Source organism: Oncorhynchus mykiss, chromosome 4, assembly GCF_057628025.1.
Source record: "Oncorhynchus mykiss isolate SJ-2025 chromosome 4, ASM5762802v1, whole genome shotgun sequence".
Classification (NCBI taxonomy): Eukaryota; Metazoa; Chordata; class Actinopteri; order Salmoniformes; family Salmonidae; genus Oncorhynchus; species Oncorhynchus mykiss.
In genome coordinates, this window is record NC_143025.1 from 54,158,258 (window position 1) to 54,230,346 (window position 72,089).

The window sequence follows — 72,089 nt, forward strand, 5'->3', positions numbered from 1 at the left end:
ACACACACTGGAGGCACACACACTGGACACACACACACACACACACACACACACACACACAGACACTGGACACACACTGGATACACACACTCGACACACACACTGAATACACACACACATACACACAAAGACAGTCACACACAACGGACACACAAATACAAACACACACACACACACTGGAGACACAAACAGACAAACACACTGGACACATACATACACACACACACACCCATAATGGACACACACAGAGGACACACAAACACACACACTGGACACACAAACACAAACTCACTTGACACACACACACACAAACTGGACACAATAACACACACACACACTGGACACATAAACACACACAGACTGGATACAGACACACAGACACACACACACACACCCACACTGGACACACAGACACTGGACACACACACAGACACACACACTGGACACATAAACAGACAAACAGACTGGACACTAACACACACACACACACACACTGGACACAGACACACTGGACACACACACACACACACACACACACAGTCACAGGGCACACACACAGACACTGGACACACAGACTGGATACACACTCAACACACACACTGGACAAACACACACACTGGACACAAACACACACACACACACAGACTGGACACAGACACACAAACACACACACTTGACACACATGTCACACACACACACACTTGACACACACACAAAGGACACTCACACACACACACACACACACACACACACACAGGGCACACACACACACTGGACACACACATACACTGGACACACACATTGGACACACACACACACACACACACTGAACACACACTGAACAGACACACACATATACACACTGGACACACACACACACACCCCCTGGACACACACACACATACACACTGGACACACACTGGACACACACACACACACACACACACACACACTGGACACACACACACTGGACACACACACACACACACACACCCACTGGACACACACACTTGACACACTCTTGACACACACACACTGGACACTCACACACTGGACACACACACACACTGGACACAAACACAGGGCACGCACACACACTGGACACACACACACACACATACTGGACACACACATACTCGATACACACACACACCCACTGGACACACACACACACACTGGACACACAAGTTAGGAATATACAGTGATTAAAGGAAAGGACATTTATTCAACTGTGAAGATGAACTGAGGAATTAAAAACTGCTAAATGAGCGAAGTGAATAAAGATCACATGACTGAGGAAACTATTGCTGTGTTTGAGGACAATACTGAAGTGAGTGACAATCAGGAGCATATTGAGAAATGAAAAATGGCTGGAATTGTTGGAACCATTGGACAGTTTTATGAAAGTATTGAGCAGGGGACCTCATATACAGAACGGTTTGAATATTTTGTTCTTGTAATTTACATTGATGAGGACAACATTGTACTTACAGTTTTTGGTGTAATGGGGCCAAAGACATTTAATTTACTAGTCAGCCTGCTACAGCCAGACAGAACAGGTAACAAGACGTATGGGGATATTGTGGAGATATTTAAAGGACATTTTTCAGCAGAACCACTAGTTAATGCTGAAAGGTTCAGGTTCCACAGGAAACATCAGGAAGAGGGAGAATCAGTACCAATGTTTGTTGCTGAATTAAAGAAACTATCAGAACACTATGAGTTGAATGGTGTTCTAAATGACATCATAAGAGACAGACTAGAATGTGGGCTACGGAGTGAAGCTACACTAAAGAGACTGTTGACTGAAAGTCATCTGACCTTGGGGAAGGACATTGAAATCTGTGTGTCCATGGAACTAGCTGCTAAAGAAGCTCACCAGTTGAGTTCATCAGGAACTTAGCTTGTTCATTTAACAATCCTAATCACCAGCTGATACATTGTAATGTCATACACAGAGTACACCTTCCACCTAGAAAACATCCTTTAATGAAAATCATAACCTCTCCTCTGTGTGATCTATGTCATCAAGGTGCCTTGGGCTCCTTTCTGCAGAAGCAGTTTTTTTACTTTGCTCTTTAATTATTTGTTACTGTTATTTCATATTTATAACATTTTTATTTGATTTGCTCTTCAATTATTTGTAACTTTTATTTGTTGTTTTTGGGGGTATTTTTCTTAAATCTGCATAAGGGCTTGTAAGTCAGCATTTCACTGTAAGGTCTACCGACACCTGTTGAATTAGGTGCATGTGACAAGTAAAATTTGATTTGATTTGATATGTAGCACAACAACAATTGAGAGCTGGTTATCTGCAACTGAAACTATAAAATAACTACTGTTGTAGGTTTTATACCCAACAGATTGCCTGTTCATCATAATTTTAGTGCAAATGTGAACCTTACTGATTTTACTATTATGATTGTATTTACATACAATAACTAGTATACTATTATATGTATATTTTAACAGTATTGTGTCTATTCCTGCAGCTATTTGTTCTTGTCTTTGTTCCATTAAAATCACAAAAAAAGTTAATGTGCACAGAGAAAATCAGAGACGGGAAATCAAGTCACATGCTTCCACTGTGGCAAGGTGGGACATCAGACTTCTACATGCTGGTGTAAGGACACGGATTGCCTGTGGTAAGAAAATGCACATTTGACAAAACCTCTAGAAACAATAAGAGAACAGAAAATGCTAAACGGGAAACAAGAAACAGACATTCCAATGAAAGACAAAGAGACATGTTCACACTGTTGAATAAGCGAACACTGAGGTGAGTGACTCAGCAGACCAGGAAGTCACACTGAAACACCTTCCACTCCAACCAGCGTCCCTCGTGTTAAAGACTTACACAGGTGAATCTGTCGCTGTGAGAGGCATCACTGATGTCACAGTTCAGGTAAACAGACAAACTGAAAAGCTGCCTCTCTATGTTGTGAAGGGAGACTATGCATCACTACTGGGATGTTCAAAGTTGGAGAAAATCACACTTGCCATCAGTGCAGACAATGACACTGCCATCTACCTGCCATCTTAAAGAAACAGACGGATTTAATGGACAGCAGGGTAGTATGAACGACATTACAGGGAAGCTTAGCATTAAGTCAGACAGCAAACCAACAGTCAATGCTGACTTGGAGGCTTTAGTCAAGAACAAAGTACTGGAGCCGGTAAGCATGAGCGAATGCATGAGCAACACCCATCTACCAGTCCTTAACCTGGTCTTTCAGCATATCAGAACACCCATCTACCAGTCCTTAACATTAGAACCACCTGGTCTTTCAGCATATAAGTACCCACTAGAGAAAGTTGCCAGATATCCACTTTATCATATGTGTTACATCAGCTCCTGCCACTCCTTTTCTCTCTCTCCCTCTCTGTGTGGGCAAAGGCAGGTGTGCTGGAGTCAGAGAAGATCCCGACCAGCTGCAACCTGTTCCATAATCAAGATCTCTACAAATACTCAGTCCTGCCACTTCCACACTGCCAGATAGTAGCCTCTCCTCAGTCTGTCTGCGTTTTAGCCATTGGCTCATGCATAGATCCTGTTTTCGTGTTGTGCCCGTTTTCCGTTGCCTGGTGCTGTTTTCTCTCCCTCTCGCTGACCTCCGTCTCAGCATAGTGATAGGAGGATTTATGCCGGCTCTCTTGTTTTTTTTATGCGGGTCTTCGCAACCACACACCTGCTTCACTCTCTCAGTACTATCATCAACACACACCTGCTTCACTCTCTCAGTACTATCATCAACACACACCTGCTTCACTCTCTCAGTACTATTATCAACACACACCTGCTTCACTCTCTCAGTACTATCATCAACACACCACCCGCTTCACTCTCTCAGTACTATCATCAACACACCACCTGCTTCACTCTCTCAGTACTATCATCAACACACCACCTGCTTCACTCTCTAAGTAACAAATTAATTACATGAAGAAATATTATTGGAAATATATCAATATAAAATAACGACAATAGTTCATATAACAAAGTAAAAATTTAATGGTCCAATAAACTATTTCCGTTTCCCTTACAATAAAAACATGAATGTAACTTTATTTGTAGATTCAATTAGTAATAGAGTTATAGTACTTAATAAAGTCCATTTACAGATTCCTACAGAAACGGAAAAAAAACTCTAAATTTATTATAATAATAATATAACCAGCCAGGTGAATTTATTTGCTGTATTCCCAAACAAAAGCAAAAGTGCATTAACAATTGTAAAGGATGAATTTGCAAAAATAAATATTTGTGGAAAAATATTGGTGACAAGATATTAAAACAATAATGTGTTGATTGTATCAGACACTGTACTGCGCCTTCACACATGAATCAATCCCGTCTTCTCTTTATGCTTTGGGTCCACAAACAAGTCAAATCGGTTGCCCTGCACACAGTTTTCATTGGCCTTGTTTGGTGTGAATCTGCCGACTTGACATTGTGTCTCCTTTCTCCCCAGTGGGAGATGTGGTGCTTGGGGAAGAGAGAGAGCAGGACATGCTACCTTGGAGGCCTGCTTGGTGACTAGCTTCTTTCTCTGCGTTCATGTGGTTCTCACAAAGCTCACATGCCAGATCCATGATGAAATCTCTCCTGTTGACTGTATTGACAAGGCATTGCTTGTACAACATGTGTTGATAGCAGCCATGTCGAGCACATTGTAGAATTGTGCAACAGGCCAGAGGCAAGTACCTCATTTGACAGAGTCTTGCCATGTAATAGTAATAATATGAATGTAATATAATAAAAGGGGGGATACTAGTTGGTGTCTGTCAGATGGGAAGGCTATTTGTATATGGTAGAGATACTGTATATACTGTAATGACCTGGCTAGATTATAAAGGGGATACTTGTTGTTGTCTGTATATGGTAGAGATACTGTATATACTGTAATGACCTGGCTAGATTATAAAGGGGATACTAGTTGGTGTCTGTCAGATGGGAAGGCTGTTTGTATATGGTAGAGATACTGTAAATACTGTAATGACCTGGCTAGATTATAAAGGGGATACTAGTTGGTGTCTGGAAGATGGGAAGGCTGTCTGTATATGGTAGAGATACTGTATATACTGTAATGACCTGACTAGATCATAAAGGGGATACTTGTTGGTGTCTGTATATGGTAGAGATACTGTATATACTGTAATGACCTGGCTAGATTATAAAGGGGATACTAGTTGGTGTCTGTCAGATGGAAGGCAGTCCGTGTATGGTAGAGATACTGTATATACTGTAATGACCTGGCTAGATCATAAAGGGGGATACTAGTTGGTGTCTGTTTATGGTAGAGATACTGTATATACTGTAATGACCTGGCTAGATCATAAAGGGGATACTAGTTGTTGTCTGTATATGGTAGAGATGCTGTATATACTGTAATGACCTGGCTAAATCATAAAAGTGATACTAGTTGGTGTCTGTATATGGTAGAGATACTGTATATACCTTTGTGTGATTGTAGTCTGTCTTTGTCTCCGGTTTCTTCTTCTGGACACTGCCGGTGACAACAGTGGGGTTCATGGTGCTGAGGAAGCAAACACTTATTTTTCTGACATCTGTACACTGTGAGTGTTGCTTTACCACTCTCCATCACACCGTGAGTGTTGCTTTACCACTCTCCATCACACCGTGAGTGATGCTTTACCACTCTCCATCACACCGTGAGTGTTGCTTTACCACTCTCCATCACACCGTGAGTGTTGTTTTACCACTCTCCACCACACTGTGAGTGTTGCTTCACCACTCTCCATCACACTGTGAGTGTTGCTTTACAACTCTCCATCACACTGTGAGAGTTGCTTTACCACTCTCCATAACACTGTGAGTGTTGTGTCCAAATATGGGCATCCGGCCAGGACATACTGTTCCTGTTGTCATGTGTTAGAGGGTGTGTTATTTTATATCTATATTGCATCTATTCCTTTGAAGTTGTCATGCTGATTGATGTCTAGGTACCTGGTTGAACTGGGGGGGGGGGGGGGGGGGGTTGCTATCTATGAAGCAGGAATGTCTGGGAGGGTGATTGTGTGTGTGTGTGTGTGTGTGTTAGAAACAAGGTCCATTGGCATTGTGTCCGTTTCAAGCTTTCAACAACAATTAAACAGCCATCTAAATAATGTATCTCAGCCTAACACACTGTTGAGTTTCCTATTTAGTTCTCTTTACATGTACATGCACAGAGCTTCCAGATGGCGCCAGCCTATGGATGTTCGGTGCATGTACATCGGGGAGATTAGAACCCCAAAGAAAAGATCCTAAAGGTAATTTCAGATTCAGGTTCAGGGTGTAATAACTTTTGGGAAACCACATTTCACACTATGTACAGACATAGAGAGCCTTCGGTAACAAGCAATGCGTGTTAAATATGTGTCACAGTCAATCATGACAGCCTCTTTATGAAAGGCCTTTACTTATGGCTAAATAGTTTCTACCCAGCTTATTCATTAATGCTGTGGGATAAATCAGGTGTTTCTAGGTGGGCTTAAACAAATCTACAGTGAAACAAACGTGTACACTTTACACACATGTTTATTGACTTTTAAAAAATAAAATAAATTTAAAACAGTATGTCACCCTTTAACGATAGGAAAATGCTTTGATGGAGCGGGCAAGCGTCTTTGCGATGGTGAATTGGAAACGGATAATGGTCAGGGAATAGTCAAAATTTTGAATTATAACGTGTGTTAAAATGTATGTACTAAATATTTCAAATTAAATCATTGGTTTTAAAAATGTATCTCACCCTTTAACGAAAGGGGAAACTGTCTTTTCTCTCACGCCCTGTTGCAGAGAAATGCAATGTCTTAAAACGTATTATTTTATAGTCTTTCCTACAATGGTATGTTATAAACTTTACTGGTTATTAAAGTTTGTAATGATGTACAAATCAAATCAAATTTTATTTGTCACATACACATGGTTAGCAGATGTTAATGCGAGTGTAGCGAAATGCTTGTGCTTCTAGTTCCGACAATGCAGTAATAACCAACGAGTAATCTAACTAACAATTCCAAAACTACTACCTTATACACACAAGTGTAAAGGCATAAAGAATATGTACATAAAGATATATGAATGAGTGATGGTACAGAATGACATAGGCAAGATGCAGTAGATGATATCGAGTACAGTATATACATATGAGATGAGTATGTAAACAAAGTGGCATAGTTTAAAGTGGCTTGTGATACATGTATTACATAAAGATGCAGTAGATATGGAGTACAGTATATACGTAGACATATGAGATGAATAATGTAGGGTATGTAAACATTTATATAGCATTGTTTAAAGTGGCTAGTGATATATTTTACATCAATTCCCATTATTAAAGTGGCTGGAGTTGAGTCAGTGTGTTGGCAGCAGCCACTCAATGTGAGTGGTGGCTGTTTAACAGTCTGATGGCCTTGAGATAGAAGCTGTTTTTCAGTCTCTCGGTCCCAGCTTTGATGCACCTGTACTGACCTCGCCTTCTGGATGATAGCGGGGTGAACAGGCAGTGGCTCGGGTGGTTGTTGTACTTGATGATCTTTATGGCCTTCCTGTGACATCGGGTGGTGTAGGTGTCCTGGAGGGCAGGTAGTTTGCCCCCGGTGATGCGTTGTGCAGACCTCACTACCCTCTGAAGAGCCTTACGGTTGTGGGCGGAGCAGTTGCCGTACCAGGCGGTGATACAGCCCGACAGGATGCTCTCGATTGTGCATCTGTTTGTGAGTGCTTTTGGTGACAAGCCGAATTTCTTCAGCCTCCTGAGGTTGAAGAGGCGCTGCTGCACCTTCTTCACGATGCTGTCTGTGTTGGTGGACCAATTCAGTTTGTCTGTGATGTGTACGCCGAGGAACTTAAAATTTACTACCCTCTCCACTACTGTTCCATCGACGTGGATAGGGGGGTGTTCCCTCTGCTGTTTCCTGAAGTCCACAATCATCTCCTTAGTTTCGCTGACGTTGAGTGTGAGGTTATTTTCCTGACACCACACTCCGAGGGCCCTCACCTCCACCCTGTAGGCCGCCTCGTCGTTGTTGGTAATCAAGCCTACCACTGTTGTGTCGTCCGCAAACTTGATGATTGAGTTGGAGGCTTGCCTGGCCACGCAGTCGTGGGTGAACAGGGAGTACAGGAGAGGGCTCAGAACGCACCCTTGCGGGGCCCCAGTGTTGAGGATTAGCGGGGCGGAGATGTTGTTACCTACCCTCACCACCTGGGGGCGGCCCGTCAGGAAGTCCAGTACCCAGTTGCACAGGGCGGGGTCGAGACCCAGGGTCTCGAGCTTGATGACGAGTTTGGAGGGTACTATGGTGTTAAATGTTGAGCTGTAGTCGATGAACAGCATTCTCACATAGGTATTCCTCTTGTCCAGATGGGTTAGGGCAGTGTGCAGTGTGGTTGAGATTGCATCGTCTGTGGACCTATTTGGGCGGTAAGCAAATTGGAGTGGGTCTAGGGTGTCAGGTAGGGTGGAGGTGATATGGTCCTTGACTAGTCTCTCAAAGCACTTCATGATGACGGAAGTGAGTGCTACGGGGCGGTAGTCGTTTAGCTCAGTTACCTTAGCTTTCTTGGGAACAGGAACAATGGTGGCCCTCTTGAAGCATGTGGGAACAGCAGACTGGGATAGGGATTGATTGAATATGTCCGTAAACACATCAGCCAGCTGGTCTGCGCATGCTCTGAGGGCGCGGCTGGGGATGCCTTCTGGGCCTGCAGCCTTGCGAGGGTTAATACGTTTAAATGTTTTACTCACCTCGGCTGCAGTGAAGGAGAGTCCGCATGTTTTGGTTGCAGGCCGTGTCAGTGGCACTGTATTGTCCTCAAAGCGGGCAAAAAAGTTATTTAGTCTGCCTGGGAGCAAGGCATCCTGGTCCGTGACTGGGCTGGTTTTCTTTTTGTAATCCGTGATTGACTGTAGACCCTGCCACATACCTCTTGTGTCTGAGCCGTTGAATTGCGATTCTACTTTGTCTCTATATTGACGCTTAGCTTGTTTGATTGCCTTGCGGAGGGAACAGCTACACTGTTTGTATTCGGTCATGTTTCCGGTCACCTTGCCCTGATTAAAAGCAGTGGTTCGCGCTTTCAGTTTCACGCGAATGCTGCCATCAATCCACGGTTTCTGGTTTGGGAATGTTTTAATTGTTGCTATGGGAACAACATCTTCAACGCACGTTCTAATGAACTCGCTCACTGAATCAGCGTATTCGTCAATGTTGTTGTTTGACGCAATACGAAACATATCCCAGTCCACGTGATGGAAGCAGTCTTGGAGTGTGGAATCAGATTGGTCGGACCAGCGTTGAACAGACCTCAGCGTGGGAGCTTCTTGTTTTAGTTTCTGTCTGTAGGCAGGGAGCAACAAAATTGAGTCGTGGTCAGCTTTTCCGAAAGGAGAGCGGGGGAGGGCCTTATATGCGTCGCGGAAGTTAGAATAGCAATGATCCAAGGTTTTGCCAGGCCTGGTTGCGCAATCGATATGCTGATACAATTTAGGGAGTCTTGTTTTCATATTAGCCTTGTTAAAATCCCCAGCTACAATGAATGCAGCCACAGGATATGTGGAGTCCAGTTTGCAAAGAGTCAAATAAAGTTCGTTCAGAGCCATCGATGTGTCTGCTTGGGGGGGAATATATACGGCTGTGATTATAATCGAAGAGAATTCCCTTGGTAGATAATGCGGTCGACATTTGATTGTGAGGAATTCTAAATCAGGTGAACAGAAGGACTTCCTGTATGTTGTTGTGACCACACCACGTCTCGTTAACCATAAAGCATACGCCCCCGCCCCTCTTCTTACCAGAAAGATGTTTGTTTCTGTCGGCGCGATGCGTGGAGAAACCAGCTGGCTGCACCGACTCCGATAGCGTCTCTCCAGTGAGCCATGTTTCCGTGAAGCAAAGAACGTTACAGTCCCTGATGTCCCTCTGGAATGCTACCCTTGCTCGGATTTCATCAACCTTGTTGTCAAGAGACTGGACATTGGCGAGAAGTATGCTAGGGAGTGGTGCGCGATGTGCCCGTCTCCGGAGTCTGACCAGAAGACCGCTTCGTTTCCCTCTTTTACAAAGTCGTTTTTTTGGGTCGCCGGCTGGGATCCATTCCGTTGTCCTGGGTGAAAGGCAGAACACAGGATCCGCTTCGCAAAAGTCATATTCTTGGTCGTACTGATGGTGAGTTGATGCTGCTCTTATATTCAGTAGTTCTTCTCGACTGTATGTAATGAAACCTAAGAAGACCTGGGGTACCAATGTAAGAAATAACACGTAAAAAAACTAAAAAATGCATAGTTTCCTAGGAACGCGAAGCGAGGCGGCCATCTCTGTCGGCGCCTCCAATGTTTTTACATAAAACACTCGTGATGCATGTTTAAATATTAGGAACATTTGGTAATTAATTCTAATTAATTCCTTAAAAAAGTTTGTACTAAATATTTTGGAATTAAATAAAAGGAATTTAAAACAGTATCTCACCCTTTAACGATAGGAAAATGTATTTTATATCATCACCCCGGTCTGTCGCGAGGAAAAAAGACATGGAAAATCAGGATGTGAGTGTGCAAAGGGGGGGGGATGTTCAACAATGCCCAGGCATCTGCACTCAAGGCACTTTCTCTCTGTAGGGGATCGTTTGAAACCAAGGTTTGCACTATCATGCATACAGCATGTCCAGATATCTGCCGACCCCCCCGGGGTTAAACATTGATATTTCTAATCAGCGCCCGATGCCCCCACCCCGGTTGTAGACAAAATGTCTCGACATCCCCTCCTGTTGTTTGAATTCACTGCCTTTGTTCTCTAAACCAAATATATGCATACATGATATCTCCCGAAAAAATGCCCACCACGGCCCTGTAAACTCATTCCGTACTTTCTCTAGTTAGGGACACGAACGCGGAGCGAGTCTAGTGGGGCATACTTTGATACTATGTTAGCACAGCTTTAGCTTCAAGCCCACAGACCAATAGCCCCAGAATATTTAGCGGCCAGGACAGATAAAAAAAGATAGTCTGTGAATCCCTCCTAATGGATATTTCTGAAGGCTACTGGACATAAGTGATTGGGAAGCGACTGTTAGATGGGGATTCTCAGAAACAAACTGCGCCCTGTCCTTTACGTAGCCCTTCACGATCACACAATTTTCGGTGTAAGTCCAAATAACAACATACCCAAGAATATTTAGATATAAAAAAACGGAAAATGTGCACCATGAACAACTTCGGAAGAGCAGATGAAACAGATGCTATTCAACGTTTTTGTACTAACGGCCTTACCCTAACTCCAAACACCAGGCAGCAGTCCCAGGACAGATAAAATGATAATCAGGAAATCATGTTCTGATGCGGATTGGCTTATTTTTAGACAGTTATGAAACAAGTGTTATTTTCTTCTCAGGAAGGCCAAGTATGAATATTTTATGTCTGTTACCACTGATAACCTGAATGACCCTGTCACCTTAGGTCCTTTTTTTATGTCTCTATTTTAGTTTGGTCCGGGCGTGAGTTGGGGTGGGCACTCTGTTTTGTTCTGTGTGTTAGATTTCTATGTGTTTGGCCTGGTATGGTTCCCAATCAGAGGCAGCTGTCAATCGTTGTCTCTGATTGAGAACCATACTTAGGCAGCCTGTTTTCCCACTATGGGTTGTGAGTAGTTTTTTTCTGTTTTGTGTGTATTGCACCTTGCAGAACTGTTCGTTTGTCGTGTTGTTTTTTGTTCAAGTATTTGTATTTATTAAAAGTATTATGAATACTTACCTGCACATTGGTCCTCTTCTCCTTCTCCCGACGACAATCGTTACAGACCCTAGAACGTTTTGGAAGGCTATTAAGTCTATGTCTGGTAACAGTAATGTTAATGAATTACCGTCATGTGTTTTGAAGGACTCTGTTGCAGTATATGACAAAACTGAATTGTTTCAATGAGCACTTTGTATCTTCTGGTAGGCTGTTTGATTCAGTGACCTCTGTCTCTGTTCAACCCCGTGTGCATGAACCAGTGAGAGCTGGTCAAACTTGTAGCTTTTTTGCCATTCTCAGTGCAGGTGGTACATAAAGCCCTGAAATCCTTAGATCAGAGAAAGCCTGCAGGTCCTGATCTTTTGGATCCCTGCTTTTTAAATCTGGCAGCTGATTTGATAGCTGAACGACTTACATATCTGTTCAATCTAACCCTGGAATTTAATGAAATTCCAAAGATCTGGAAATCAGCATTTGTCCTACCACTTTTAAAGGGGGAGATCCAACTCTTTTATTAAACGGAAATGTCACTCAAAAACAAGAATCAAAGTGTCGACGGCCACATCATTGATGAAGCAAAATATAGTATGATGCAAAAGGCATCATCATACTGTGTGATGATGTGGCCGGTGACACTTTGATTCTTGAAAGTCCAACATCTTGAAAAGTTGACATAATACAAATCATTTTTTGTGTGTTAATATACAGTATGTGTGTTTTGTCCCTCCAGTCTCCCCCTTATCTGTGGTCGGATCCAGGTCCAGAACATGTGAGTGTGTTGGTGAACAACCCTGTGTCTCTAACCTGTGACATCCCTCTTCCAGCTATCACCTGGCTGAACGATGGAAACACAACAGAGCAGGAGACCACAGCAGACACTTCAACCTCAACACTGTGGTTATGAACACTGTCACTACACTACCACTACTCTCATTACCACGACTCTCACTACCACTGCTCTCATTACCACTGCTCTCATTACCACTACTATCACTACCACTACTCCTCTACTCTCACTACCACTATTCTCACTACCACTACTCTTACTACTACTACTCTCACTACCACTACACTCACTACCACTACTCTCACTACCACTGCTCTCCCTACATCACTGCTGCCAGGTCAGGGGTCACACCAGAGTCTTTTGGCATGTTAGATATGTCCATATTGACCCTGGATCATGTTATATATGTGTTGATCCTGGATCATGCCCCATGAAATCAGGATGTGCCAACTCAGAGAGGCCAGGTAAAACAAATGTTATTTCAGTCCTGTACTTGTGAAAATGTCTTGTTATTTGTCAAAAACACTACAGAGGGGGTGTAGGTTTGAGACTTGAGTGAGTTTAGGGGGAGGTTTAGTCTGAAAACCTACCTCTTAATGAGTATCTTTATCAATGCCACAACCCCCCCCCCCCCCCCCCCCCATGTGCTAAATGACTCAAATGTAAAATGTGTAGCAGAGGTGAGTCAGACTCATTTTCTCCTAATGGGACCTGTTTAGTGTTGAGGGTTGTATTGAGAATGAGGCCTAATGGAAGTTGTGCTCATGTAACCGGTGTGAAATGGCTAGCTAGTTAGCGGGATGCACGCTAATAGAGTTTGAATCGGTGACGTCACTCTCGCTTTTGTGGAGTGATAGGTAACGATGCTTCGAGGGTGACTGTTGTTGATGTGTGCAGAGGGTTCCTGGTTCGAGCCCAGGTAAGGGTGAGGAGAGGTACAGAAGGAACACTGTTACACTCACAAAAACAATAGAGCTTTACTTAGGTTGACTTTGAATGTTTATGCTGTATTGGGGCCTTATTAGGGCCCTGGAGGAAAGCATTTGTGTGTCTCCAACACCTTTAATTGGTAGAATTCCTTAGAGTTTTGGACCTCATTGTTCCAGAGCCTTGCATACAGGTGATAACAGGACCTTCTGGTGTCAGAAACTTAAAAAAGTAAAACTATCATTAAAGAGTTGTTCACTTACCCAGTAGAGACAATATAGTCTCAGTGACATCAGTCACCGAGAACAGATTTAGTTTTGCTGTTGCAATATGCTCTTTGAGAATCATGAGGACTAGAGAGGTGAAATGACAGTGTACTAGATGTGTGTGTGTGTGTGTGTGTGTGTGTCTGACTGTGTGTGTGTGTGTGATTGTGTGTGTCTGGATGACTGTGTGTGTGCGTGTTTGTTTGTGTCTGGCTGACTTTGTGTGTGTGTCTGACTGTGTGTGTGTGTGTGTGTTTGTGTGTTTGTGTATGTGTGTGTGTGTGTGTGTGTGTGTGTGTGTGTGTGTTCTTGTATGACACCTTTAATTGCCAGAGTGATATAAGTGTCATTATTACAGAGCCTTGCATGTTAGTGCTAACAGGTCCCACTTGAATCTGAGATAATAACTAATTAGACAAAAAATATGATTGGGTCCGAATACTGCAGGGTGATCTATGGTAAATATTATGTGTCCCAATGATGTAACTGTCTCCCTCAACTTGAATCAATGTTTCATAATTCAGTTCAGATGGACATTTGTACAAGTCTATGGAATGTTCCAATGAAATGCCATTATAACATACACCATAAAGATGTACCATCTTGTGGCGAAATCTGCACGGAGCCTTCACCGTGCACTGCCACTTTAAGAGCGCATGAGCAGTAAGGAAGGAGAAAATAAAGAGCTCGTTCAGCTCTTTGGGGAGGGGCTCTTTGGTGGCGCGACAGTTTGATTGTGTGTGCTGTGCTGCAGAAGTTTTTTTTGTTTTCAGCGTGTGTAGTTTATAGAGTGTTTAACTCAATCATCGGTGTAATTGCTCTAGGTCGTGGTTGTTTTCGTTTGGGACCACGCCCGTTATGGATCGCATGGATTAGTAGCAACATTGTTGCGAAGCTTTAACATACAAACCATCGGACAGTCAGACAGTACACCTGCACGCCTGAAGACCACAGCTAAGATCTCTCTTGTTCTCTTTCTCCTTTTCTCTTCCCTCTATTGTTCCAGTGCTTTACCCTGCAACAGACTCTATTTTTCCAATGCACTTCCCATTAAAGTTCATTAGAGCTGGACTATTATTGCCCTGCCAGAAGTATTTGGACATTTCAGTTAAAAGGGAGGTTGCTTGCAAATTGTGTATTGTTATGTGAACTGTATTGAGATGTACTAATGACATGTGGCCGAGAAGACTGGACATTTTTAAGGCCTTTGTTGTGTCGATGAACACCCCCCACATTCATACCCTCTGCACTCATCCACTAGAAAATAATACAGATTATTGCAAATCCTATGTTGATGACTGGGTTCATTCTTGTATGAAGTTGCTGTTGAATTGCTCTGCCATTATTAGTATTAGTATTAGTATTATTGTATGAGGTATTCTTGTTGGGGTTACCCCTGTGCTGTGATGTGGGTTTTATATGGTGTGTATTCTTTTTTCTCTCCACTGGCTATCTGGTAAACAGGTTACACTCTAGGCAGTCTCTTCTGCTGATGTGTGTGGGTCTGGTAGTGGTTCTCTCTATTCTACTATTTTCCTTTCGGCATGGTTAATACCTGCCTGGCGCCCGAACAAAAGCTTTCTTTACCCCTCTCTAATAAATACCGCTACAGAATTGGCGCCCGAACAGGGACTTGAAGAGAAACACCCATGACACCATCCACACAAGGTTGAATCATGTCTTTTGTTGGAACCCCATACTTTGTCAATGTGGACACACCTGATGGTAATCATGTTCGGGATTCTTTCATTCAGGAAGGACTCGATGAACTAATGGAGTTGGATAGCACTGCCCCTAATCCCCAGGCTTCTGGCTCACCTATAACATCTCCACCCTTACCCTCTCCTCAAACCCAAACCCTTCCGGTTACCCTGTCCAGAGAGACTGGGAGAGGTGTCTCTGTGATCCCTGGACAACTGGAACATCAATGGACACACACCAATCATAGTTTGACAATGCAGGAGAATGCCATTCGCAAACTCAGTGACTGTATGGAGGCTCATCAGACAGATGTGCAGAGGAGGTTGGATTACCTTCCCTGTCAAATGGAGGAAAACCAACAACAAATTGTTCAGAGACAGAAATATTTACAAGATTCTCTGAAGCAGGATATTCAAGGAAAACTGCACCGGTTCAAAACACAAATGGAAACTAACCATCATCAAGTCATACTCTTTCTTGAGGACGAACAAAAACAGAGAGCAGAGGAGTCAGCCTCTGTTGTGAAGGGAGTGTGTTCTTATCTGAAGGAAGTTATGGAGGACATGAAGAACTCTCTCACAGGGGAACTACGATTTTTGATTGAACAGACTCAAAAGGACACCGTTAATGAGATGGAAAAAGCACAGAAGGCCACAGACCTTCAACTGGAAGGGCTGCACCAGGAGGTAATGCAGTGCTTTTCCCTTCTGGACAAATCTTCTGCACCTCCCTCAGGTTTTACCTCTGCCACTGGCTTGGCCAGTAAGGTAATAGGAACAGGTAGTACTACAAAAACCCCTCTGAAGATACTGTTAAACAACAGAACTCCCGCTGCCACTGTCATGCCTCCTCTAGAGCGCTCCCTCCCTATCAAACTCCTTTTTCCCACTTTTGGCAGCCCAGAAGATGATGTTGATCCACTATTTTTCTTATCTAAGTGTAATGATTTTCTTTCTATCCGGCCCCTTACTGACTTGGAGGTTCTGGCCACCCTCCGCAGTGTTCTCCATGGTACAGCAAGAGACTGGTGGGAGATAGCCCGTGAACATGTGTCAACCTGGGAGGAGTTTCAAAAAATATTCCTCTTAGCCTTCCTCTCAGAGGTCTATGGGGATGAACTGGCGGAACGTGTTCGTAACAGAGTCCAGGGTGAAGCAGAGCCAATACGGGACTTTGCCTTCTCCTATCGAGTTCTATGTAGGAGATGGAAGGCTGACATTACTGAGCAGGAGATGGTCAAACTCCTTCTTAAGAACATGGTTCCCCGCCCTGCTAGTCAACTTCGAGAACGTGTGCAAAATGTGGATGATCTGGTGCGTCTTGGGACTCAGTTTGAGAAGGACTGGAAGCGCCACCTCCAAACTAAAAACCCGGTTCCCTCATCCCAGTATACCAATAACTCTCCTGGGGCTAAACCGTCTCAGATATTTATACCCAAGATCCAGGACAAAAGTCCAGTTATGTGTTGGAGGTGTAAAGTTCAACATCCTCCAGATTCTTGCCCGCTCTATGTCCAGCGTCAGGATTCAGGAAAAGGTCAGAAAGGACCGAAGACTGAAAGTCTAGACAGGCGTGGTGGCTTGCATACAATTGGGTCAGCCTTAATGCCCACCATGAAGCCGTTAGACAGCACAGCTAGCAGTCTTATTCCTATTCCGCAACAACTATTGGTTCCTCTGACTGTTAGGAACTGGAGAGGGAAGGCCATAATCGACACAGGGGCATCTTACACCCTGATGCAAGAGGCCCTGTGGCAGAACATGGCATTACCTCATGAGGAGCTACGAACCTGGGAGGAGGGACCATTGTACTTGGCCAATGGAGAACCTACCACTCCCTTGGGCTGGATTAGTATAATAATAAAACTGCATGGTGAGACTATTAACCTTCCTGTGGCTATTCTTGCAGATTCAAGCCTTGCATTTGCTGTAGTCCTTGGCCTAGACTTCCTGTTCTTCAGTGGACTGACCATCTCGATGTCCGAACCCTCCTATCGGCTGCACTCTGACTATTCTCAGCCTCATCCATTTCAACCTGGTAATGCACTGATTTCAGGTTGGAGCCTGCTACATTATGCAGAGTCCGGACATGGTCAAGTCAGAGACAGAGAAAATATAAAGAGACAAAGACAAAAACATGTTCCACCAGTGAAGTCTGAGAACCCAACTATCACCCTGATTACCGCCTTCTATCCGAGAGCAAAAGCAAACCTGATGCTGATTTCTACATCAAACAAGCGGTGCAACAGGCATGTCTGTCGGATGATGAAAGGTGGCAGCTATCCCAGATGTTGGACGTGAACAGTGAGGTCTGTACTCTTACACTCGGCCGTACAACCGTCTTCAAACACAAAATCTATACCCGGCATGAGGTCCCCATTAAGCAGCGTCCCTACAGGCTGTACCCCGCCAAACTGGCAATTCTCAATGAACAGCTCAAAAGCATGTTGGAGAATGGAATTGTGGAACCTTCTTTTTCCGGATGGGCTTCTCCGGTTGTCCTGATTCCTAAGAAAGATGGTGGATATCGATTCTGTGTGGACTACAGGAAGCCGAATGCCATAACAGAAAGTGATGCCTACCCTCTACCAAACATAAATGACATACTGGAATCTCTGGCAGGAGCATCCATCTTTAGTAATCTGGATCTGAACAGTGGCTATTGGCAGGTGTCAATGGATCCCGCTAGTCAGGACAAGACTGCCTTTGTCACCCCTGCTGGTTTGTACTCCTTCAAAGTCATGCCTTTTGGTTTGAAGAATGCTCCAGCAACCTTCCAAAGGTTGATGGAGACTGTCCTGGGAGATCTGAGGGGTAGAAATTGTCTTGTTTATCTGGATGACATCATAATCTACTCCTCCTCTGTTGCGGATCATCTGCAAGACATTCAGTCCGTCTTCGACAGACTAAAGGCTGCAGGTTTGACCTTGAACTTGAAGAAGTGTCGTTTCTGTCTGCCAGAACTTAAGTTCCTTGGTCATGTGGTTAATGCTGAAGGTATCCATGCAGATCCAGCCAAAGTTGCAGCTGTGCAGGAATTCCCAATTCCCACATCCCTCAAGGCTGTTCAGCGGTTTCTGGTTATGGCTGGATGGTACCACAGGTGTGTGCCTGACTTTTCAAAGGTAGCCGAACCCCTCAACCACCTTAAGAAGAAAGGTGTGAAATTCCAATGGACCCCTGTATGCCAAGGTGCATTTGAAGCACTCAAAAACAGTCTAATTACTCCTCCAGTGCTTGGACATCCTAACCTGAATGCTCATTTCATTGTGTACACGGATGCAAGTCAAACAGGACTTGGAGCAGTCTTGGCTCAACAAACAGGACTTGGAACAGAAGAAGTTCTTGCCTATGCAAGTCGCACCCTTAATTCAGCCGAGAGGAATTATTCAACGACTGAAAGGGAATGCCTCGCTGTGGTCTGGGCTTTGGAGAAATGGAGCTACTACTTGGAGGCAAAGATCTTCACCGTTGTCACAGACCACGCTGCTCTGCAGTGGGTTCTGGCATCAGGCAAGACCAACAGCCGTCTTATTCGCTGGTCTATCAGACTGCAGAAGTTTGACTTCATCATTGAGTATCGCAAAGGAAAACTGAACGTTGTACCAGATGCCCTTTCTCGGATTACAGAGACTGCCAATGTTTGTCCTCCCTTGTGCAGTACCTATACTACCGCTAAATGTCTGGATGATTCCTTTCCTCTGGATGATGAGAGTGTATGGAGAGCACAGCAGAAGGATGCTGCCATCATGGCGATCCACAAGAGTCTGTCTGAAGAAGACTCCAAGAGTCGCTTCAATGATAAGTATAGCATAATTCAGGATAAAGTGTATCGAAAAACTCCAAGAGGAGATGGAATACACAGCACCCATTATCGCGTCTTCATTCCCTCTACATTGTGTGACCAGATAATCCAAGTTTATCATGCCAATCCCATGAGTGGCCATCTTGGAGTTTTTAAAACTTATCGAAGACTACAAGAGGTGGTTTACTGGCCAGGCATGTGGGTTGATACCCGGAAGTTTGTACAGCAGTGTGAAGTCTGCCAGAAATACAAACCAGATATTGGCAGACCTGCCGGGAAAATGCAGCAGACCGTGGTGAACCATCCAAATGAAATGTTGGGAATTGACCTCATGGGACCTTTTCCTCCCAGCCGGGGGACACGGAATGAATTTTTATTGGTGGTAGTGGACTACTACACACACTGGGTGGAGTTGTTTCCCCTCCGCAAAGCCACTGCATCAGCCATTGCTCTAATTCTGCGAAGGGAGGTTTTTACCAGATTCGGAATTCCGGACCAAATCCTCTCTGACCGAGGTCCGCAGTTCATATCAGGAATATACAAAGAGCTCTGTACCTACTGGGGTGTAATTGCCAAGCTGACCACAGCCTACCATCCTCAGACCAACCTGACCGAGAGGGTAAACCGAACCCTGAAGGGGATGATTGCTTCATTCGTGGGGGATCAGCACACAAGGTGGGATCAGCATCTTCCAGAATTTCGCTTTGCACTGAACTCTGCCGTGCAGGAGACTTCTGGGGTCACTCCCGCCGAACTCCACCTGGGAAGACCACTAAAAGGTCCGATGGACAGGGTCTTGCAAAGTTCGAATGTTTCACCTGACTGCCCAGCGTTTGATGCCGTACAACACCACCACACCTTGCTAGCCAGAGTGGAGGCCAGCAAAACCAAAGCCAAACAAGGACAGCTGAGAAACTATGACAAACATAGACGAGACGTGTGTTTTCCACCCCAGTCTCGTGTCTGGGTACGTTCACATCATCTGTAAAAGGCATCTAAGAAGTTCACTGCCAAGCTAGCTTCGAGATGGAAAGGTCCATACCGTGTAGTGCAGCAGTTGGGACCAATGAACTACTTGGTCTGTTTGGAGGACACTGGGGAAGATGTCAGGACAGTGCATGTTGTTGACCTAAAGCCCTGCTACCCTACGGCAGAAGAGCTGGATCGCAGGCAAAAGCAACACCTGCAGGACCTCTTCGTGGAGGACTCTGATGAGGAGGACTTCCCTGGTTTTGTGTAGCAGGAACATGAACCTGTCAAAGCCTGCATCCTCTCTGTTTCTACAGGCATTGTTTTTTCATGGGGGGAGGAGTGTGGCGAAATCTGCACGGAGCCTTCACCGGGCACTGCCACTTTAAGAGCGCACGAGCAGTAAGGAAGGAGAAAATAAAGAGCTCGTTCAGCTCTTTGGGGAGGGGCTCTTTGGTGGCGCGACAGTTTGATTGTGTGTGCTGTGCTGCAGAAGTTTTGTTTGTTTTCAGCGTGTGTAGTTTATAGAGTGTTTAACTCAATCATCGGTGTAATTGCTCTAGGTCGTGGTTGTTTTCGTTTGGGACCGCGCCCGTTATGGATCGCATGGATTAGTAGCAACATTGTTGCGAAGCTTTAACATACAAACCATCGGACAGTCAGACAGTACACCTGCACGCCTGAAGACCACAGCTAAGATCTCTCTTGTTCTCTTTCTCCTTTTCTCTTCCCTCTATTGTTCCAGTGCTTTACCCTGCAACACTCTATTTTTCCAATGCACTTCCCATTAAAGTTCATTAGAGCTGGACTATTATTGCCCTGCCAGAAGTATTTGGACATTTCAGTTAAAAGTGAGGTTGCTTGCAAATTGTGTATTGTTATGTGAACTGTATTGAGATGTACTAATGACATGTGGCCGAGAAGACTGGACATTTTTAAGGCCTTTGTTGTGTCGATGAACACCCCCCACATTCATACCCTCTGCACTCATCCACTAGAAAATAATACAGATTATTGCAAATCCTATGTTGATGACTGGGTTCATTCTTGTATGAAGTTGCTGTTGAATTGCTCTGCCATTATTAGTATTAGTATTAGTATTATTGTATGAGGTATTCTTTTTGGGGTTACCCCTGTGCTGTGATGTGGGTTTTATATGGTGTGTATTCTTTTTTCTCTCCACTGGCTATCTGGTATACAGGCTACACTCTAGGCAGTCTCTTCTGCTGATGTGTGTGGGTCTGGTAGTGGTTCTCTCTATTCTACTCTTTTCCTTTCGGCATGGTTAATACCTGCCTGGCGCCCGAACAAAAGCTTTCTTTACCCCTCTCTAATAAATACCGCTACAATCTTATCAACTGCCTGACTGTCCATTTTCTAATGCACTGGCCAAATGACATGTGTCATTATGTGTCCTGTAGTTTCGCAAGGCCATCCTTCCAAGTCTAATTTTGTTGTCTTGAATATTGTGGGACAGTCTAAAGATCTTCAGTTTCATATTTTGCATTTCAATGGCAGGGCTGGCTTCTAACGCTTGCCATTAGTTTTGTATCTTATGACAGCTAACTTGTTGGTTTCAACTAGAACCTTACGATCATGGTTCTTTATACCTTTAACTGTCTCTTCTTGAAACACATGTTGATTTTCCAATAGTTTTAATTATTGTCAACTTGATGTTTATTTTGGAAATAACCCAACTCTACCAGACAGTTGAGAGGTCAAGAGGGTCATACCAGCTATGCCATTATAGAATGGCATTTTGCATAGCATATTTACTAATCTCAACAATATTACAAAAATTACTTTAGGTCTGCTTCCAATGGCTTTAACTCTGTATGTAGTTAAGCATTGTTCAAATTGAATGAGGACTGATGTCAAATGTGTATGAAATATGTTAATTGCATATGTGTGAATGAAATGAATCCCTTTTCAGGTGGTGTTGGTTTTCTTACATTTCAATTAATCCAGGTCCTTCCACCATGTTTCCACTGTTATCATATTCCTACGGTTCACGGTCTCTACTTACATGAATGGTGCTATATTAATCCCTCACCAATTGAATTCCTGACTTGTATCCAACATCTTCTGCCCCTGAACATGCAGTTATCCCACTGTTCCTAGGCCGTCATTGAAAATAAGAATTTGTTCTTAACTGACTTGCCTAGTATCAATGGACAACTACAAATACCTAGGTGTCTGGTTAGACTGTAAACTCTCCTTCCAGACTCACATTGGCAGGGTAGCCTAGTGGTTAGAGTGTTGGACTAGTAACCAAAAGGTTGCAAGTTCAAATCCCCAAGCTGACAAGGTACAAATCTGTCATTCTGCCCCTGAACAAGGCAGTTAACCCACTAGGCTGTCATTGAAAATAAGAATTTGTTCTTAACTGACTTGCCTAGTTAAATAAAGGTAAAACATCAAACATCTCCAATCCAAAGTTAAATCTAGAAATGGTTTCATATTTCGCAAAACAAAGCATCCTTCACTCATCCTGCAAACATACCCTCGTAAAACTGACCATCCTACCGATCTTCGGCAATGTCATTTACAAAATAGCCTCCAATTCCCTACTCAATAAATTGGATGCAGTCTATCACAGTGCCATCCATTTTGTCACCATATACTACCCACCACTGAGACCTGTACGCTCTCGTTGGCTGGCCCTCGCTTCATACTCTTCGCAAAACCCACTGGCTACAGGTCATCTACAAGACCCTGCTAGGTAAAGTCCCCCTTATCTCAGCTCACTGGTCACCATAGCAGCACCCACCTGTAGCATGCGCTCCAGCAGGTATATCTCTCTGGTCACCCCCAAAGCCAATTCCTCCTTTGGCCGCCTCTCTTCCAGTTCTCTGCTGCCAATGACTGGAACGAACTACAAAAATCTCTGAAACTGGAAACACATCTCCATCACTAGATTTAAGCACCAGCTGTCAGAGCAGCTCACAGATTACTGCACCTGTACATAGCCCATCTATAATTTAGCCCAAACAACTACCTCTTTCCCTACTGTATTTATTTATTCATTTTGCTCCTTTGCACCCCGTTATTTATTTTTCTACTTTGCACATTCTTCCACTGCTAATCTACCATTCCAGTGTTTTACTTGCTACATTGTATTTACTTCGCCACCATTGCCTTTTTTTGCCTTTACCTCCCTTATCTCACCTCATTTGCTCACATTGTATATAGACTTATTTTTCTACAGTTTCTTTGACTGTATATTTGTTTTACTCCATGTGTAACTCTGTGTTGTTGTATGTGTCGAACTGCTTTGCTTTATCTTGGCCAGGTTGCAATTGTAAATGAGAACTTGTTCTCAACTTGCCTACGTGGTTAAATAAAGGTGAAATAACAACTTTGTAATGTATCTATGTAATGCACCAATGTTATGTATCTGATCTGTAATGTATCTGTCACACCCTGACCATAGTTTGCTTTGTATGTTTCTATGTTTTGTTTGGTCAGGGTGTGATCTGAGTGGGCATTCTATGTTGTGTGTCTAGTTTGTCTGTTTCTGTGTTTGGCCTGATATGGTTCTCAATCAGAAGCAGGTGTTAGTCACTGTCTCTGATTGGGAACCATATTTAGGTAGCCTGTTTGGTGTTGGGTATTGTGGGTGATTGTTCCTGTCTCTGTGTTTTGTTTGCACCAGATAAGGCTGTTTAGGTTTTTCACGTTACGTTACGTTTGTTGTTGTTGTTGTTGTATTGTTTGTTATCATCTTTATTAAAGATGTTTAACTATAACCACGCTGCATTTTGGTCCTCCTCTCCTTCACCGGAAGAAAACCTTTGTAATGTATGTGTATCTATGTATCGACGTTATGCATCTATGTAATTCAAATGTTTGGGTCACTTGTTTTTGAAAGATCCCTTACTGTACCACTCTAAAATAACAATAACAAGAATCATGTGTTGTATATCCATTACCTGGTGTTGTTGTATCATACCGTGCTGCTAATATACCGTTTTTTGTAAATGTACAGGTACCAAGTAGGTGTTTGAAAGAATGTTTTACCGTTGAAGGGTCCATCTGGGTTAATATCACTGACATTGTAATTACAATGGTTGTCCCGTGCTCTGTTATTGTAACACTCTATATGAAAATCTTTGTGGTGGCCAGATCACAGGCCAAAAAGGTGTTTTCAAAAGAGGCTGCCAGTGTGTCTGTACAGGCAAATAAGTCTGAGAGAAAAGCAGCAAAAACTCTAGCTATTGTTGTTAACTATTACATTTGTTGGATTCCATCTCTATTTATTTTCTTATTTTTTTCTATTTTAAGTGATTATTTATCGTATTTCATAAATTCTGGCATTTGTTAATTCCTTAATTAATCCAATCATTTATGCATTCCTTTATCCATGGATCAAAGTGACAGCTAAACATATTTTATCTCTGATCTTAAGGCGTTCATAGTTCCTGTGTTTTTATTCCCTAGTTTGACAAACATGGGTTTGATATAGTTTTGTTATACAATTGTTGTATGTATTTCTTTCATGTAACAATACACTGACATGACTTATCTCAGTGTTTTCATCTAAAGGTACCAGTTGTTTTGATACAGAATGATTTGGCTGGATTGAATTGGAATGAGTTGGAGAAGGCATAAGAAGGAATAAGTTTGTTTTATAAATGACATTGTAGTCATTTTGGGTTGTATATTCCAAATACCAAAGTCTGTTGTTGTTCCATGTTATTTAATGATAAATAGTATGTAAGTGTTCTAATAGTACATTTTGAGAACGTCATGAGTCATTATGCATGTTTAAAATCACCCTCTAGTGGCTCAATTGGGACACAACGCCTTCAAGTGTAGTAAAAAGTAAATGTACAATATGCATGATATCAAGATAACATCCAAGTCTATCTCAATGGTGTATTGTGTAAGTTAATGGTCAAATTTAAGAATATGCAATTATGGGTAACACTTTATAATGTTCGGTAATAAAATATTTGTAAGGAATTTACAATTTGTTCACCATTTATTATTAATTCCACATGTGTTAAGTGTTAGTCAGGTAGCTATTCTCAAATGTATAAATTACTACTATATGCATTATTGATTAAGCACATCAGTGACCACAGCAGACACTTCAACCTCAACATACTGGTTATGAACACTACCACTACTCTCACAACATCACTGCTGCCAGGTCAGGGGTCACACCAGAGCAGCTCGCTCAGATGCTGTGGAGTTAATTAATTTAGAGATTGGTAACACTTTATAATAACACTTTGTAATAAAGTAAGCATAATGGATTAGTAAATAGTTTATTCATATCATTACTCCCACATTTGTATTAATAAGCTAGTTATTCACACATTTATAGTCTGCAATAATGATTCATAAAATGATTCAGATGATGATTAATATAAATCTTTATAAACCATTTAATAATCTTAAAAAAAGTAGATTTGCAGTCTCTAATCTAAAGGGAGGACTATTCAGACTTTCTTAATACTTTAGAAATGTTTTGAACAGTGACCAGTGTAATTTATCACAAAAAGATGGACATGAGATTGGTAGACATTCCAGCAGTACCTGAAGCTCCTCAAGTACTCAAAATGACCTATAACATATCAATGGTTAAACAATAAGAACACAACACAGAGGACGTTTAAGGAAATATATTGAACATTTTATTAAAAAAGTCACACTGTTGAAGTAGTGTGCTGAAGGATGCTAACATTCTTGTTTGTTGGCAGTGACTACCAAAACCAAAGTGTAGATTGCAGTCACTCATTAGAGCATTTCATAGACTGCTTACAGGGTAAGGGAACCAATATCCAAATACGTAATTTAACTGAACATTATGCTTAAAAGGTTATTACCTTTAATACACAAAATCAAATTGTATTGGTCACATACACATATTTAGCAGATGTTATTGCTAGTTAACCAAAATGATTTGTTCCTAACTCCAACAGCGCAGTAGTATTTAACACTTAACAATAATACACACAAATCTAAAAAATAAAATAAATATATAAATATTAGGAATAGCAAAATCTGAGTGGTATTGATAAAAAAATACTGTAGAATACAGTATGTACATATGAAATGGGTAAAAGAGTATATAAACATTATTAAAGTGACTAGTGTTTCCTTTAAATTGACCAGTGATTCCATGTCTATGTACATAGGGTAGCATGTACTGCCTTCTGAATGATATGGGGTGAACAGGCGGTGGCTCAGGTGGATGATGTCCTTAACGATCTTTTTGGCCTTTCTGTGACATTGGGTACTCTAGGTGTCCTGGAGGTCAGGCAGTGTGCCCCCGGTGACGTGTTGGGCAGACCGCACAACCCTCTGGAGAGCCCTAAGTGTTCAGACCCTTTATTCTGTACCTCTTTGAAGCATCTATGCCAGCGATTACAGGGTCTGACGCTCCAAGCTTGGCACACCTGTATTTGGGGAGTTTCTCCCATTCTTCTCTGAAGATCCTCTTAGGTCTGTAAGGTTGGATGGGGAGTGTCGCTTACTTGTCCCGAAGCCACTCCTGCATCGTCTTGGTTGTGTTTTTACGTCTAGGAGCAAAAACAACTCAGCCGCTAAGTGGTAGGCCACACAAGCTCACAGAACGAGAAGGTGTGCTGCAGCGCGTAGCGAGTAAACATCCTATGTCCTGGGATGCAACACTCAGTACCGAGTTTCAAACTAACTCTGGAAGCAACGTCAGCCCAATAACTGTTCATCGGGAACTTCATGAAATGTGTTTACATGGCCGAGCAGCCCAACACAGGCCTAAGATCACCATGGGCAATGCCAAGTTTCAGCTCGAGTGGTGTAAAGCATGCTGTCACTGGACAGGCGGGAGCACCTAGAGGGAGGAGACGGAGAGACAGCCTTGTGCGAGGGGCTGCCACAGGATGGACCGGGCTGTGGGGGAGCACTGGAGCTCTGGTGCGCAGCCTTGGCACCACTCGTCCAGGCTGGATGACCACATTAGCCAGGACCCTCCAAGGTGCAGGTACAGGTTGAACCGGGCTGTGGGTGGGCACTGGAGATCTGGTGCATACCACTAGCACCTCTCCCTTATGCTCAATACCCACATGTGCCCGGCATGGGCGGAGCGCAGGCATAAGACGCACTGCACCCTCCCAGCGCCCCGGAGACACAGCACGCAGCGCCGGCGCAGGATACCCTGGGCCGAAACGGCGTACCGGAGACCAAACACGCTTGGCCGGCACAATACGCCCTGGCTGGATGCCCACTCTCGCATGGCACTTGCGGGGGGCTGGGATGTTGCGCACCGGGCTAAGAACGTGCACTGGAGACACAATGCTCTTGACCGCTTAGCACGGTGCCTGACCAGTACAACGCCCGCCACGGTAAGCACGGGGAGTTGGCTCAGGTCTCCTACCTGACTTAGCCACACTCCCCGTGTGCCTCCTCCCAAGAAATGTTTGGGGCTGCCGCTTGTGCCTGTTGCGCTGCCTTGCTAACTCCTCATATCGCCGGCGCTTGGCTTTAGCTGCCTCCAGCTCTTCCCCAGGGCAGCGATATTCCCCAGCCTGTGCCCAAGGTCCCTTACCGTCCAAAATCTCCTCCCATGTCCATTCCTCCAGATAGCTCCTGTACTCCTGGTTATCACGCTGCTTGGTCCAGTTGTGGTGGGTAGTTCTGTAATGTCCGTCGTAGGTGGAAGAAGGAGAGGACCAAGGTGCAGCATGGTATGTGTTCATGTTCTTTTAATTACACTGAACACTAGAACAAAAATAACAAAAACGGATCAAACGTCCTGTCTGGTACAGAGACAGAAAACAACTACCCACAACTCAAGGGCGAAAACAGGCTGCCTAAGTATGGTTCCCATTCAGAGACAACGATTAACAGCTGCCTCTAATTTGAAACCATACCAGGCCTAACACATAGAAATACAAACATAGAACAAAACATAGCATGACCACCCCAACTCACGCCCTGACCAACCTAAAATAAAGACATAAAAAAGGAACTAAGGTCAGGACGTGACACCATGGTGGAAACATGGTGGAAGGACCTGGATTAATTGAAATGTAAGAAAACCAACACCACCTGAAAATGGATTAATTTCATACACACATATGCAATTAACATAATTCATACACATTTGACATCAGTCCTCATTCAATTTGAACAATGCTTAACTACAAAACAGAGTAAAAGCCATTGGAAGCAAGTAATTGTTGTAATATTGTTGAGATTAGTAAAAATGCTAGGCAAATTGCCATTCCTTAATGGCATAGCTGGTATGACCCTCCTGACTTCTCAACTGTCTGGTAGAGTTGGGTTATTTCCAAAATAAACATCAAGTTGAAAATAATTAAAACTATTGGAAAATCACGTGTTTCAAAAAGGGCCAGTTAAAGAACCATATTCGTAAGGTTCTAGTTGAAACCAACAAGTTAGCTATTATTTAGATTCAAAACTAATGGCAAGCGTTAGAAGCCAGCCCTGAAATACAAAATGTGAAACTGAAGATCTTTAGACTTACAATATTCAAGACAACAAAATGAGACTTGGAAGGATGGCCTTGCGAAACTACAGGACACATCATGGCATATGTCATTTGACCACTGCATAAGAAAATTGACAGTCAGGCAGTTGATAAGATGGTACATCTTTATGGTGTATGTTCAAATGGCATTTCATTGGAACATTCCATAGACTTGTACAAATGTCCATCTGAACTGAATTATGAAATAATTATTCAAGTTGAGGGAGACAGTTACATCATTGGGACACATAATATTTGCCAGACATCACCTTGCACAGTATTCTGACCCAATCATATTGTTTGTATAGTTTGTTATTGTCTCAGATTCCAGAGGGACCTGTTAGCACTAACATGCAAAGCTCTGTAATAATGACACTTATATCACTCTACCAATTAAAGGTGTCATACAAGAACACACACACACACACACACACACACACACACAGTAAGCCAGACACAAACAAACACACACATCACACTACCAATTAAAGGTGTCAAACAAGAACACACATACACACACACAAACACACGCACACACAGTCAGCAAGACACAAACAAACACACACACACACACAGTCATCCAGACACAGACAAACACACACACACACACAAACAAACACACACAGTCATCCAGACACACACACACACACACACGCACACACACACACACACACATCTAGTACACTGTCATTCCACCTCTCTAGTCCTCATGATTCTCAGAGAGCATATTGCATCAGCAAAACTCAGTCTGTGCTCTGTGACTGATGTCACTGGGACTATATTGTCTCTACTGTGTAACTCTTTAATGATGTTAGTTTTACTTTTTTAAGTTTCTGACACCAGAGGGTCCTGTTATCACCTGTATACAAGGCTCTGGAACAATGAGGTCCAAAACTATTAACAAAAAAACAATTAAAGGTGTTGAAGACACACAAATGCTTTCCGCCAGGATCCTAATAAGGCCCAAATACAGCATAAACATTCAAAGTGAACCTAAGTACAGCTCTATTGTCATTTGTGTGAGTGTAACAGTATTCCTTCTGTACCTCTCCTCACCCTTACCTGGGCTCAAACCAGGAACTCTCTGCACACATCAACAACAGTCACCCTCGAAGCACCGTTACCTATTGCTCCACAAAAGCAGCAACCAATGCAGAGCAAGCAACAACTACTTCAAAGTCTCAGAGAGAGTGACATCACCGATTCAAATGCTATTAGCGTGCATCCCGCTAACTAGCTAGCTAGTCATTTCACATGCGTACAACTTCCATTAGGCCTCAGCCTCAATACAACCCTTACCCCTAAACAGGTCTCATCAGGTGTCCATGAGTCTGACTCACCTCTGCTACACATTTAGCATTTTAGTCATTTAGCACATGGGGGGGGGGGGTGGCATTGATAAAGATACTCATTAAGAGGTAGGTTTTCAGACTAAACCTCCCCTAAACTCACTCAAGTCTCAAACCTACAATAACAAGACATTTTCACATGTACAGTGCTGAAATAACATTTGTTTTACCTGGCCTCTCTGAGTTGGCACATCCTGATTTCATGGGGCATGATCTAGGATCAACACATATAGTATGATCCAGGGTCAATATAGACATATCTAACATGCCAAAAGACTCTGGTGTGACTGCTGACCTGGCATCAGGGATGTAGTGAAAGCAGTGGTAGTGAAAGCAGTGGTAGTGAAAGTAGTGGTAGTGAGAGCAGTGGTAGTGAGAGCAGTGGTATTGAGAGAAGTGGTAGTGAGAGAAGTGGTAGTGAGAGTAGTGGTAGTGAGAGCAGTAGTAGTGAGAGCAGTGGTAGTGAGAGCAGTGGTAGTGAGAGCAGTGGTAGTGAGAGTAGTAGTAGTAGTGAGAGTAGTGGTAGTGAGAGTAGTGTTCATAACCAGTATGTTGAGGTTGAAGTGTCTGCTGTGGTCTCCTGCTCTGTTGTGTTTCTATTGTTCAGGCAGGTGATAGCAGGAAGAGGCATGTCACAGGTTAGAGACACAGGGTTGTTCACCAACACACTCACATGTTCTGGACCTGGTTCTGACCACAGATAATGGGGGAGACCGGAGGGACAAAACACACATACTGTGTATTAACACACACACACACACACACACAAACAAATACTGTACACCTACATTTTTTTGGTAGCATTTTGAGGTTGTTGTTTACGTACCATATACCTCCAGGCTGTACTCCTTGGCTACGTTGCTGACAGCAGTGCGAGTTTTGCAGCAATTTGTCAAATCAATTAGATCCCGGGTGGCCATGTGGAGCTCCATCGCTGATCTTGGGTTGTGGCTAATAGTGTGGAGTTGCCAGGAGGTTAGCAATTATGCCCTTAAAGTGAAATTACACTCAAAAACCATATATATATATTTTTTTACTAGTCCACTGTTGATACAGTCCCAAAATGATTTGTATGTCTTATGTCAACTTTTCAAGATATTGGACTTTCAAGAATCAAAGTGTCACCAGCCACATCATCATACAGTATGATAATGCCTTTTGCATCATACTATATTTTGCTTCATCAATGATGTGGCCGTCGACACTTTGATTCTTGTTTTTGAGTGACATTTCCCTTTAAAGATGGAATTCGTATCGGTGAAACTGCCATGTCAGTTTGCGATATTACAGGTGTGATTGTCACACCCTGATCTGTTTCACCTGTCGTTGTGCTTGTTTCCACCCCCCTCCAGGTGTCGCCCATCTTCCCGTTATGCCCTGCATATTTATACCTGTATTCTCTGTTTGTCTGTTGCCAGTTCGTCTTGTCTTATCAGGTATTACCAGCGTTCTTTGCCACCTTCCTGTTTCTCTAGTTCTGTTTCCTAGATTTTCCTGAACTTTCTTAGACACTACATTTCCAAAAGTATGTGAACAGCTGCTCATCTCATTCCAAAATCATGGGCAATAATACAGAGTTGGTCGTAGATGATGGCTAATTGCTGCTGGGACTTCCATTCTGCTTCCATTCAGCCACAAGACCATTAGTAAAGTTGGTCATTGATGTTGGACGATTAGGCCTGGCTCGCAGTCGGCGTTCCAATTCATTCCAAAGGTGTTCAATGGAGTCGAGGTCAGAGCTCTGTGCAGGCCAGTCAGGTTCTTCCACACAGATCTCAACAAACCTATTTCTGAATGGACTTCTGAAAGGACTTTCCCCAAACTGTTGTCACAAAGTCTGGAATGTCATTGTATGCTGTAGTGTTAAGATTTCCCATCACCGGAACTAGGGGGTCTAGCTCCAACCATGAAAAACAGCTCCAGACCATTATTCCTCCACCACCAAACTTTACAATTGGCAACATGCACTGGGGCAGGTAGCATTCTCATGGCATCCGCCAAATCCTGATTTGTCACTCCAGAGAAGGTGTTTTTCACTTCTCCAGAGTCCAACGGTGGCGTGCTTTACACCACACGAGCCGACACTAGGCATTGCGCATGGTGATTTTAGGCCTGTGTGCGGCTACACGGCCATGGAAACCCATTTCACGAAGCTCCTGACGAACAGTTCTTATGCTGACGTTGCTTCCAGAGGCAGTTTGGAACTCGGTAGTGAGCTTGTGAACCCCTTCTCGGCTGAGACATTGTTGCTCCTAAATGTTTCCATTAAACAATAACAGCAATAACAGTGAAAGCAACTGAGCTCTTCAGTAAACCCGTTCTATTGCCAATGTTAGTCTATGGAAATTGCATGACTGTGTGATTGAGTTTATACAACTGTCAGCAACGTGTGTGGCTGAAATAGCCAAATCCACAAAGAGGGTCCAGATGGTCTAGCCCGGCTGATTTGTAGGGGTCCAGATTTTGCAGCTCTTTCAGAACATCAGCTATGTGCATTTTGGTGAAGGAGAAATTGTGGGGGCTTTGGTGGGTTGCTGTGGAGGGTGCCGGGCAGTTGACCGGCATAGTGGTAGCCAGGTGGAAAGCATAGAGAAATGCTTATTGAAATTCTCAATTATAGTGGATTTATCGGTGGTGACAGTGTTTCCTAGCCTCAGAGCAGTGGGCAGCTGGGAGGAGGTGCACTTATTTTCCATGGACTTTACAGTGTCCCAGAATTTTTTTGAGTTAGCACTACAGGATGCACATTTCTGTTTGAAAAAGCTAGCCTTAACTTTCCTAACTGCCTGTGTATTTTTGTTCCTAACTTCCCTGAAAAGTTGCAAATCACCGGGGATATTCGATGCTAATGCGACGGATGTATTTTCTGTTTTTCGCTGTTGTCGCTATTGTCAAAGTCTGATTATTGTGATGTTGAAAATGCATACCATGATATTGAAGCACCCGAAGTCGGTATGCTTTGTTTTTAGTTGTGTGATGCATTGGCACAGAAAACTATTGGTGAAAACTTATGTTGTGTTCCATGTATTTTATATGATTGGCATCAAAATGTTGGATATCTAATATTCCTCTAGATTATAATTGCCTGCAGCCAGCTCTCATCGTGTTGTAGGCCTAATGAATCATGCAAGGAGATTGAGCTCGTCCGTGGTGGTCGGTGATCCCTCAACCTTCTGGCTCGTAGCCCTGTGTGGCATCGACTGTGCCAAAAAAGTATGCTGAAGTGGCAATGTCGATAACCACGTTTCTAAGCATTATTTAGAGTTATTTCAATAAGTGTGGAGGGTATGTACATTTGTTTTTACAGTACAAGGGGAGGTTCAATGAAAATATTCCAGTACATTTTGAACTGCCCCTAATTACTTGAAGTGCTTTTGAGATCACTGATCGATACAACTGAACCAAACTGGAAATCACATTTCTTAGTCACGTTCAATCAATGGGTGATTGGGTCAGAATACATTTTGGTTATTCTGATGTCTGACAAAAATTACTTGTCCCCATGATGTAACTGAGACAGTGTCCCTCGACTTGAAGAAGTGTGGTTCATAATTTAGTTCAGATGGACATTTCTAAGTGTCTATGGAATGTTCCTATGGAATCCCACTACAAATTCTGATTGTATGTGCTATAAGCTATAAAGTTATGCCATCTCATCAACTTCCTTACTGTCAGCTTTCCTACACCAGCCAAGTGACATGTGACTTGCCATCTCGTTTCCTGAGGTTGTGGATGATGTTCCATATTGAGCACTGACATCACCAAAAACAGTTAGTATGGGCAGTTATCCTATTTCCCATGTTGAAAAACCAAATCATCACCCATAATATATTTTCCCATTAATAATGCACAGAATTGTCTTCCTGACGGGCCGCCCCCAGGTGGTAAGGGTAGGTAACAACACATCTGCAACGCTGATTCTCAACACAGGGGGCCCCTCAGGGGTGCACGCTCAGTCCCCTCATGTACTCCCTGTTCACTCATGACTGCATGACCATATGACCAGGCACGACTCCAACACCATCATTAAATTTGCCGATGACACAACAGTGGTAGGCCTGATCACCTACAAAGATGAGACAGCCTATAGGGAGGAGGTCAGAGAGCTGGACGTGTGGTTCCAGGGTAACAACCTCTCCCTCAATGTGATCAAGAAAAAGGAGATGATTGTGGACTACAGGAAAAGGAGGAGCGAGCACACCCACATTCTCATCGACGTGGCTGTAGTGGAGCAGGTTGAGAGCTTCAAGTTCCTTGGTGTCCACATCACAAACAAACTATCATGGTCCAAGCACACTAAGACAGTCATGAAGAGAGCACGACAAAGCCTATTCCCCATCAGGAAACTGAAAAGATTTAGCATGGGTCCTCAGATCCTCAAAAAGTTCTACAGCTGCACCATCGAGAGCATCCTGACTGGTTGCATCACTGCCTGGTATTTTTAACTGCTCAGCCTCCGGCCACAAGGCACTACAGAGGGTAGTGAGTACGGCCCAGTACATCACCGGGGCCAAGCTTCCTGCCATCCAAGACCTCTATACCAGGCTGTGTTAGAGGAAGGCCCTAAAAATTGACAAAGACTCCAGCCACCCAGGTCACAGACTGTTCCCTCTGCTACCACACGGCAAGCGTTACCGGACTGCCATGTCTAGGTCCAAAAGACTGCTTAACAGCTTCTACCCCAAAGCCGAACAGCTAATCAAATGGCTAGCCAGACAATTTGCATTGTCCCCCTCCTCTTTTACGGTGCTGCTACTCTGTTTATTATCTATGCACAGTCACTTTAACTCGAACTACATGTACATATTACCTAAATTACCTCGACTAACCTCAACAAATTACCCCTCCTATTGACTCTGTACCGGTACACCCTGTATATAGCCTTGATATTGCTATTTTACTGATGCTCTAATTATTTGTTACTGTTATTTTTTACTTATCTATTTTTCACTTAACATTAATTTTTTTCTTAAAACTGCATTGTTGGTTAACGGCTTGTAAGTAAGCATTTCACTGTAAGCTCTACACATGATCGGCGCTGTTGACAAATAACATTTGATTTGATTTGAATTGGATTGGAGAAACTGTACCTTTTCTCTCATCTCTAACTATCAGTAAGGCTGAAGGACAGGCTAGCTGGGCACAGCAACAGACAATCACGTCATCATGCTATCACAAATTATTTGTTTATCCAACCGTCTTTTCATTTGTGTGTTCACTTGTGTATGTTTTGTTGTTGGTGTGTGTGTGTGTGTGTGTGTGTGTGTGTGTGTGTGTGTGCAAAGAGACCCCGGGGTAGGGGAGTTTCTGTCAGTAACTCAGGGATAAATAGAGAGGCAAAGCTCAGAGTTTGTCAGAAGGCGGACCTGACAGGGTCACACACAAGACCAAACAGGAGCAGGACCTCAGCATTTTTACTCTTTAACACAAATGGAGAAGCATGAAGATGTTCAATACTGTTTTCAAGACAGAAACTCTTCTTGCAGAAAGGCTTTGCTGTCGACATCTATCTACATAACACTGTACATCTTCTTCTCATCGATTTCAGCAGTTACAGTATTTTTAAACGTACTGGTGATCATCTCCATCTCTCACTTCAAGCAGCTCCACACTCCAACCAACCTGCTCATCCTCTCTCTGGCTGTGTCAGATCTCCTGGTGGGACTGATTGTGATACCAGTAATGACTGTAGCAGTAATGGAATCATGCTGGGGTTTTGGGGGATATTTCTGTGTGTTTCAATTCTACATTACTTTTTTATGTACTACTTTATCGCTTGGCCATTTGGTCTTGATATCTATTGACCGCTATGTTGCTGTGTGTGATCCCTTATTGTACCACTCTAAAATAACAATAACAGGAACTATCTGTTGTATATCCATTACCTGGTGTTGTTGTATCATATACGATGCTGTTATTATAAAAAACTTTGTAAATGTACAGATACCCAGTAGGTGTTTGACAGAATGTGTTATTGTTGAAGGAATAACATGGGTTAATGTAATTTACATTGTATTTATAATGGTTGTCCCTTGCTCTATTATTATAACACTTTATTTTAAAATCTTTGTGGTGGCCAGATCACAGGCAAGAAAGGTGTTTTCAAAAGAGGATGCCAGTGTGTCTGGTGGTAAAACTGTATCAGCAAATAAGTCTGAGACAAAAGCAGCAAAAACTCTAGCCATTGTTGTTTTCACCTATCTCATTTCTTGGATTCCATCTCTATTTATTTACTTTGTTTTTTCTGTTTTAGGTAATCATTTAATATCATTTTTCACCAGTTATCTGGCACTTGTTAATTCCTTAATTAATCCAATGATTTATGCTTTCTTTTATCCATGGTTCAAAGTGACAGCTAAACTTATTTTAACTTTGAAGATAAGACGTTTATAGTTCCTATAATATGATTCCCTAGTTCGGCAAACATCGGTTTGTTATAGTTTTGTTCTACAATTGTTGTATTTATTTCATGTTACAATACACCGCCATTACTTACCTCAGTGTTGTCACCATAGATACATGTGGTGTTGATACAGAATGATTTGTCTGGATTGGAATAGAATGACTTGGAGAAGGCAGAAGAAGGCATAAGCATGTTTTATAAAAGACATTGCAGTCATTGTGGATTGTGTACTCCAAATACCTAAGGCTGTGGTTGTTCCGTGTTACTTAATGATAAATAGTTGGTATTTTAATAGTACATTCTGAGGACGTCATGAGTCGTTCCATATGTTGTTTAACATCTCCCTCTAGTGGCTCAATTGAGGCAAGACGTCTTCATCAAGTGTAGAACAGTTGAAATGTACAATGCTGCATTATATCAGATAACATCCAAGTCTATCTCAATGGTGTATTGTGTAAGTAGTTAAGGGTAAAATGCAAGAACTTCCAATTATGGGTAACACTTTATAATTTCAGTAATAAACCATTTGTAAGTAATTTACAGTTTGCTCACCATGTATTAATCATTACTCCCCCTTTAATGAAATGTTAATAAACTAGGTATTTTCAAATGTATAAATACTACTATATCCATTAATGATTCAACACAACAGCGCATGAGACCGCAGCATACACTTGAACCTCATCATACTGGTTATGAAGACTATCACTACTCTCACTACCACTACTCTATCTACATCCGGGGCGGCAGGCTAACCTAGTGGTTAGAGTGTTGGACTAATAACCGAAAGGTTGCTACTTCCAATCCCCGAGCTGACAAGGTACAAATATGTTGTTCTGCCCCTGAACAGGCAGTTAACCCGCTGTTCCTAGGCCGTCATTGAAAATAAGATTTTGTTCTTAACTGACTAGTTAAATAAAGGTAAAATAAATACAAAAAATCTCTACATCCCTGCTGCCAGGTCAGGGGTCACCCAAGAGTAGCTCTCTCAGATGCTGTGGAGTCAGAATGAATATAGAGATAGGGAACATTTACTAATCATTAGTCATTTTGCAGTCCCTAATCTAAAGGGAGGACTATTCACACTTTCTAATACTCTATAAATGTTTTGAACAGTGACCAGTTCAATTTATCACAAAAAGATGGACATGCCATTGGTAGACATTCCAATACTACCTGATGCTACTTAAGGTCTCAAAATAATCTATAACAAATCAATGGTAAACAATAAGCACACAACACAGAGGATGTTAAAGGAAATATATTGAACATTTTATTCCAAAACAGTCACACTTGTAGTAGTGTGCTGAAGGAAGTAATATGTTTTGTCTGAAAATGACAGACATTCTTGTTTGTTGGCAGTGACCACCAAAACAAAAGTGTGGATTGCAGTCACTCATTAGAGCAGTTCATAGACTGCTTACAGGGTAATGGAACCAATATCTAAATTCTTCATTTCATTAAACATTAAGTTTAAGGGGTTACAACCTTTAACCATACTTCTTCAAGTTGAGGTAGGCTTTGTCTCAGTTACATCATGGGGAAGACATTAGAACAACCACACTGTACTCTGACCCAATCGTCCCTTGATGTCGTCCCTTGATGTTGTTTTCCATTTCTGTGGTGTTGTTTTCTTAGAAGAAAATGTGATTTCCAGTTCAGTTGTATCAATCAATGATCTCAAAAGTACCTGAAATAATTAGGGACAGTTCACAATTTACTCTGAATATTTTCACGACCCTCCCTTTGTACTTTAAAACATGTATCCAACATAATGTGTACGACCACAAATAACAATAACTGTAGCGACCCTAAAAATGTGGATATTGACTTTGCCACTTCAGGATGCTTTTGTGGTGCATACGAGGCCATGCAGGGCTACGGGCCCTGTCTGTATCATGAGGCCTACACTACGGTCAGAGTTGGCTACAGACAATGATCAGCTAGGGGGATATCAGATTTCCAACATTTTCCAGCAACAGGTTTCTCTGCCAATGCACCCCACAACCAATAAACAAAGCATACCGACTTCAGGTGTTTCAATTTCATGACAATCGTGACACATTAAAACACTATGCTCTTTCTCCACAAATGCCATAGCTCACTACTCTTTGACCTCCCTTCTGGAGGAAGGTGTTCCACAGAGGTAATGTTACTGGCCCATTCAACCCCTCGGCCAAGAGGCAGCTTTGCAGCCTGTCCACCAATGACTTTGCTTCGGTTCCCATGGGTAGACTTCTCGACTTCTCGACTGACTCCTGAACATCCGTGTTGCCATCATGGTGGTCCTGAGAATGTTTCTGGAGGGCATAGATGGCACAGCAGGGACTACACATCATTACGAAGGGTAAGACCTGCCATTCATAGGTGCTCGGCACTGCTTTTCAGTCCAAATTAAGATCCATAACATTTATTCCATGGGACAAAACTAGGTCCAGAGTATGACTGTGGCAGTGAGTAGGTCCGGAGATATGTTGGACAAAACCCACTGAGTCGCTGATGACTCCGAAATTCAGGGAACTCAGTGAGGAACGCTATATATGCTATCATAAATCTTAGCAACACCTCCGCTATTGCTGGATGCGCAGGGATATGGTCACTAGTGTAACCAGGAGGTGAGGCCTCATTTAACACAGTAAATTCATCAGGCTTAAGCTATGTTTCAGTCAGGCCAATCACATCAAGATTATGATCAGTGATACGTTAATTGACTATAACTGCCTTGGAAGAGAGGGATCTAACATTAGGTCGCCCTGTTTTGAGATGTGAGGTATCACAATCTCTTTCAATAATGGCAGGAATGGAGGAGGTCTTTATTCCAGAGAGATTGCTAAGGCGAACACTGCCATGTTTAGTTTTGCGCAACCTAGGTCGAGGCACAGACACGCTCTCAATGGGGATAGCTGAGTTGACTACACTGACTGTGCTTGTGGCAGACTCCACTAAGCTGCCAGGCTGGCTAACAGCCTGCTGCCTGGCCTGCACCCTATCTCATTGTGGAGCTAGGGGAGTTAGAGCCCTGTCTATGTTCGTAGATAAGATGAGAGCACCCCTCCAGCTAGGATGGAGTCTGTCACTCCTCAACAGGCCAGGCTTGGTCCTGTTTGTGGGTGAGTCCCAGAAAGAGGGACAAATATCTACAAATTCTATCTTTTGGCAGGGGTAGAAAACTGTTTTCAACCAGCGATTGAGTTGTGAGACTCTGCTGTAGAGCTCATCACTCCCCCTAACTGGGAGGGGGGCAGAGACAATTACTCGATGCTGACACATCTTTCTAGCTGATTAACACGCTGAAGCTATGTTGCATTTGGTGACCTCTGACTGTTTCATCCTAACATTGTTGGTGCCGACGTGGATAACAATATCCCCATACTCTCTACACTTGGCATTTTTAGCCTTAGCCAGCACCATCTTCAGATTAGCCTTAACGTCGTTAGCCCTGCCCCCTGGTAAACAGTGTATGATTGCTGTATAATTCACTTTAAGTATAATACTATGGGTAATGGAGTCGCCAATGATTAGAGTTTTCAATTTGTCAGAGCTAATGGTGGGAGGCTTCGGCGTCTCAGACCCAGTAACAGGAGGAGTAGAGACAAGAGAAGGCTCGGCCTCTGACTCCGACTCGCTGCTTAATGTGGAGAACTGGTTGAAAGTTTCTGTCGGCTGAATGAGCGACACCGATTGAGCATTTCTACAGCATTTCCCTCCAGAAGCCATGAGAAAGTTGTCCGGCTGCGGGGACTGTGCGAGGGGACTTATACTACTATCTGTACTTACTGGTGGTACATACAATGTTTCATCCTTTCCTACACTGAAATTACCCTTGGCCAACCACCATCCTATTGTCACGACTTCTGCCGAAGTCGTTGCCTCTCCTTGTTCGGGCGGTGCTCGGCGGTCGACGTCACTGGTCTTCTAGCCATCATCGATCCTTTTTTCATTTTCCATTGGTTTTGTCTTGTCTTCCCACACACCTGTTTTCAATCCCATCCATTACCTGTTGTGTATTTAACTCTCTGTTTCCCCTCATGTCTTTGTCAGAGATTGTTTATTGTCAATGTAGTGTTTATTTGTATAGGTGCGCGACGGGTGTTCGTACCCATATTTGTTCATATTCATTTCTCTTATTAGTGTTATGGAGCATGTTACTTGGACATTTATTAAAAGACTCTGTTTTACACTCAGTTTGACTCTCCTGCGCCTGACTTCCCTGCCACCTATACACACGTCTCTGACACCTATGGCCACAGCACATACTGAAAGCATTCCCTGCCCACTGTGCACAGACATCAATTCAATGTCCACTCTATGTTGGATTAAAAAAAACCAAAGTTGATTCAACCAGTGTTGGCCCAGTGGGTGTAAAACTCTGCAGTTAACTTGTTTTTCAACTGGCCTCTTCACTCCAGCATTTTGGATATGAAATCTAATGTTTCATGAGGCGACTTTAGAGAACATCACCTTTTATTTGAGGGTATTTTCATACATATGTTTTACCGTTTAGGAACAAAAACCAATTATGTATCTAGTCCCCCAAATTGAAGAAGTCATAAGTATTTGGACACATTCACTTGTAGTGAATGTTGTAACCCTTTAAACGTAATATTCAGCTAAATTATGTATTTATATATCGGTTCCCTTACCCTGTAAACAGTCTACTTCTATAATGAGTGACTGCAATCCACACTTTGGTTTAGGTACTCAGGGCTATCAAACAAGAATGTTAGCATTTTCAGACAAACACGTGACTTCCTTCAGCACACTATTAGGACAGTGTGACTGTTTTTGCAATAACATGTTCAATATTTCTTTAAACATCCTCTGTGTGCTTATTATTTAACCATTGATATGTTATGGGTCTGTTGGAACTTCTACCAATAGCATGTCCATCTATTAGTGAGAAATTACACTGGTCATTGTTCAAAACATTCATAAAGTATGAAGAGTCCTTACTTTAGATTAGGGACTGCAAATTTGAATGTACTAATGATCAGTAAATGGTTTATAAGTTAATTCATTAAACATCTCATGAATGATCTTCTGAATCATTATTACAGACTATGAAAGTTGTTAATTAATTTGTGAATAAGCAACTTTCTAAAACAAATGTGGGAATAATGATACATGAAGGATGAATAAACGATTTACTAATCCATTATACATTCTTTATTACAAAGTGTTATTACTTAATATTATAGTGTTACCCTTAATATCATATTCTTGCATTTTACCCTCAACTACTTACACAATACACCATTGAGATAGACTTGAACGTTATCTGATATGCAGTAGTGTACATTTAAACTTTACTACACTTGATGAGGACATTGTGTCACAATTGAGCCACGAGAGGGAGATGTTAAACATATATTTATAAACATATAATGAAGTCCTTAGAATGGACTTTTACAATACTTACATAGAATACTTAGAATACTTACTTACTCCAAGTCCTTCAAATCCAATCCGTCCAAATCATTCTGTATCAACACCACATGTATCTTTGACGGGAACACTGAGATAAGTAACGTCAGTGTATTGTCACATGAAAGAAGCAATTACAACAATTGTATAACTTGACTATATCAAACCTTTGCGAAACTAGGGAATACAATTCTAGGAACTTCAGAGTTAAAATATGTTTAGCTGTCACTTTGAACCATGGATAAAATAATGCATAAATTATTATTATTATTATTTCTGAAGGAATTAACAAGTGGAAGAAAACGGATGAAATGCGATAAATTGTCACTTAAAACATACAAAAATAAGAAAATAAATAGGGTTGGAATCCAACAAATATAATAGGTGAAAACAACAATAGATAGAGTATTTGCTGTTTTTCTCTCAGACTTTGGTTGTGCAGTTTTAACACCAGACACACTGACAGCCTCTTTTGAAAACACCTTTCTGGCCTGTGATCTGGCCACCACAAAGATTTTCATATAAAGTGTATAATAATAGAGCAAGGGACAACCATTATAAATACAATGTAAATTATGTTAACCCATGTTATTCCTTCAACAATAACACATTCTGTCAAACACCTACTTCGTACCTGTACATTTGCAACGTTTTTATTATTATTAGCAGCACGGTATATGATACAACAACACTAGGTAATGGATATACAACACATGATTCTTGTTATTTTAGAGTGGTACAGTAAGGGATTACACACAGCAACATAGCGGTCAATAGATATCAAGACCAAATTGCCCAGAGATAAAGAAGTACATAAACTAGCAATGTAGGCATGAAACACACATAAATATTCCCCAAAACCCCAGCATGGTTCCATTGTTGCTACAGTCATTACTGGTATCACAATCAGTCCCACCAGGAGATCTGACACAGCCAGAGAAAGGATGAGCAGGTTGGTTGTGGAGTGTGGAGCTGCTTGAAGTGAGAGATGGAGATGATCACCAGTACGTTAAAAAATACTGTAACTGCTGAAATCAACTGTTCTCTGCCCTCTCCCGTACTCCCTGTTCACCCATGACTGCGTGGAAATGCACGCCTCCAACTCAATCATCAAGTTTGCAGACGACACAACAGTGGTAGACATGATTGCCAACAACGACGAGATGGCCTACAGGGAGGAGTTGAGGGCCCTCGGAGTGCGGTGTCAGGAAAATAACCTCACACTCAACGTCAACAAAACAAGGGAGATGATCGTGGACTTCAGGAAACAGCACAGGGAGCACCCCCTATCCACATCGACAGGACAGTTGTGGTGAAGGTGGAAAGTTTTAAGTTCCTCGCCGTACACATCAGGGACAAACTGAAATGGTCCATCCACACAGACAGTGTGCTGAAGAAGATGCAACAGCACCTCTTGAACCTCAAGAGGCTGAAGAAATTTGGCTTGTCACCAAAAACACTCAAACTTTTACAGATGCACAATCGTGAGCATCCTGTCGGGCTGTATCACCGCCTGGTACGGCAACTGCTCCGCCCACAACCGTACGACTCTCCAGAGGGTAGTGAGGTCTGCACAACGCATCACCGGGGGCAAACTGCCTGCCCTCCAGGACACCTACACCACCCGATGTCACAAGAAGGCCAAAAAGGTCATCAAGGACATCAACCACCCGAGCCACTGCCTGTTCCCCCCACTATCATCCAGAAGGCAAAGTCAGTACAGGTGCATCAAAGCTGGGACCGAGAGACTGAAAACAGCTTCTATCTCAAAGCCATCAGACTGTAAACAGCCATCATTAACAATGAGTGGCTGCTGCCAACATACTGACTCACATCTCAAGCAACTTTAATAATAAAAAATTGGATGTTGTAATTGTATCACTAGTCACTTTAAACAATGCCACTTTATATGGCCAGGTCGCAAATGTAAATGAGAACTTGATCTCAACCTGCCTACCTGGTTAAATAAAGGTGAAATAAATAAAAAATATATATAATGTTTACATACCTCAAAATAATGTTTACATACCTCAATATAATAATATAATAAAAAATATAATCTTTAAATACTTTTACTACATTACTCATCTCATTTGTATATACTGTACTCTATACCATCCACTGCATCTTGCCTATGCCGTTCGGCCATCTCTCATCCATATATATATTTGTCAATAGTTTTTACCCTTACCTTTTTGTGAGAAAAAATACATTTTTCTCTCAGCAATTTCATTAGTATGAAGTAATATAATTTAATTTGTATTTGTATTATTTATTTTATTGTCATTCTGTCTCATCTTTATCAATAATGTCAATCATTTCGGACCCCGCTGTACCTACTACTGCTAAATGAGGTCCATATTTATGTACATACAATATATATTTATTGGTTTCTTGTTTTAATTATTTGTGTAGAGACATTCTACTGCACTGTTGGAGCTAGTTACACAAGCATTTTGCTGCACCTGCCATAACACCTGCAGATCTGTGAATGTTATCAATAAACTTTGATTTTATTTAAAAAATATATATTATCTAGTTTGTTGTTCTATCAGATTCCAGAGGGTTCTTATATCACCACAAAACCATATACTTTATTGTCCATTTACATGGAAATTCATTTAGAGACGTCAGCATACAAATGCACAACACAGTATATTACATGCTGTACGGAAAACTGTAATGTGAGTACACAAGTCACATATTTACATATTCACATATAATTCAAAACATGCAGGGCTCTGTCATAATGAGACTTATATAACTCTACCAATTAAAGGTGTCAAACACAAACACATCTAATACATTGTGATTTGTATTATTTTATTGTTTTATTTATTCACACAGCGTGGGTCACCATTGAGAAGTGTCTCATTTGCAAGGAAGCCGTGTGAACGTGAACATACAATAAATACATGAAGATTAATCAAAACAAACTACTCTCAAAATCCGGTGCCAGGTAGCTTAGCAGTTTAACAGTTGGCCCAGTAAGAGAAAGGCAACTGGTTCAAATTCTCATGCCTACTTGGTGAAAAATCTGTCAATCTGCCCTTGAGCAAGGCACTTAACCCTAATTGTTCTTGTAAGTCGCTCTCGATAAGAGTGTCTGCTACCTCTGCATGATTCTTAGGGAGCATATTACATCAGCAAAACTCAACCTGTTCTCTGTCACTGGGAACAACTCTTAAATGATGACAGTTTTTAAGTTAAATTGTTTAAGTTTCTGACACCAGAGGGTGCTGTCACCTGTATGCAAGGCTCTGGAACAATGAGGTCCAATACTCTAAGGAATTCGATCAATTAAAGGTGTTGGAGACACACAAATGCTTTACTCCAGGTGCCCAATAAGGCCCTAATACAGCATAAACATTCAAAGTGAACCTGCAGTGAACCTGAGTACAGCTCTATTGTCATTTTTGTGAGTACAACTTCCATTAGGCCTTAGCCTCAGAACAACCCTCACCTCTAAAATAGTCTTCCCTGCACAGGTGAAGAATCCCACCTCTGAATCATGACTCTGTCACGGGTGGGATCTGAACCCCTGTTTCCTGTGTGGAAAATCAACATCTTAACCAATTGTCCGAGAAGGAAGTTACTATTGGACCGAGGGTGACACTGATTATGGCAGGGCTACCTCATCACAAGAGCTACCTCACCTCTGCTACACATTTTAGTCAATTAGCAGAATGGGGGGCATTCATTATTAAAATTCTAAGCCTTTGGAGGTTAGGGGTTACGGCTTTCCACTTCCGAGGAGGAGTAGTAGGAAGGATCGGAGGACCAAAATGCAGCGTTGTACGTATCCATAATGTATTCTAATAAGAATGAATACAAATACACAAAAGAACGAGAGAATCAAAATGGAAACCAAAACAGTGCAAACACTGAAATGGAAAATAATCACCCACAAAACACCCGTGGGAAAAGGCTACACAAGTATGATTCTCAATCAGAGACAATGAACGACACCTGCCTCTGATTGAGAACCATACCAAGCCAAACATAAAACCACAACATAGAAAAATGAACATAGACTGCCCACCCCAACTCACACCCTGACCATACTAAAACAAAGACAAAACAAAGGAACTAAGGTCCGAACGTGACAGGGGGGTTGTTTTAGGAGACACAAGTCCAATTATTTTCCAAAAACTATTTGATTTGGCCTTTACTGCTATAGCCCATAGAATCACATTGAATAACACATTCATGAATGGCAAAAAGACAGTCAAATAATAAATCATAAGGAATAAGGTTTTGAAGTGTCTGTCCTATATTAGAAAGCACAGGATATATAATAATATAACTATCGTTTTCTTTTTACACTTTTTTGGGGTAGGCACCAAACCTTCATTTATTTTTTAAAGCGGTTCCCTTCAGATGAGACCCGTGACACTTGTGGGGGTTGTAGAGCAAAACAGAGAACACCATGGTGTTCATGAGAATCTTCCCTTTTCACATTAGCTTGTAACCCAAATGGTTCGGACTCTACAAACAGAATTTGTCACATCGAAGGTACCGACTTCAGATGAGTGGTCATGTTATTTGTGGTCATATTAGTTTGTAGAACAAACCGTTCGGATGCTGATTTCCAAGTTGTTTACTCAAAGTAGACATTAGTTTGAGTTTCAAGATGTTACAATCTTCATACTGGAACCCTAATTGGTAACACTTGATAATAACACATTGTAATAAAGCAATTATGATGGATTAGTCAATTGTTTATTTACCTGAGCTACAGGCAGTTAGATTTGGGTGTGTCATTTTAGGTGGAAATTGAAAAAAGGGATTGATTCTTAATCCTTAAGAGGTAAGTAAATATGTGAATAACCAGCTTAATAGTTATAACTTATTAATACATGTTGTGAATAACTAGCTTACTAGTTATCGCTTATTAATAAAGTACTTCCTGTACTCGCTGTTCACCCATGACTGTATGGCCATGCACGCCTCCAACTCAATCATCAAGTTTGCAGACGACACTACAGCGGTAGGCTTGACCAAAAGCGACGAGACGGCCTACAGGAAGGAGGTGAGGGCCCTCGGAGTGTGGTGTCAGGAAAAGAATCTCACACTCAATGTCAACAAAACAAAGGAGATGATCGTGGACTTCAGGAAACAACAGAGAGAGCAGCCCCCCCCATCCACATCGATGGGACAGTAGTGGAGAAGGTGGAAAATTTAAGTTCCTCGGCGTACACATCACATACATACCCTACATTACTCATCTCATAGAGGTTGTAAGCCAGCTGACTTGTGTAATCAAGTTTCTCAATTTGATTCTTTCCGCTCCCTAGCCTCAACGTACCACACGGAGGCTCAGTGCATTGATGTTAACGTAATAATCATCACACTTGTATGTAAATACTTTCATGGACATTTTCTAACAAATCTGTTCAATATAATTACTGTACTCTGTAGCATCTACTGCATCTTGCCTATGCCGTTCGGCCATCGCTCATTCAAATATCTTTCTGTACATATTCTTATTAATTCCTTTACACTTGCTTGAATAAGGTAGTTGTTGTGAAGTTGTTAGGTAAGATTACTTGTTAGATATTACTGCATGGTCGGAACTAGAACCACAATCATTTCCCTACACTCACATTATCATCTACTAACCATGTGTATGTGACAAATATCATTTGATTTGATGTGAATAACTAGTTTACTAACAGTTACAAATCAAATCAAATCCAATTGTATTGGTCACATACACATGGCTAGCAGATGTTAATGCAAGTGTAGCGAAATGCTTGTGCTTCTAGTTGCAACAGTGCAGTAATATCTAACAAGTAATTAACAATTCCCCAACAACTACCTAATACACAGAAATCTAACAAGTAATCTAACAATTCCCCAACAACTACCTAATACACACAAACCTAAAGGGGTTAATGAGAATATGTACATATAAGTATAAGGATGAGCAATGGCCGAGCAGCATAGGCAAGCTGCAGTAGATGGTATAAATACAGTATATACATGTGATATGAGTAATGTAAGATATGTAAACATTATTCAAATGGCATCATTTAAACTAGCATTGTTTAAAGTGACTAGTGATCCATTTATTAAAGTGTCCAGTGATTGGGTCTCAATACAGTATTGTCATGATGTGGCCCTTTCTGGGTATAGAGCATGGCTTCCCCATTCCCCCTGACCATGCAGAAAGAGAGACACAGAGAGAACAAAGGATTTCACATGGCAAACTCCTAAATCCCCAAAATGAGAATATGAAACAAAATGTCCACTTGTGAGAAGGTGGGAATAGTCCGTGAACACTTAAGCAACAGGTATGACGAGTGTGTTCCATTTGGTGACTTCAGAGAGGACAGAAAACACACATATATATATACATATATATACACATACACACACAATATCAATGAATGTGTACATTTGTCAAATATGTGGTTTGCATCTAATTCTTGAATAAAATGAACGAAGTAAGATTAAAATATCAGGCATCATAGAACCACTTTTTCTACTGTTACGAATAACCCCCCCCCCCCCCCCCCCCCCTAAGGAAATCCTCTTTAGACCATGCATACCTCGCATACCTGAGATAGGCACAGGTTTGAGTACCAAGACTGAGCAAATCCACAGCGTGGGCTGTGATTGCAAATAGTTTAGACTAAGCAAACCCTCAGCATGAGCTGTGATTGCAAATAGTTATTGAATTCCTAAACATACCACGTGGAGCATTGGCTACACGGCTGGAAGTGGTTAGACTCTGAGACTATCAATCCCTACAGAATAAGAGCTATTCTTAAATACTAATTACTAGTCTGCTACTAGAAATTATGTAAAATTGGGATGCGAATATAGACAATCGCCAAAACATCTATCTTTGAGAACATTTCTGTATCCATTCTAACCACGGAATACTTTGACCTTTCAGGGAAACAGAAAGAGACTTGGATGAACTCTCCAGCAGATGGACTGATAATTCCAACAGAGATCACGACGACACATGCCGTAAATATATACTGATTGCAATTATTACAGATTGAGTGAGAGTTCATGTGCAAAAGATTAGCATTTCAATTAATATAATTATCAACTGTGCAGTCTATCCCTCTGGGATTTTCCAGCTCTCGCTCAGTCCACACACACCTTCCTCCTCTCCTTGTTCAGGCAGTTCTCAGCGGTTGACATTGCCGGTCTTCTAGCCATCACCGATCCACTTTTCATTTTCCATTGGTTTTGTCTTTGTTTCCCACACACCTGGTTTTCATTTCCCAATTACTGGTCATGTATTTAACCCTCTGTTTCCCCCATGTCTTTGTGTGTGATTGTTTATTGTTCAGGTTGGTACATTTCTGGCTGTTTTTTTCCGGGTGCTGTTTTCACCGTGTTTTGTGGCAACTGTTATTGTTCGCACATTGGTATGTTTACTTTGTGCTATTTATTAAGTGCGTTGTTCACTCATCTCTGCTCTCCTGCGCCTGACTTCATGCACCAGCTACACCCACTGCCTGACAATTGGTGTATGGATGATTCATAGTAAAGGCTGGGTCCGTGCAGATAACCAACAATTGACAACGTTTGGAATGAAACTAATGTGAGGTAAAGAATATTAATTAATTAGAGGACTAATTGATCAGATATTAAAATATCTCAAGAGTTATATTAGGAAAATTATGACTTTGTAATGTTAAGATTTTGGTGCCCTGACTTCCTAGTTAACTACATTTACATGATTAGTTTAATCATGTAATAATAATTACAGATAATTGATTTGTTAAAATAACAGTTTACTTTTAATGATGTCAAATACATGACAGCATATACATGTGATGTAAGATATGTTACATTATTAAGTCGCAGATGTGGGATAAATTATAAATTAATGATGAATAAACAGTTAACTAATCCATTACAAATGCTTTATTACAAGGTGTCATTTTAAAGTGTTACCGAATCTCTATATGTGATTCATTTCAGGAAACTAGGCATATGTCGCACACCACTATTTCCCAGGAGAGGCATTTGGCTGTAAACATTTATTTTTATCAGTAATATAGTAATAGTATTAATATTACTCGTTTCTCAGAAACCCATTTGCATTGCAAGTTATAGCCTAAAATTGAACGCAGTTAATTAGTTTTGGCAACTTGTGGATATTCATGCATGTCGGCTAGCTATTACAGTCAGTATGGGTTGAGATTATGCCAGCGTTAAAAACAACTGGGAAGTCAGAACTGGGAACTTGGAAATCTCTGCCTTCCAACTTCAGTGCTTTCAAAGGCCCAGGACTAAATAAAGTGTATTTTTGCTACTACTTTCACCACTTTTAGTCTTGAAATCTTTGGTTGTTTACAACACTACCTTACTCACTCTGTTTAGCACATGTCCTCACATGTGAATCCTGGAAGACATGGGAGGAGCTAAGGCTAAAGAGCGTGTGAACTAGCAGTGTGAGCTAGTCTCTACGTTTATCCAATGTAAAAAACACAATTTAAAATGTTGCTACACAGGACTGAATCGAGCCGGTCAGTCACATATTAATTCAGACTCAATAGCATGTGAGAAAGCTGCTCTGGCATGACCCCTGACCTGGCAGCACTCTGATAGTGATGTAGTGAGAGTAGCGGTAGTGGGGTTCAACCTTTTGTCAAGGTGGGAAAGGGCATTGAGGAGTGTGATTGTGCATCATCAGTTTATCTGTTACGGCGGTACGCGAGTTGGAGTGGGTCTAGGGTTTATGGGATGATGGTCTTCATGTGAACCATGACCAGCCTTTCAAAACACTTCATGGCTACCAACGTAAGTGCTAGGGGCGGTAATCATTTAGGCAGGTTACCTTCACTTCCTTGGGCACAAGGACTATACTGGTCTACGTGAAACATGTAGGTACAGACTCGGTCAGGGAAAGGTTGAAAATGTCAGTGAAGACATTTGCCAGTTGTTCCAAGCATGCTTGGTGTACAAGTCATGGTAATCCTTCTGGCCCCGCGGCTTTGTGACTGTTGACCTGTTTAAAGGTCTTGCTCACATCGGCAAACGAGAGCGTGATCACACAGTCGTGCGGAACAGCTGGTGCTCTCAAGCATGCTTCAGTGTTTTTTGCCTCGAAGCGAGCCTAATATGCATCTAGCTCGTCTGGTAGGCTCACGTCACTGGGCATCTCGCGGCTGGGTTTCCCTTTGTAGTCTGTAATAGTTTTCAAGCTCTGACACAACAGTGTCAGAGCCGGTGTAGTAGGATTCAATCTTGGTACTGATTTGATGCTTTGCCTGTTTGATGGTTCGCCTGAGGATTTAGCGGGATTTCTTACAAGCGTCTGGATTAGTGTCCCGCTCCTTGAAAGAGGTTGTTCCAACCTTTAGCTCAGTGCGGATGTTCCCTGTAATCCATGGCTTCTGTTTGGGATAAGTACGTATGGTCACTGTGGGGACAACATTGTCTATGCACTTCTTGATCAAGTCAAATCAAACTTTATTTGTCACATGCGCCGAATACAACAAGTGCAGACCTTACCGTGAAATGCTTACTTACAAGCCCTAACCAACAGTGCAGTTCAAGAAGAGTTAAGAAAATATTGACCAAATTAACTCAAATAAAAAATTATAAACAGTAACACAATAACATATCAATAACGAGGCTATATACAGGGCATATCGGTATCGAGTCAGTGTGCAGGGTAACAAGTTAGAGGAAATTTGTGCATATAGGTAGGGGTGAAGTGACTATGCATAGATAATAAACGGTGAGTTACGGCAGTGTACAAAACAAATGGAGGAGGTGGGGGGTCAATGTAATAGTCCGGTGGCCATTTGATTATTTGTTCAGCAGACTTATGGCTTGGGGGTAGAAGCCTTGAACTGTAATGTTCATCAAGTTATGTATTTACATATTGGTTTACTTACCCTGTAAGCAGTCTATGAACTGCTCAAATAAGTGACTGCAGTCCACACTTTGGTCTTAGTAGACAAAATCAAAGCATTTTCGGATGAAAAACATGACTTTACTCAGAATAGAGTGTGTCTGAAGTTACATATCACACTACTACAACAGTATAGCTATTTTGGAATTAATATTCAATATATTTATTTTAACATCCTTTGTGTTGTGTGATTACTGCGTAACCATTGACATAATCTAGGTAATTCTGAGATCTTAAATAGAGCTCCCCCCTACTTTGTGCAATTTCCACCTGAAGACCTACCCAAATCTAACAGCCTGTAGCTCAAGCACAGAACCAAGGATATGCATATTCTTGGTACCATTTGAAAGAAAACACTCTGAGGTTTGTGTAAATGTGAATTGAATGTAGGAGAATATAACACAATAGATCTGGTTTAGATAAAACAATGAAAAAAAACATACGTTATTTATTTTTATTTTTGTATCATCATCTTTAAAATGAACAAGATAAAACAAACATTCAGATAGGATGATGGGGACAATTTCAGTGAAAAATATAAGAGGGCAACAGTACTTGTGCAAAGTTTCAGAATGATAACTTCCAAAATGAGTGTGCTACATGACATTTATCATGAAGTAACCCAGGTCCCACACAAGTAGCCCAAATGTACCCAAGTGGCCAAATTGGTGAAGGTATATATTTTGAAACAAATAACTATATACAAAACACCAAAATGGTATTCTAACACACCCCCCCAAAAAAAAAAAATTGGGAAAAAAATGTATGATTGATAAAAAAATATACGAAAAAAATATATATATATATACATTTACAAAATAAGATGGGTAACTATTTACACACTTTCAATATTTGGAAGACCCTCAGTCCTATATGAAATCAAATCTATGTATATAACCCCAGCCTAAAACCCCAAACAGCAAGCAATGCAGGTGTAGAAGCACGGTGGCTAGGAAAAACTCCCTAGAACTCCCTAAAAACCTAGGAAGAAACCTAGAGAGGAACCAGGCTATAAGGGGTGGCCAGTCCTCTTCTGGCTGTGCCAGGTGGAGATCACAGTGGTTGTAGAGGGTGCAACAGGACAGCACCTCAAGAGTAAAAATGAACAGTTTAGGGTTCCATAGCCGCAGGCAGAGCAGTTGAAACTGGAACAGCAGCAAGGCCAGGTGGACTGGGGACAGCAAGGAGTCATCATGGCAGGTAGTCCTGAAGCATGGTCCAAGGGCTCAGGTCCTCCGAGAGAAAGAAGGAGAGAAAGAGAGAGCAGACTTAAATTCACACAAGACACGGGATAAGACAGGAAAAGTACTCCAGATATAACATACTGACCCTAGCCCCCACCCACTTTGCCATATAACCCCACCAACTTTGCCAAACCTCTAGACAATATTCTGCTGCTGATGCCAGATGCCATAGCAGTCTCTTTCGGATGTAAAGCAGAGGGTCACTGAGCATGTGGTGCATGTGATGGGAGACTTCATCTTGCAAACAACACAGTGACGCCTCCATGCTGTGCCCTTTTGGCCCTGAGGCACATCCATGCCTGCAGAAATAAATTTGAGCAGATGAACACCACTTGTGGCAGGAGCTGAATGAACCAGCTTCAATGGGGGATGGAAACCTTGGCCCTGGGGGCTGCCATTCGGAGTCAGTGTCACTGTGAAAGAAAATGTTCAGTTAGAATAGTTTCACATATGAGCCCTGTATCAACAGGCATAATAAACAGATATATATATAGAGTACAAGGAACATAAGGTTAAATATATTATTATGACCTGCTAGATCTACTGTCTCTTTTATATTATGACATTTCAGCTAGATCTATTGTCTCTATTATATTATGACAGACCAGTTAGATCTACTGTCTTTATTATATTACAACAGATCAGCTGTATCTACTGTCTCCATTTCACTTTGGCCATTGTTGTGGGCCTGCCCTCCCCTCAACAGCCTCAAATAGGCTATTTCATGAGGGTTGGGGTGGGGCGGCAGACTCACGCATCTCACATTTCATGACATTACATGTTTATATATTGCTTCTAAAATGCAAAAAAAATCACAAATAATATTTTATATTATTAATTTAAAACAAGTGCATTAGCATGATAAGAACTTACCAGTCCAAAACAATGTCCTCTCCCGTTAAAAAAATATTCCTCCACAATCACTAAATGAATCGTTCTACAACAATCTTTGTCTCACTTTCCCAATCAATTTATTCTGAAATTGTGTGTACATCTGTATATCTAGACTTAGATTTAGCTTTCTCTGACTTAGTCGCCATACTGATTGATATATAAACAGCTGAATCTGCGCGTTTACCAAACAATGCAGTGCGTAATATGTGTTTCTCCTTCCGGTATGAAACTTCAATAGCGAATGACTCTCTTTACGCTGGAGTTTACGACATGAGTTGGTCTTGCAACACATAAACATTACCTATTGCCGTTTACCTCAGCTCATTGGCTATCTACCCAGCTAGATTTCAAGACGATCAGTGGTCATTGGGTTAAAATACAGTCAATCAACGAAACAGTGGGCAAATCATTGGTGCACAATGATGTCATGACTTGTTGTCTTCAAATCGGTTTCTTTCAGTCAATACGTCCCGCGAAATGGCCCATCAGGTTTGATTGTGTTACAAACAAACCAGTTGATTGCAGTGAAACCAAACATGACTGGAAAAATCACATTCTGTGTAGGTTATTTACCTGGAATGTGTCGTCAAAAAATGGAATGAGACGGCATTCACGACACAAACGGTTCACAAAATGTTTCGTGTTAGGCTATAAAAACGGATTTTATCAAACAAAACATCATTCGTTGTGTAACAATGAGCATTGGAATTGCAAACAGACAAAGATCGTCAAAGGTAAACAATTTATTTTAATGCAGTTTGTGATTTTGTTACGCCTGTGCTGGTTAAAATTGTTGTTTTTTATGGGGCTCTATGCTCAGACAATCGCATCGTATTCTTTCGCAGTAAATCATTTTTTAAATCTGACAACGCAGTTGGATTAGCAAGATTCTAGGCTTTCGATACATGTGAGACACTTGTATTTTCATTAATGTTTAATATGATTATTTATGTAGCGATCACCGTATGTTGTGGAATTTCAGCCCGCTAGCGGGTTCCGTGCACAGTGAGGTTAAGGGGCAGCTGAACTCAAAAACCAACTTCTCTGGTTGAAAAAGGCAGATGTTTCATTGATATTAGTCAGAAACATTGATTCTAGTGTATAAATGCTGTACAAAGTGTAAATAGCGTCATTTTGGTCACATTTTCCAAAACAGAGATTTGTGAAATTTAAGAAAGCTGTTATGTTCCTAGATCATGTGGAAATGCGCATCTGGGCAATGCACGGTCAAAATTCAGATAATCGTGTTACTGTCGACAGTAAAAAGTCCTCCAAATTGTGCGCCTTCTCCCGTCGGACTATGATAACACTATGACCTGAGTGGGTGGGTGCAGTGTCCAGATGTGATGCGCAATCTTATTGGTTGGGAATGGAAGGGGTAAGATTGGTGAGGGATAATTTGGGTAGGCTGAGCAGCAAAACTAACTTAAGGGAAACTGAAGGGACAGAGAAGCAGGAAAGCTTTTTTTAAAGCCGCAAAGTCAAGAAAGTCAAAGTCAAAGTCTCTAATGGGGGCCACATTATTTAAAAGCCCAAAGTCTCTGAAAAGCCACATGCCTCAGGGGGAAGCTTATTCTTAGCGTGCCAAATCCTACCCTGCAGAAAATGCATGGCCTCCCACGAGGGAGGTACAGAGATATGCGGAGACAGTCCTGGGGCCGCCCCATGGAACACCACGCGGGTGCGGGAGGGTCCTCTAACTCAGCTGAAGCAGGTGGATTGCCTACTGCGGCAGAGAAATGTGACATTCCAGCCACAACTGTCGTTGGCAGCTCACTGGCTGCGGCTGAGGCTGGTGAATCTTTCAAAACTGCTGAATGCGCTGAGTCCCATGTTGGAACATGTGGGGACCAATGGGCGAGGATCCTCAGTGATCTGGAGGAAGGGGGCAGCTAGGCCCAAGTGATGAGGTCAGGAGGTTTCCCACGTGGGAAGGGCTGAGGGTTGTCCAAGGCAGGAGGTGGGAGGCCCCCCAGAACTAGAGACAGCAGGCACCATGGGCCAGGGAATGGTGGTTACCCAAGATCAGGGAGCTGAGGGCCTAACAGGGCAAGGGACTTGGAACCCACTACTAAATCTGAGGACTGCAAGCCAGGTATAGTGGGAAGCTGTAAACCTAGCAAAGCAAGGAACATATTATATACAGTGCCTTGCGAAAGTATTCGGCCCCCTTGAACTTTGCGACCTTTTGCCACATTTCAGGCTTCAAACATAAAGATATAAAAATGTATTTTTTTGTGAAGAATCAACAACAAGTGGGACACAATCATGAAGTGGAACGACATTTATTGGATATTTCAAACTTTTTTAACAAATCAAAAACTGAAAAATTGGGCGTGCAAAATTATTCAGCCCCCTTAAGTTAATACTTTGTAGCGCCACCTTTTGCTGCGATTACAGCTGTAAGTCGCTTGGGGTATGTCTCTATCAGTTTTGCACATCGAGAGACTGAAATTTTTTCCCATTCCTCCTTGCAAAACAGCTCGAGCTCAGTGAGGTTGGATGGAGAGCATTTGTGAACAGCAGTTTTCAGTTCTTTCCACAGATTCTCGATTGGATTCAGGTCTGGACTTTGACTTGGCCATTCTAACACCTGGATATGTTTATTTTTGAACCATTTCATTGTAGATTTTGCTTTATGTTTTGGATCATTGTCTTGTTGGAAGACAAATCTCCGTCCCAGTCTCAGGTCTTTTGCAGACTCCATCAGGTTTTCTTCCAGAATGGTCCTGTATTTGGCTCCATCCATCTTCCCATCAATTTTAACCATCTTCCCTGTCCCTGCTGAAGAAAAGCAGGCCCAAACCATGATGCTGCCACCACCATGTTTGACAGTGGGGATGGTGTGTTCAGGGTGATGAGCTGTGTTGCTTTTACGCCAAACATAACGTTTTGCATTGTTGCTAAAAAGTTACATTTTGGTTTCATCTGACCAGAGCACCTTCTTCCACATGTTTGGTGTGTCTCCCAGGTGGCTTGTGGCAAACTTTAAATGACACTTTTTATGGATATCTTTAAGAAATGGCTTTCTTCTTGCCACTCTTCCATAAAGGACAGATTTGTGCAATATACGACTGATTGTTGTCCTATGGACAGAGTCTCCCACCTCAGCTGTAGATCTCTTCAGTTCATCCAGAGTGATCATGGGCCTCTTGGCTGCATCTCTGATCAGTCTTCTCCTTGTATGAGCTGAAAGTTTAGAGGGACGGCCAGGTCTTGGTAGATTTGCAGTGGTCTGATACTCCTTCCATTTCAATATTATCGCTTGCACAGTGCTCCTTGGGATGTTTAAAGCTTGGGAAATCTTTTTGTATCCAAATCCGGCTTTAAACTTCTTCACAACAGTATCTCGGACCTGCCTGGTTTGTTCCTTGTTCTTCATGATGCTCTCTGCGCTTTTAACGGACCTCTGAGACTATCACAGTGCAGGTGCATTTATACGGAGACTTGATTACACACAGGTGGATTGTATTTATCATCATTAGTCATTTAGGTCAACATTGGATAATTCAGAGATCCTCACTGAACTTCTGGAGAGAGTTTGCTGCACTGAAAGTAAAGGGGCTGAATAATTTTGCACGCCCAATTTTTCAGTTTTTGATTTGTTAAAAAAGTTTGAAATATCCAATAAATGTCGTTCCACTTCATGATTGTGTCCCACTTGTTGTTGATTCTTCACAAAAAAATACAGTTTTATATCTTTATGTTTGAAGCCTGAAATGTGGCAAAAGGTCGCAAAGTTCAAGGGGGCCGAATACTTTCGCAAGGCACTGTAGCGCTAGTACAGGTGACTGGGTGCAGGCTGAGGGCTGTGAACTGTCTAACTGCACAGCTAGAGAAGTAGATAACTCTGGGTCTAGCGCGACGGGAGACCAAGGGCCTAGATCTAGGGCAGGTGGTTTGGCATGTAGCACTGAGGGAGCTGACTGCTTGCTGACTGAGGCTGGGGGCTGCCCACCAACTGAGGGCAGATGCTGAAAACCTATTGGGGAAGAGAACCTACAGCCTGGCGGAGCAGTGGACTGAGGGCTGACTAGAGCTGGAGACAGTGAGGACGAATCTGGATCTGACAGGGAAAATTACTCTGAACCTGACATTGAGAATGACATTGAACTTGACAGCGAGATTGACTCTGGACCTGCCAGGGAAACTGATGTTGGACTTGGAGAATAGTAGAGCTAAGGGCCTACTATACTCTGAGCCTAGTGGGGAAGGAGCTTGATGATCCACATGAGCTAGGGACTGAGAGGCGACTAATGCTGAGGAAAACAGACCTAGTGCAGTTAGAGACCAATGAACTAGTGTAGCTGAAGACCAATGACCTAATACAGCCGGAGACCAATGACCTAATACAGCCAGAGACCAATGGCCTGGTGCAGCTGGAGACTAATGACCTAGTGTAGCTGGAGACCAGTGACCCAATGCAGCTATAGACCAATGACCTGGTGCATTGGTCTATAGCTGGAGACTAATGACCTAGTGCAGCTGTAGACCAATGACCTAGTGCAGCTGGAGACCATTTTTATTTATTTTTTATTTTATCTTTATTTAACTAGGCAAATCAGTTGAGAACAAATTCTTATTTTCAATGACAGCTTAGGAACAGTGGGTTAACTGCCTTGTTCAGGGGCAGATTGACAGATGTTTACATTGTCAGCTCGTGGATTCGATCTTGCAACCTTTCGGTTACTAGTCCAATGCTCTAGCCACTAGGCTACCTGCCGCCCCACACCAATGACTTAGTGCTAGGGACTGAGGGCTGACGAGGGTTGAGAACTGAAAACCATCTGAACTGATTTGGAAAGGCACACTCTTGTCTATTTAAAAGGTCCCACAGTTGACAGTGCATGTCAGATAAGAAACAAAGGCATGAGATCGATGAAATTGTCCTTAGTGCTCCGAGACAGGATTGTGTCAAGGAACCGATCTGGGGAACGGTACAAAAACATTTCTGCAGCATTGACTGTCCCCAAGAACACAGTGGACTCCATCATCCTTAACTGGAAGAAGTTTGGAACCACCAAGACTCTTCCTAGAGCTGGCAGTCCAGCCAAACTGAGCAATCTGGTAGAAGGGCCTTGGTGATGGATGTTCACTCTGAGAGAGCTCCAGAGTTACTCTAGGGAGATAGGAGAACCTTCCAGAAAGACAAACATCTCCATATTGTAGAGTGGCCAGATGGAAGCAATGCCACAGTAAAAAGCACATAAGTCTTGGAGTTTGCCAGAAAGCACCTAAAGGACTCTCAGACCATGAGAAACAAGATTCCCTGGTCTGGCGAAACCGAGATTGAACTCTTTGGCCTGAATGCCAAACTTCACGTCTGGAGGAAACCTGGCACCATCCCTGTGGTGAAGCATGGTGGTGGCAGCATCATGCTGTGTGGATGTTTTCAGTGGCAGGGACTGAGAGACTAGTCAGGATTAGGGCAAAGATTAATGGAGCATGGTACAGAAATATCCTTGATTAAAACCTGCTCCAGAAAGCTCAGGATCTCAGACTGGGTTGAAGTTTTTTTTTTTTTTCACCTTTATTTAACCAAGTAAGCTAGTTGAGAACAAGTTCTCATTTACAACTGCAACCTGGCCAAGGTAAAGCAAAGCAGTGCGACATAAAGAACAACACTGAGTTACACATGGAATAAACCAGCGTACAGTCAATAACACAACAGAAAAAAAGAAAGTCAATATACAGTGTGTGCAAATACACCTTCCAACAGAACAATGACTCTAAGCACACAAACAAAAACAATGCAGGAGTGGCTTCGGGACAAGTCTTTGAATGTGCTTGAGTGGCCCAGACAGAGCCCGGAATAGAATCTGATCGAACATCTGTGGAGAGATCTGAAAATAGTTGTGCATCGACTATCCCCATCCAATCTGACAGAGCTTGAGAGGATCTGCAGAGAAGAATGGGAGAAACTCCCCAAATACAGGTTTGCCAAGCTTGGATCGTCATACCCTGTAATCGCTGGCATAGATGCTTCAACGAGGTATAGAATAAAGGGTCTGAATACTTAGGGCTCTCCAGTGGTCTTAGGGCTCTCCAGTGGTCTGCCCAACACATCACCGGGGGCACACTGCCTACCCTTCAGGAAACCTACAGTACCCAATGTCACATAAAGGCCAAAAAGATCCTTAAGGACATCATCCACCTGAGCCATGGCCTGATCACCCCGTTATCATCCAGAAGGCGAGGTCGGAACGGGTGCATCAAAGCTGGGACCAAGATACTGAAAAACAGCTTCAATCTCAAGGCCATTAGACTGTTAAATACCCATCACTAGCCGACTACTCAACCCTGCACCTTGGAGGAGGCTGCCCTACTGTACATAGTCATGGAATCACTGGTCACTTTAATAATGGAACACTAGTCACTTTAATAATGTTTACATACTGCTTTACTCATCTCATATGTATATACTGTATTCAACTGTATTTTTTGTCCGTACCACTCTGACGTTGCTTGTCCTAAAATATATATATATTTTTAGTTCCATTCTTTTACTTTTAAATTTGTGTGTATTGTTAGATTCTTCTGCACTTTTGGAGCTAGGAACCAAAGCATTTCACTACACCTGGAATAATGTCTGCTAAATATGTTTATGTGACCAATAAAATGTGACTTTGATTTGATTTTGATGTGTATTAGAGGAAGTAACCCTTGAAACGTAATGTTCAGTTTATTGATGTATTTGTATATTGGTTCCCTTATCCTGTAAGCAGTCTACAAACTGCTCTTATTCTGTGTGACTCTGACATTGATCATCCATTTTTTCTTAATTCCAGTCCTTTACTTAGTTGTTTGTGTATTAGGTATTTGTTGTGAAATTGTTAGATTGTGCTTGTTAGATATTGCTGCACTGTCAGAACTAGATGCATAAGCATTTCTCTACACCCAAAATAACATCTGCTAAACACCTGTATGTGAACAATACATTTTAATTTGATTTGATTACTAATGAGTGACTGCAATCCACACTTTGGTTTTGTTCGTCACTGCCAACAAACAAGAATGTTAACATTTTCAGACAAACACATTACTTCCTTCAACACTCTACCACAACAGTGTGATTCTTAGAAAGCATATTACATCAGCAAAAGTCAACCTGTGTTCTGTGAATGAGGTCTAAAACTCTAAGGAATTCCAACAATTAAAGGTGTTACTCCAGGGACCTAATAAGGCCCTAATACAGCATAAACATTCAAAGTGAACCTAAGTACAGCTCTATTGTCATTTGTGTGAGTACAACTTCCATTTGCCTCAGTACAACCCTCACCCCTAAACTAGTCTTCCCTGCAAATGGTCAAGAATCCCACTTCTGAATCATGACTCTGTCACAGGAGGGATCTGAACCGTGGTATCCTGAGTGGAAAACCAACATCTTAACCAATAGTCAGAGGTAAGTCCCTCTTGGACCGAAGGTGACACTGATTTAGAAGTTCCAGGCAGGGCTACCTCATCACCAGAGCATGAGTCTGTCTCACCTCTGCTACAATTTTCTATTTTAGTCATTTAGCAGATAAGGGGGGTTGTGGCATTAATCAAGATACTCATTAAGAGGTAGGTTTTCAGACTAAATCTCCCCTATACTCACTCAAGTCTCAATCGCAATTAGATTAACAAGAATTTAAGCTTTTAAATGATATAAGATACTTGTATGTTCATGAATGTTTAATGTTATGATTATTTATTTGAATTGCGCTCCCTCCAATTTCACTGACGCCTATCCCTAGAACCAGGCTCATCAAGGAGGAATTAGTACAACTAACCTGGGAAACCACACACAACCCCTCTCCATTCCCATGGATGTCAGAGCGTTGGATGGGTGCTCTACTGGCAGAGTCACCCAGACCATGTATCCCATTAACCTGAGATTGTCGGGTAATCATAGTGAGTATATGTAGTTCCTGCCTGCCGAATCCCCTCATGCACCCATAGTTTTGGGGTTTTCCAGGCCAAAGAGGCACAATCTATTGATTAACTGGTCTACTGGTTCTATCCTGGGTTGGAGCCAGTTTTGCGATGGGCATTGCCTGAAGTCGTGCTGCCTGCCCTGAAACGTCTTACTGCGGGCTTGGGAAAAGCCTCGGACCTCTCTGCAGTACCAGGACCTTCGGGAGGTTTTCAGCAAGGCCCGTGCCACAGCTCTTCCTCTGCATCGGCCCTATGACTATGCCATCAACCTTCTCCCGGGCACTACATCACCTCGGGGGTAGCTTTATTCCCTGTCAGACCCAGATATGGAGACGTATATTGAGCACTCCCTGGCTGCAAGGGGTATCAGTCCTTCTGCCTCCCCCGCCGGCGCAGTCTTCTTTTTTGTTGAGGACAAAATCCTGCATCCATGTATTGACTACCAGGGCCTGATTGACATCACGGTTAAAAAATCCTTACCCTCTTCCACTCATCGCCTCGGCTTTCGAGCCACTCCAGGAGGCTACCATCTGGACCTCCGGAACACCTGCCATTTAGTAGGGATCTGGGAAGGGGATGAGTTGAAGACCACATTTAACACAGCTAGCGGGCACTATGAATACCTGGTGATGCCATTTGGACTGACCAACGCTCCTGCTGTGTTCCAGGCCCTGGTAAACAACATTCTCCGAGACATGTTGAACCGGTTCGTATTTGTCTACCTTGATGACATCCCCATGTTTTCACACTCGGCTCAAGAACATGCCCTCCATGTCAGATAAGTCCTCCAGCATCTTCTGGAGAACCAGCTGTAAGTCAAAGCAGAAAAATGTGAATTCCATCGCTCCACCATCTCCTTCCTGGGGTACATATTAGCTGCAGGCAACATCAGGATGGATACTGAAAAGGTGAGAGCGGTGGTGGATTGGCTGCAACCCACAGAGTGCAGCTGCAATGCTTCCTAGAGCTTGCCAATTTCTTCCTCCGGTTCATCCGGGGCTACAGCTCCCAAGCTTCCCCCCTGTCAGCACTCGCCTCTCCCAATTTCCTGTTTACGTGGTTTCCAGCTGCAGACCAGGCGTTCTTGGATGTCAAACAGCAATTAACTTCCTCCCCCATCCTAATCCATCCAGATTTGTATTGGCAGTTTGTGGGGGAGGACAACGCTTCAGACGTCAGAGTGGGGGTTGTCCTGTCCCAGTGTTCGGCCAAAGACCAAAAGCTGCATCCTTGCGCTTTCCTCTCCCATCGTATCAAACTCACACACAGTCTAAATTGTCATGGTATGCTGTAGTGTTAAGATTTCCCTTCAATGGAAATAAGGGATATAGCTCGATATCATTAAAAACTGCCCCAGACCATTATTCCTCCCACACCAAACTTTAGAGTTGGCACTATGCATTGGGGCAGGTAGCGTTTTCATGTAATCCGCCAAATCCAGATTCGTGAAGTGTGATTCATCATTCCAGAGATGCTTTTTTCACTGCTCCAGAGCCCAATCGCGGAGTGCTTTACACCACTCGATCCGACACTTGGCATTGCGCATTTCATACATACAGTGCATTCAGAAAGTATTCATACCCCTTGACTTTTGCCACATTTTGTTACGTTACAGCCATACAGTATTACAGTATTCATTTATTTGTATTTATCCTCAATCTACACACAATACTCCATAGACAGTTTTTTAACATTTTTGCAAATGTGTAAAAAAAAAAAAAAAAAATGGATCATCCTTGATGTTTCCATAACTTGATTGAAGTCCACCTGTGGTTGAATCAAATGATTGGACATGATTTGGAAAGGCACATTCCTGTCTTTATAAGGTCCCACAGTTGAAAGTGCATGTCAGAGCAGAAACCAAGCCATGAGGTCGAAGGAATTGTCCTTAGAGCTCCTAGACAGGATTGTGTGGAGGCACCGATCTGGGGAAGGGTACATAAAAATGTCTGCAAGATTATAGGTTCCCAAGAGCACAGTGGTCTCCATAATTCTTAAATGGAAGACGTTTTAAACCACCAAGACTCTTCCTAGAGCTGGCTGCCCGGCCAAACTGAGCAATCTGGGAGAAGGGCCTTGGTCAGGGAGGTGACCAAGAACACGCTGGTCACTCTGAGAGAGCTCCAGAGTTCCTCTGTGGAGATGGGAGAACCTTCCAGAAGTACAACCATCTCTGCAGCACTCCAACAATCAGGCCTTTATTGTAGAGTGGCCAGACGGAAGCCACAACTCAATAAAATGCACAAGAAACCCTTGGAATTTGCCAAAAGGCACCAAAAGTACGCTCAGACCATAAGAAACAAGATTTTATGGTCAGATAAAACCAAGATTGAACTCTTTGGTCTGAATGTCAAGTGTCACATTTGGAGGAAACCTGGCACCATCCCTGTGGTGAAGCATGGTGGTAGCAGCATCAGGCTGTGGGGATGTTTTTCAGCTGCAGGGACTGGGAGACTAGTCAGGATCGAGGGGAAGATGAACAATGCAAAGTACAGAGAGATCCTTGATGATAACATGCTCTAGAGCGCTCAGGACCTCAGATTGGGATGAATGTTCACCTTCCATTAGGACAATGACCCTAAGCACACAGCCAAGACAATGCAGGAGTGACTTCTGGACAAGTCTCTGAATGTCCTTAAGTGGCCCAGCCAGAGCCCGGACTTTAACCCGATCTAACACATTTTTGGAGAGACTTGAAAATAGCTGTGCAGCGATGCTCCACATCCAACCTGACAGGTGTGCCAAAATTGGAGTGTCATACCCTGTAATTGCTGCTAAAGGTACTGAGTAAAGAGTCTGAATTCTTATGTAAATGTAAGTTTGAAATGTTTAATATATTTACAAAAAAAATAAAAGCTGTTTTTCTTATCAGTTGATGCTACTCTTTAGTAACACAGATCACAAAAATAGGTTTATTCAAAGAAGACAAATCATAGATGTTATGCTGAGAGGTAGTTGATCATTCTCCCCTGTCCTCAGCGATTCCCTCCACAGAACAAAGAGACAGGATATAGTTTTATAACCCAACCCTAGCCTGTGGTTGATCAATTAGAATTATCTGCAATAGAACTGGGCCAATGGCCAAATAACAAGTATCCTGTTTCAGGCACAATGTCTAGACAAATTCCTCCCATGTCTCTGACCCATTGATAATTAATTCCCTATTACAGAAAAAAACACTATTTCCATTGGTCGTTAATTCCCTCTTGACCGTTAGTCCTCTGCTTTGTGTATTATCTTTAAACATTCTACAATGAATACGAAGGGAAACAGAGCTGGTTTCAAGCACAGGGCGCAGTAGGTGTTTACTGTAAAGGACCACTGTTAAGTGGAGCGGCACAGGGGAACCAAAAAGCAGACTCAGACGAGGAAACTGGATGATTAAACCAAAGTATTTATTGCCAAACAGGGAGAAGTGGAGTGCAGGCCAGAGGAAGCTCAGGTGGGTTGTAAGAAACAGGATGTGGAGGCTGGGGTTGGAGTGAACTGAGTTGGGACAGGGTAAACAGGTCCGGAGGGAAATCCAAGGGAGTGATGGTGAGCTGAATCCAGAACAGGGTTGCAGGAACAGGAGACAGGGACCAGAGTCAGAGCTGCGAAACTGCAGTGGAGAGGATAAATGGCATCAGGCAGGGAAGCGGACACAGCAGGGTGACAGGATCTTGAATAACAATAAATAGCTAGAAGCAGGACTGAGCAGAGATTACAATCTGGCAGAGTGGAAGTGGCAGGACTGAGTATTTGTAGAGGTCTTGATTATGGAACGGGTTGCAGCTGGTGGGGATCTGCTCTGACTCCAGCACACCTGTCTACAACCACACAATCACACAGAGAGAGGGAGAGAGAGAGAGTGCACTGGGAAAGTGCCTGCAGGTCAAGGAGACACTGGATGAACACAAGAGGGCGTAGCAGGTGCAGATGTGACAACCACAGGAGGGGGCATGTAGCTGGGTCCTGGGGCATGTAGCTGGGTCCAGGGGCAGGCAGAAGGTCATACACATGGGGTCCAAAAATGTCTCTTTCTGTTTTACTGTTTAGAAATTAAAACACCGTATGTATCTAGTCCCCCTATTTGTAGTATGAATAAGAATTTGAACAACTTTGGCAATCATTCCTCTCCGTGGCATTGAGGCGGTGGGAGAAGAAGGTACAGGGATGCAGCTTAAGGTCCCAGGCAGAAAGTTGGGACAGAAACCCCACTCCGACATCCGAAGCATTGGCCTCCACCACGAACTGACGGGAAGGGTCCGGATGAACCAGGATCGGAGCCGTCGTGAAGAGGTTTTAAGGTCCCGGAACACCTGGTCAGTGGCCATGGATCATGTGAACGGAACCTTGGCAGAGGTGAGGGCAGACAGGGGGAGGCCAGGGTGCTGTTACCCCAGATAAAGCGGCGATAAATATTGGCGACTTCAGGATGTGTTGCAGCTGCACCCTGGACGTAGGCTGAGGCAATTCCACCACCGCTTTCACCTTCTCGGGGTCCATCTGGACACTCCCAACAGAGATGATATAGCCCAGTAAAGGAATAGTGGAGCAATGGAACTCACTTTTCCTCCTTGACAAACAACTAGTTCTCCAGAAGGCGCTGGACACGGAGCACGTGTTCCTCAGGGGAGCGGGAGATATGAGAATTTCAAAGATGTAGCGGTTCATCATGTCGCAAAGAACATCGTTCACCAGAGCCTGGAACACAGCAGGGGAGTTGGCAAGGCCAAATGGCATTACCAGATATTCGTAGTGGCCGCTGGCTGTGTTGAAGGCGGTCTTCCATTCATCCCCCTCATATCCGCAGCAGGCCGCAGGGTCTGGTCCTTGATGATAAAACGATGGCGCCGACAGAAAGTTGCCTCGCTTCAGGTCCTGAGAAAACTATGCAGTTATTTGTTTTTTAATGTGTTATTTATTACATTGTTGGCCCAGAAAATCTCAAATGTTAATACATACAGCCGGGAAGAACGATTGGATATTAAAGCGATGTCAACTTACCATCATTATGACCAGGAATACGTCTTTCCCGAAACAGATCCTTTGTTCGGACCTCCACCCTGGACATGCGATGTTATCCCAGAGGCCGACCCAAAACAACCTGGTCGTGGTCACTGCAAATTTGGCTAGTCATCTGAAACACTCCATCTTTACAGATGCACAATCGTGAGCATCCTGGGGGGATGGATTTTGCACGTCCAATTTTTAAGTTTTTGATTTGTTAAAAAAGTTTGAAATATCCAATAAATGTCGTTCCACTTCATGATTGTGTCCCACTTGTTGTTGATTCTTCACAAAAAATTACAGTTTTATATCTTTATGTTTGAAGCCTGAAATGTGGCAAAAGGTCGCAAAGTTCAAGGGGGCCGAATACTTTCGCAAGGCACTGTATATACTACAGTATGGGGACACCCCTTCAAATTAGTGGATCTGGCTATTTCAGCCTCATCCGTTGAAGACCTTTTCAAGCTAGGCCTCTTAGCTCCAGTGAAGGGAAATCTTTACACTGCAGCCTAAAATGACCCCATCAAGCACCTCCTAATCGGCCAACACCAATGGACGACTTCACTAATGCTCCTGTGGCTGAACAGAAGCCCCCGCAGCAATGTTCCAACATCTAGTGGAAAGCCTTCCCAGAAGAATGGGGACTGTTATAGCAGCAAAGGGCGGACCAACTCCATATTAATGCCCATGATTTTGGAATGAGATGTTCAACGAGCAGGTGTCCACATGCTTTTGGTCGTGTAGTGTACCTTGAAACAAAATAGGGACGTGGATCAGAAAACCAGTCAGTATCTTGTGTGACTACCATTTGTTTAAATCCCTGTTAGTGACCATGTCCCCATTGCCTATCTTGCCTGACAGGTTTGGCATGTCAAAAAGCTTATTAAACAGCATGATCATTACACAGGTGCAACTTGTGCTGGGGACAATAAAAGGCCACTCAAAATATTCAGTTTTGTCACACAACACGATGCCACAGATGTCTCAAGTTATAAGTGAACATGCTAATTGGAATGCTGGCATGCTGGCATGCTGACCGCAAGAATGTACACCAGAGCTGTTGACAGAGAATGTAATGTGAATTTCTCTACCATAAGCTGCATCCAACATCATTATAGAGAATTTGGCAGCACAATATAACCAACATACTGCCAAAGTTCTCTTAATTCCCACATATGCTGAGAACTTGTTGGCTGATTTTCCTTCACTCTTGCTGTAATGGTAAACACAGTCTTTTGCATGCACAAACTACCACAGCGTTATCCACAGTGGCCTTTTTTAAGGTGTTTTATTGAGCTGCCATGGGTGAGCTTCTAGAGTCATCACAGAGTCATCCCAGATGGTTCTTGGAGCTTGCTCATGTGCAGAGTCATTTATATCCCTGTGGTGCCAGGGCAGATCTGATAAGATCTCCGCCTGGCAGATCCTCACACAAGGCTGGAGAGAGAGAGAGCCTTAAATCTTGACCCTTTGTCATTCCAATAAATTAATTTCTCTCTCTCTCTAAGAGGTGAATCGGTGTTCCAATTAATCCAAAGGTTGTCGACGGGGTCGATGTTAGGTCTCTGTGCAGGCCAGTCAGATTATTCCACAACGATCTAGACATTTCTTTATGGACCTCACTATAAACACAGAGGCCTTTTCATACTGAAACATGAAAGGGCCTTCCCCATACTGTTGTCACAAAGTCTAGATTGTCATTGTATGCTGTAGTGTTAAGATTTCCCTCACTGGAACTAAGGGGCCTAGCTCGAACCATGAAACCTTGATTAATCATTCCAGAGGACGCATTTCCGCTGCTCTAGAGTCCAATGACAGCATGCTTTACACCACTCAAGCTGAAACTTGGCATTGCCCATGGTGATCTTAGGCCTGTGTTGGGCTGCTCGGCCATGTAAACACATTTCATGAAGTTCCCGATTAACAGTTATTGGGCTGACGTTGCTTCCAGAGTTAGTTTGAAACTCGGTACTGAGTGTTGCATCCCAGGACATAGGATGTTTACTCGCTACGCGCTGCAGCACACCTTCCTGTTCTGTGAGCTTGTGTGGCCTACCACTTAGCGGCTGAGTTGTTTTTGCTCCTAGACGTAAAAACACAACCAAGACGATGCAGGAGTGGCTTCGGGACAAGTAAGCGACGCTCCCCATCCAACCTTACAGACCTAAGAGGATCTTCAGAGAAGAATGGGAGAAACTCCCCAAATACAGGTGTGCCAAGCTTGGAGCGTCAGACCCTGTAATCGCTGGCATAGATGCTTCAAAGAGGTACAGAATAAAGGGTCTGAACACTTAGGGCTCTCCAGAGGGTTGTGCGGTCTGCCCAACATGTCACCGGGGTCACACTGCCTGACCTCCAGGACACCTAGAGTACCCAATGTCACAGAAAGGCCAAAAAGATCATTAAGGACATCATCGACCTGAGCCACCGCCTGTTCACCCCCTATCATTCAGAAGGCAGTACAGGTGAGTCAATGCTGGGATTGAGAGACAGAAGCTGTTTTTCATTCTCAAAGCCATCAGACTGTTAAATACCCATCACAAGCCGACTACCACCCAGTTACTCAACTCTTCACCTTAGAGGATGCTACACTATGTACATAGACATGGAGTCACTGGTCAATTTAAAGGAAACACTAGTCACTTTAATAATGTTTATATACTCTTTTACACATTTCATATGTACATACTGTATTCTACAGTATTTTTTTATCAATACCACTCAGAGTTTGCTATTCCTAATATTTATATATTTATTTTATTTTTTAGATTTGTGTGTATTATTGTTAAGTGTTAAATACTACTGCACTGTTGGAGTTAGGAACAAATCATTTTGGTTAACTAGCAATAACATCTGCTAAATATGTGTATGTGACCAATACAATTTGATTTTGATTTGATTTTGTGTATTAAAGGTAATAACCTTTTAAGCATAATGTTCAGTTAAATTATGTATTTGGAAATTGGTTCTCTTACCCTGTAAGCAGTCTATGAAATGCTCTAATGAGTGACTGCAATCTACACTTTGGTTTTGGTAGTCACTGCCAACAAACAAGAATGTTAGCATCCTTCAGCACACTACTACAACAGTGTGACTGTTTTTGAATAAAATGTTCAATATATTTCCTTAAACGTCCTCTGTGTTGTGTTCTTATTGTTTAACCATTGATATGTTATAGGTCATTTTGAGTACTTAAGGAGCTTCAGGTACTGCTGGAATGTCTACCAATCTCATGTCCATCTTTTTGTGATAAATTACACTGGTCACTGTTCAAAACATTTCTAAAGTATTAAGAAAGTCTGAATAGTCCTCCCTTTAGATTAGGGACTGCAAATCTACTTTACTAATGATTATTAAATGGTTTATGAGGATTTTTATTCATAATCATATGAATGATTTTATGAATCATTATTGCAGACTATAAATGTGTGAATAACTAGCTTACTAATACAAATGTGGGAGTAATGATATGAATAATGAATAAACTATTTACTAATCCATTATGCTTACTTTATTACAAAGTGTTATTATAAAGTGTTACCAATCTCTAAATTAATTAACTCCACAGCATCTGAGCGAGCTGCTCTGGTGTGACCCCTGACCTGGCAGCAGTGATGTTGTGAGAGTAGTGGTAGTGTTCATAACCAGTATGTTGAGGTTGAAGTGTCTGCTGTGGTCACTGATGTGCTTAATCAATAATGCATATAGTAGTAATTTATACATTTGAGAATACCTACCTGACTAACACTTAACACATGTGGAATTAACAATAAATGGTGAACAAACTGTAAATTCCTTACAAATATTTTATTACAGAACATTATAAAGTGTTACCCATAATTGCATATTCTTAAATTTGACCATTAACTACTTACACAATACACCATTGAGATAGACTTGGATGTTATCTTGATATCATGCATATTGTACATTTACTTTTTACTACACTTGTTGAAGGCGTTGTATCCCAATTGAGCCACTAGAGGGTGATTTTAAACATACATAATGACTCATGACGTTCTCAAAATGTACTATTAGAACACTTACATACTATTTATCATTAAATAACATGGAACAACAACAGACTTTGGTATTTGGAATATACAACCCAAAATGACTACAATGTCATTTATAAAACAAACTTATTCCTTCTTATGCCTTCTCCAACTCATTCCAATTCAATCCAGCCAAATCATTCTGTATCAAAACAACAGGTACCTATGATGAAAACACTGAGATAAGTCATGTCAGTGTATTGTTACATGAAATAAATACATACAACAATTGTATAACAAAACTATATCAAACCCATGTTTGTCAAACTAGGGAATAAAAACACAGGAACTATGAACGCCTTAAGATCAGAGATAAAATATGTTTAGCTGTCACTTTGATCCATGGATAAAGGAATGCATAAATGATTGGATTAATTAAGGAATTAACAAATGCCAGAAAATTTATCAAATACGATAATAAATAATCACTTAAAATAGAAAAAAATAAGAAAATAAATAGAGATGGAATCCAACAAATGAAATAGTTGAAAACAACAATAGCTAGAGTTTTTGCTGCTTTTCTCTCAGACTTATTTGCCTGTACAGTTTTACCACCAGACACACTGGCAGCCTCTTTTGAAAACACCTTTTTGGCCTGTGATCTGGCCACCACAAAGATTTTCATATAGAGTGTTACAATAACAGAGCACGGGACAACCATTGTAATTACAATGTCAGTGATATTAACCCAGATTGACCCTTCAACGGTAAAACATTCTTTCAAACACCTACTTGGTACCTGTACATTTACAAAAAACTGCATATTAGCAGCACGGTATATGATACAACAACACCAGGTAATGGATATACAACACATGATTCTTGTTATTGTTATTTTAGAGTGGTACAGTAAGGGATCACACAAAGCAACATAGCGGTCAATAGATATCAAGACCAAATTGCCCAGAGATAAAGAAGTACATAAACAAGCAAAGTAGGCATGAAACACACAGAAATATTCCCCAAAACCCCAGCATGACTCCATTGTTGCTACAGTCATTACTGGTATCACAATCAGTCCCACCAGGAGATCTGACGCAGCCAGAGAGAGGATGAGCAGGTTGGTTGGAGTGTGGAGCTGCTTGAAGTGAGAGATGGAGATGATCACCAGTAGGTTCAAAAATACTGTAACTGCTGAAATCACTGAGAAGAAGATGTACAGTGTTATGTAGATAGATGTCGACAGCAGAGCCTTTCTGCACACGCACACACACTGCCACCAACAAAACACGTGAACACACAATG

At 42.3% G+C, this 72,089-nt stretch overlaps 2 protein-coding genes and 1 pseudogene across 2 annotated transcripts in view; 2 read left to right on the top strand and 1 right to left on the bottom strand.

Annotated features, from left to right (window-relative positions):
• The window catches only part of LOC118964419 (NLR family CARD domain-containing protein 3-like), a 23,689-nt gene extending 21,329 nt beyond the window's left edge, over positions 1–2,360 (top strand). Inside the window, exon 10 of the mRNA XM_090232283.1 lies at positions 1–2,360. This exon is cut by the window's left edge and continues 1,644 nt beyond it. The gene's annotated coding sequence lies outside the window, so the exon portion shown is untranslated.
• A 24,551-nt stretch (positions 2,361–26,911) lies between these two features.
• On the bottom strand, positions 26,912–28,005 carry LOC149984068 (uncharacterized; annotated as a pseudogene).
• A 7,448-nt stretch (positions 28,006–35,453) lies between these two features.
• Positions 35,454–36,416, top strand: LOC110502175 (trace amine-associated receptor 8c-like). Its single transcript, XM_036975498.2, has one exon. It carries the CDS (start codon positions 35,454–35,456, stop codon positions 36,414–36,416), a length of 963 nt encoding a protein of 320 aa, XP_036831393.2.
• The last annotated feature ends 35,673 nt before the right edge of the window (positions 36,417–72,089 follow it).

Bases quoted from the DNA above. Each gene is read 5' to 3' on its own strand.
- LOC110502175 (XM_036975498.2), top strand. From the start codon at position 35,454: ATGGAGAAGCATGAAGATGTTCAATACTGTTTTCAAGACAGAAACTCT.